This window comes from Neltuma alba, unplaced genomic scaffold, assembly GCF_004799145.2.
Source record: "Neltuma alba isolate B1F8T4 unplaced genomic scaffold, ASM479914v2 tig00011202_pilon, whole genome shotgun sequence".
Taxonomy (NCBI): Eukaryota; Viridiplantae; Streptophyta; class Magnoliopsida; order Fabales; family Fabaceae; genus Neltuma; species Neltuma alba.
In genome coordinates, this window is record NW_021635926.1 from 212,567 (window position 1) to 279,640 (window position 67,074).

Genomic DNA, 67,074 nt, shown 5'->3' on the forward strand with positions numbered 1-67,074 from the left:
ATAACCATGAGAAATAACATATAAGTGTGTTTGGCTTCATGTTAAAAAGCACCAAAATCATGATTTTTGTGGTTTCTAACGTAAAACCAAGCACCTTCGTCGTTGTGCTTTAACTGAAAGCACTATATTTATTTATGTTATATATCCATTACATATAAAGCACAGACAGGAACTGCTTGAGATGAGCATGATGAGGAGGCAAGCAGGCATGTAATTATAGCTTTGCCTCAGCATTTGTAGTAGCAAAAGCAAGCACGCTTATGAGCACCATGGTAAGGATATTTGCAACTTCCCTGATAGGCTCCCTCTTTTAAGCACTTAGCATGACAGGGAAAATCGTGGCTGCAAACCCCATAATATGTTTTGCTTAGTTTCGGACAAACTTTCGCTTCTGCAACATTCTCTGCATAAAACACAAACACACACTCTGTCGTAAGAGACCATGCACATCCATTAACCCATATGGAAACAATCCACGCATCACTGTGTGAAGATGTATGTATAAATAACTCGAATTGGACTAGTAGGATGATGTGCACCAATACACGCGCGCGCGCGCGCGCTTCTCAATACCTACATGTGTCTGTGACTCTCTTGTAAAACAAAATTTCCCATAAAAAGTGATTTGGCGAGTTGGGTGAAAATATATATGCTTTCATACGATCGAAGTGTTCAAAATTAGCATTTACGTAGAGGTGAACAGTATTATTCGGCTGCTAATAACTTAAGTTAACTGATGTGAAGATTCTTAACCTTCTTCAAATGTGAGACAGAAAAAAGGTGGGTGTTTGGTGATGATTGGTATAAACTAACCGTTGGGAGAGAAAAGGACGAGGGCAATGCAGAGGAAGACAGTGAACTTGAAAAGAGAGGCAGCCATGTCTGGTAATAATAAGATTTATCAGTATCAGGTACAGATATACTGAATATAGAGGCTTGCCTTCAAGTTTTAGTTTGAAGGGGACGAAGACGATACATATGTATATATATAGAGAACGATGTTCTATAGGGTGACCTTCGACTTTTTATTCCTTTGGTTTCGACACATTTGACTGTTTATTGTCCTTAATTGCTTTCGTTTACTTTGGCATCTTCTAATAACAAAAATAGCTGAAAGTCGCCCTTATTAATTTTAGTAACTATCTTATATGTAATATGCCATATTATATTTGAGTATTGCCGGCTTTTACTGGGTATAACTTTGCTAGTATTTTTTTTATTTACAAGATTTGGACCATCGATTTTATTTAAGAGAAATTGAACGCTTTTACTTAATCCAACCATTAAAATTATGCTTCTTTGACTGTGTGTTTGTGTCTGGGATTTTGTTTAATACTACAGGCCTGTTTGGGTGCTCCAAAACCGTGGTTTCAGAAGCACTTTTTCGCAAAACGAGGTAACATCCTCCACATATTTGTTTCATAATCCGTAAAAGCACTTCTAAAACCATGGTTTGGTTTCTATCCAAACACTCCTGTACCTCCAATCCTTAATATAAGACCCTGTTTGACTTTTATTTTAGTTCTAAATATCAGACCCCAATCTACTTTATTTCTCATATTTATACTTTTTTTTTTCCAAAGTAGCCCTTCTAACAATGATAGTTTTAATCAATACACTTGATTAGCAAGGATATTTTAAGAAAGACAATACCTATTCAAGACAAATAACTAACTTAACTTACTTCCTTAATCTCCTCAAATTAGTCAACTGGCTTTTATAATTAGGATCGGAGGTAATATATAAGATAATGTTAATAAGAAGTGTCCTTTTTACTGTGCCAAAAGATAACTCAAGTTATGATAGTATTTGAATTAGCTTTTTAGAAACAATTTTATAAAGTCCGAGATAAATATATGAAAATAATTTCGACCTATGTGAAAATATTTTTTTAAGTGTCCCCTAACTAGCCGGTGGAGGTTTATGTATTGCCAGCCTCCAAACAAACATTTTTTCCCTGAAGCTAACTTGCCCTTAATTGTCGCTTTGGGGTTACTCCAAAAATTAACCAAATTAATGTAATATAGTGCACAATCCGGGTCGTATTCACTTTGAGGAGCCGAAAACGAAATTAAATCCTAGTAAATAAATGCAAGTAACCTAAATTATAAAAAGGGATTTTTGATTTTTGAAAAACTGCTAATTAAATGCTACGAATCAAATTGAAATTAAAATAATTTTTTTTTGTTTTTATATAAAAGTAATTAAAATGAATGAAGATTAAAGAAATGAAAATGAGACACACAAATAACACTGATAAAAATCAATCCTTCAATTCAACAACGCAGGCAATCATCACTCTAAAAGATGTGGGAGTTAAGACAATGAATTAAGAATTATAATTAAACTTTTAATCCAACAACCGAGCCACCTCGAGTTGCCACAAAATATTTTTCTAAAATCCCAACTTACTAACTGCAACCAGAATAGTAAAATGAGATTAAGGGTGCTAAAAACCAATGCTTAATTAGAACTCTTAAATCCAAAATAATAGAACTAAAGCTAGCAAGAGACAATATGATCCAAAATTCTAAGCCACCTTAGAAAATCACAATATATTAATTTCAAAATCAATACAAATATCATAACCACAACATTATAATTGAGATCAAAACTATAAACAACCCAATGTCAAATACTAAGCAATAATTCAGTCACAATAATTTCCAAATATAATCAGATTAAGCAATACAATTATTTTTTAATAATTAGAATAACTATCCCAAGACCTAGGAATTGTTAAACAATTATTAGATAGGAAATTAAGGCAACTAAAACTCCCATTTGATGGTCCAAGCTCCTGCCATTATTGTTGAATTAGAGAATTGTGAAGCTAGCCACGCTTTGCCATCAAAAATGCTATATTCAATACTCTATTGCAAGCTTCCATTGAAGAACAACAGCATGAAGAATTCAGCGTGAATCCTCTCTTCTCCGCCGTCCAGCTCTGTTCTGCTTCGTGGGTTCCCTCCAACCGCGCCTCGCGTCTCTGTTTTTTTCTTGCGTCTTCCGCCTCGTTCAGCTCGTTCGGCCTCCATGCTTCTCCGCTCTATCTCGTATCCGCGTCTCTCCTTCAGCGCCGTCCAGTGTGTGTGTGTCTCCGTCGAGCGCCCCCTGCCACCAGGAAGGCTCAACGGAGAGGATGATGAGCGGTCCTTCGTGTTGCTCGGCTCTCTGGACCTCAGCGCCGGTCCCCTGTTTTTTTCCCAGCCGCCTCCCGCTCGTTCGCGTTTTGTTCGGCGTGCTCTGTTTCGTCGTGTCGTTTTTCCCGTCTTCAGCCGCTAGAGAAGATGATTATTAGGTTGGGGCAAAACGCACCTTATTATTTTTTTTCTTTTTTATTTATTTATTTATTTTTATTTTTGAATCTTCCAAGAACCTGCAAGCAAAATTCAAAGATAAGGTAGCATTAATTGTCCTTAAAAATCAATTAATCATAATTAAATCAAAACATGACAATTTTGCCCCTATAAAATAATAATTCAAAATAAAACAGAATAAATCAATTAAGGCAAAAAGGGACCAATTAAGCTGACAAAACTCATATAAAAGATACCAAAATATATAAAAATAATTGAGTTTGTCATTCCCCTTCACTTTGAGCAAAAATTTTGATGTATTGAAATGTCCTTTTGACTTTGGGCCTTTTTTTAATAACGACAAAATGATATGTCAAAAAGACGAGTTCAAATATTACAAACAAATAACGTATACTAGCTAGCCACATTAAAAGAAAGAAAACTACTTCTAGGATTATATCAATATAAGAAGAAGAGAAATTATAAATAAGAGAAATAATTTCTTTTCAAATAATGGATGATATGGGAATACCGACCTGGAAAATGTAAGAAGTACTCCAATTCAATGTGACGTCATCCAATTTTTTCTCTCTTTATAATAGTACTTGAATATTATAACATATTTAATACTCATAATACCACGAATATTATTACTTTCAATAAGGGGATGGTTATGCTTAGCCGGAAAAAAAATTACACATTGGAAATATATTTGGTATATAAAATTTTTGTATTAATTATTAAAACTATACATCACTTTATTTTAAATTTTTGATGATCCAAACATTTTATGTATTTTTTTATAAATCGATATTTTCAGAGAATTTACATATTGGTTTTTTTTTTTTTACCAGAAAAGCATACTTCAATGACCAATAAGAGACTGAAACAAATAGTTCAACAGAAAAATGTAAAAAGGAAAGAAGACCGCAACAAAAAGGCAGTCAACAAATAAGCTGGAGAACTGACAAATTAGCCAATGCATTCCCTTTTAGCCTCAGAAGTATGCTACAGATTCCAAAATCAAACCGTTAGGTCCCAACCCCCTTTGAGGCTATAGGAGTGAGAGAAAGGAAAAGGAACTTCGATCAATCACCAAATGAAAGATCTCGGCAAGCAAACCATGCAGTAACCAGGGGCAAAACCGAGAAGAGTTACGCATTGGTTATATATTTCTAATATTATAACATTTTTATATTTAAATTTCTATATCATTATGCATAATTTTATAATACCCAGCCAGTGACTTTTCTTTCATAGTATATACGAAATTGTTTCAATAGACAAGAGAGACTTGGCAAATTTGAATCGGTATAAAGGCTGTAATTGTCAATGACATCTCCATTCTCTTGAACATGTTTTTAAGCATATACTCCTCCGGTCCTTAATATAAGACCCATTTAACTAATTAGATTAGATTAAGGAAGTTGGTAAGTTAGTTAATTACAAGAAAAATGACACATTTTTCCTAAAACACCATAATTATCTTTCTTAATACCCCATCTCCCTCTTCTACTTGATTATGGTTGAGAGAGTATCTATAGGGGTATTTCAGAGAAAATTGATAGATATGAGAAATGGGTCTTATATTTAGGACCAAAACCAACTTAAGAATTGGGTCTTATATTAATGACCGGAAGAGTAAATTAGTAAGGATGTTGTAAAATTGTTTTTGTTTGTTTTGGCATTAAGACTATGTAGATATACTCCCATTGGCCTGGTCTTGTCTGGATCCTTATCCATTTGCCCAACCACTGACTTATTAAATACCCAACAATAATTTTCTTTTTCTTGTTTTAACAGAGACTACCTCATTTCTTTATAACAAGTCAACAACGTAACGATCATTGTAGCTGTCGAATTTGGGATGGCTGTTTCTTAATTTCTTCAAAGCGTTTTTAAAAAAAAAAATCGTTCTTTTACAAATATGCAAATATGTTGGGTCAAAAAAGAATTTGTCATAAACCAATCCTGAGCTGTTTCTTTCCGTGCTAAGCAAACTTGCAAGGTCAGTATACGCTGATATTAAGATTTTATATATAAAATAAAGCGTGTAGAGTAGAATAATATTGATAATGATAATTGTAACTCAGGTTTTGCCAAAGTTTCTCCAATATTTTCTTTGATTTCTCTTAATTGTTTTCTTCCTAAAATCATCGACTTGAATAATATTTTTGGTTTTTAAGCAAAAAAAAAGTAATATTAATTAATATGATCCATATTAACGCCGGTTATTCTTTAAATTCCGTACAAAATAATATTATTAATTCTTTCATATATCCAGGTGAGTGTGTTAATAAACCGGTAACTTTCATGTGCAAATTTTCCACAGTCATTAATTTTATGAAATGAGTTGCATTATTTTTTATAAATTATATAGCGTAATTTTTTATAGTTATTAGATATTAATTTATAATTTGATGTAATAAAAGCATTTGATTAAAATTTCGATTCATTTTTCAAAATTCAAAATCCTAATACCTTTTTCTACTATAAATTCATGACATGATAACCATATATTTAGACCAATCAATATAACATTATTTTTAAAAAAAAAAAAGAGTAGAAAGATTGAAATTACATTGTGGATAATATTTTATTAACAACTGATGGAATATCCTTCATTATAGAACTTGAAACACATACCAAGTCATAAACAAAACGCATACAGGAGAAACACATTAACACCAGAAATTAGCTACATGAACTTTGACGCGTTCGTACGTATGTACGTACATAGTGCTTTAATTTAATGAATTGAAGCACCATCAACTATTAATCATCAACTATATTCTTGAAAATTTGCAATATCTAATTCGTTTGAAAATGAGTCGGGTATAAAATTATGAGATCTAAATATAATTAATGAGACTTAAATAACACGTTGATTGAGATTTGAATAGATTGATTAAATGAAAAACATTATAAATAAATACAATTTCAAATGGAGGCTCAAATGAAAATAATTAATAATTAATTTTGAATTTGAATAATATTTTAATTGGATATAGTGAAGATTAAGAAGGGAAATTACTTCCCACAAAGAAATATAATTATTAAAATGTCTCATAATACAAATTAAAGCACTAAAATTACTTCCCACAATCTAGTTGGTGGCCAAACAGATCGATCAGTCACCAAAGCGAACCACATGTATTTTTGGGTCAGTTATTTCGGTGTTCTATTTTTATTTGGTTTTACTTTTTTTAAATTTTGGTGTTCGATTATTGAAAAAAAAAACCAGTTTTAAACCAAAATATGAGTATACATAATATGATAATAGTATATATGTATACATAATAAGAATCTAAGTAAGCTAAAAGCTAATAGGCCAAGTATATTTCTAAACCCAACCCAATATATCTAAACCCTAAGATAAGACAACATATCATTTTTCATTTTCTCCTACCACAGCCTCCTCCTCCCACCTGATGGGAGGCCCACCGCACAATTTCAGAAACGCCATTTTTTTCTTGCCAATCTATCTCAAAGAGCATCATCGGCCTCAACTTGCTCTAACGCTCTCTGCTTCACATTCTCTTACTGATATTCTTTCCTGTCACGGTGTTGACCTCCCCTCTCTCTACCCCCACATCAACGCTTTTGTTCTCTTCTCCTATGTGATGTCTATGCTTATTGCTTCATCTAAGCTTTTTCTTCTTTTCCTCACTGTTCAACATCAAACACAAGCACACACACTTGCTAAGTCGCTGTTAATCTTTTATCTCTGTCTCGTTTGCCAAGTCACCGTTTATGTTCAACATCAAACAAATACGTTTGAGACTTCATGGTAGGTCTAAACAGGAGAAAAACCAATATGCCTATTAAACTAACCGAAGCCGAACTGATGTCGGTTCTATTCTGTTACTGAGAGAAGATCGGTTCAGTTCCGTGTTTAAAAATATTTCAACTCGGTCATCGATTATTTCGGTTTCTAGATCAGACTGAACCGAATAACCGATTGCACAAGGAGTGTTGAGAGAGTACTTGTAGATACTAGCAAAGCATGTATACTTTTAAACATCAATACATATTCGAAACCGTTGAGATATATTCCATATAAAAGAAAGCAGATTTGAATAATACTAATAATTATGGTCAAAAGATTAATATTGATAATTGTAATTCATGTTTTGCCTCTTTTTTTTTTTTGGGGCCTTTTATTTGGTTCTTGGGGTTGAATTTGCCACCCCAATATTCAATCCCAGAATTCTGGTTTCCTTTTGGCAAATAAAAAAAATTCTTGTTGCCTGCTTTAGTTGAGCTATATTTTGGGGGTGTTTGGTTTCTCCCAAAGTGCTTTTTACGCAAACCTAAGATAAAACACCTCTCACATATCTGTTTTGTATACTGTAAAATTATTTTTAAAATCATAATTTGGTTTCTACCCAAACTTCCCTTTAGATTTGTGCCTTTTTTGCATATTTGTCTTTTAGTTATTTTCTGTGACTGTTTCTTCTTCTTTGGATAATTCTATACCATATTACTTAGATCCATCGTGAGGTCTCAGAAAGAGACGGACACTTGATTCATATATGAATATGAGTTGTATTGTTTGGTATTGTCTGTATTCTAGTGGGATGACGTGTTTGGTAGATAACTAAATACAAGACATATGAAATACAATGACCCTGCTCGCAATAGCAAACAGACGCGTACTTTCTTTTTTTTTAAACAACTGAACCCTTCATTATATATAACTGTAAACATATGCCATTCGTATATATCCATACAAAAGACACAAAGCAAATCATGAGAAAGAACATAAAAGTAATCGACAACACACCACACAAAGACATAAGCAGCCTAACAGCCGCCAAACATAACCATGAGAAATAACATATAAGTGTGTTTGGCTTCATGTTAAAAAGCACCAAAATCATGATTTTTGTGGTTTCTAACGTAAAACCAAGCACCTTCGTCGTTGTGCTTTAACTGAAAGCACTATATTTATTTATGTTATATATCCATTACATATAAAGCACAGACAGGAACTGCTTGAGATGAGCATGATGAGGAGGCAAGCAGGCATGTAATTATAGCTTTGCCTCAGCATTTGTAGTAGCAAAAGCAAGCACGCTTATGAGCACCATGGTAAGGATATTTGCAACTTCCCTGATAGGCTCCCTCTTTTAAGCACTTAGCATGACAGGGAAAATCGTGGCTGCAAACCCCATAATATGTTTTGCTTAGTTTCGGACAAACTTTCGCTTCTGCAACATTCTCTGCATAAAACACAAACACACACTCTGTCGTAAGAGACCATGCACATCCATTAACCCATATGGAAACAATCCACGCATCACTGCGTGAAGATGTATGTATAAATAACTCGAATTGGACTAGTAGGATGATGTGCACCAATACACGCGCGCGCGCGCTTCTCAATACCTACGTGTGTCTGTGACTCTCTTGTAAAACAAAATTTCCCATAAAAAGTTATTTGGCGAGTTGGGTGAAAATATATATGCTTTCATACGATCGAAGTGTTCAAAATTAGCATTTACGTAGAGGTGAACAGTATTATTCGGCTGCTAATAACTTAAGCTAACTGATGTGAAGATTCTTAACCTTCTTCAAATGTGAGACAGAAAAAAGGTGGGTCTTTGGTGATGATTGGTATAAACTAACCGTTGGGAGAGAAAAGGACGAGGGCAATGCAGAGGAAGACAGTGAACTTGAAAAGAGAGGAAGCCATGTTTGGTAATAATAAGATTTATCAGTATCAGGTATAGATATACTCAATATAGAGGATTGCCTTCAAGCTTGAGTTGAAGGGGATGAAGACGATACATATGTATATATATAGAGAACGATGTTCTATAGGGTGACCTTCGACTTTTTATTCCTTTGGTTTCGACACATTTGACTGTTTCTTGTCCTTAATTGCTTTCGTTTACTTTGGCATCTTTTAATAACAAAAATAGCTGAAAGTCACCCTTATTAATTTTATTAACTCTCTTATATGTAATATACCATATTATATTTGAGTATTGCCGGCTTTTCCTGGGTATAACTTTGCTAGTATTTTTTTTATTTACAAGATTTGGACCATCGATTTTATTTAAGAGAAATTGAGCGCTTTTACTTAATCCAACCATTAAAATTATGCTTCTTTGACTGTGTGTTTGTGTCTGGGATTTTGTTTAATACTACCTCCAATCCTTAATATAAGACCCTGTTTGACTTTTATTTTAGTCCTAAATATCATATCCCAATCTACTTTATCTCTCATATTACTTTTTTTTTCAAAGTAGCCCTTCTAACAATGATAGTTTTAATCAATACACTTGATTAGCAAGGATATTTTAAAAAAGCCAATACCTATTCAGGACAAATAACTAACTTAACTTACTTCCTTAATCTCCTCAAATTAGTCAACTGGCTCTTATAATTAGGACCGGAGGTAGTATATAAGATAATGTTAATTAGAAGTGTCCTTTTGACTGTGCCAAAAGATAACTCAAGTTAAGATAGTATTTGAATTAGCTTTTTAGAAACAATTTTATAAAGTCCGAGATAAATATATGAAAATAATTTCGACCTATGTGAAAATATTTTTTTAAGTGTCCCCTAACTAGCCGGCGGAGGTTTATGTATTGCCAGCCTCCAAACAAACATTTTTGCCCCTTTCACTTTGAGCAAAAATTTCGATGTATTGGGTCCTTTTGACTTTGGGCCTTTTTTAATAACGACAAAATGATATGTCAAAAAGACGAGTTCAAATATTACAAACAAATAACGTATACCAGCTAGCCACATTAAAAGAAAGAAAACTACTTTTAGGATTATATCAATATAAGAAGAAGAGAAATTATAAATAAGAGAAATAATTTCTTTTCAAATAATGGATGAGATATGGGAATACCGACCTGGAAAATGTAAGAAGTACTCCAATTCAATGTGACGTCATCCAATTTTTTCTCTCTTTATAATAGTACTTGAATATTATAACATATTTAATACTCATAATACCTCGAATATTATTACTCTCAATAAGGGGATGGTTATGCTTAGCCGAAAAAAAATTACACATTGGAAATATATTTGGTATATAAAATTTTTGTATTAATTATTAAAACTATGCATCACTTTATTTTAAACTTTTGATGATCCAAACATTTTATGTATTTTTTTATAAATCGATATTTTCAGAGAATTTACATATTGGTTCTTTTTTTTTTTTTTTACCAGCAAAGCATACTTCAATTACCAATAAGAGACTGAAACAAATAGTTCAACAGAAAAATGCAAAAAGGAAAGAAGACCGCAACAAAAAGACAGTCAACAAATAAGCTGGAGAACTGACAAATTAGCCAATGCATTCTCTTTTAGCCTCAGAAGTATGCTACAGATTCCAAAATCAAACCGTTAGGTCCCAACTCCCTTTGAGGGTATAGGAGTGAGAGAAAGGAAAAGGAACTTCGATCAATCACCAAATGAAAGATCTCGGCAAGCAAACCATGCAGTAACCAGGGGCAAAACCGAGAAGAGTTACGCATTGGTTATATATTTCTAATATTATAACATTTTATATTTAAATTTCTATATCATTATACATAATTTTATAATACCCAGCCAGTGACTTTTCTTTCATAGTATATACGAAATTGTTTCAATAGACAAGAGAGACTTGGCAAATTTGAATCGGTATAAAGGCCGTAATTGTCAATGACATCTCCATTCTCTTGAACATGTTTTTAAGCATATACTCCTCCGGTCTTTAATATAAGACCCATTTAATTAATTAGATTAGATTAAGGAAATTGGTAAGTTAGTTAATTATAAGAAAAATGACACATTTTTCCTAAAACACTATAATCATCTTTCTTAATACCCCCTCTCCCTCTTCTACTTGATTATGGTTGAGAGAGTATCTATAAGGGTATTTTAGATAAAATTGATAGATATGAGAAATTGGTATTATATTTAGGACCAAAACCAACTTAAGAATCGGGTCCTATGTTAATGACCGGAGGAGTAAATTATTAAGGATGTTGTAAAATTGTTTTTGTTTGTTTTGGCATTAAGACTGTAGATATACTCCCATTGGCCTGGTCTTATCTGGATCCTTATCCATTTGCCCAACCACTGACTTATTAAATACCCAACAATAATTTTCTTTTTCTTGTTTTAACAGAGACTACCTCATTTCTTTATAACAAGTCAACAACGTAACGATCATTGTAGCTGTCGAATTTGGGATGGCTGTTTCTTAATTTCTTCAAAGCGTTTTTAAAAAAAAAAATTCGTTCTTTTACAAATATGCAAATATGTTGGGTCAAAAAAGAATTTGTCATAAACCAATCCTGAGCTGTTTCTTTCCGTGCTAAGCAAACTTGCAAGGTCAGTATACGCTGATATTAAGATTTTATATATAAAATAAAGCGTGTAGAGTAGACTAATATTGATAATGATAATTGTAACTCAGGTTTTGCCAAAATTTCTTCAATATTTTCTTTGATTTCTCTTGTTTTCTTCCTAAAATCATCGAGTTGAATAATATTTTTGGTTTTTAAGCAAAAAAAAAAAAGTAATATTAATTAATATGATCCGTATTAACGCCGGTTATTCTTTAAATTCCGTACAAAATAATATTATTAATTCTTTCATATATCCGGGTGAGTGTGTTAATAAACCGGTAACTTTCATGTGCAAATTTTCCACAGTCATTAATTTTCACCAGTTAGATGTGACATTATGAAATGAGTTGCATTATTTTTTTATAAATTATATAGTGTAATTTTTTTTATAGTTATTAGATATTAATTTATAATTTATGTAATAAAAGCATTTGATTAAAATTTCGACTTATTTTTCAAAATTCAAAATCTTAATACCTTTTTCTACTATAAATTCATGACATGATAACCATATATTTAGACCAGTCAATATAACATTATTTTTTTGAAAAAACAAAGAGTATAAAGATTGAAATTACGTTGCGGATGATATTTTATTAACAACTGATGGAATATCCTTCATTATAGAAACTTGAAACACATACCAAGTCATAAACAAGACGCGTACGGGAGAAACACCTTAAAACCAGAAATTAGTACATGAACTTTGACGCGTTCGTACGTACATAGTGCTTTAATTTACTGAATTGAAGCACCATCAACTATTAATCAACAAGTATATTCTTGGAAATTTGCAATACCTGATTCGTTTGAAAATGAGTCGGGTATAAAATTATGAGATCTGAATATATTTAATTAATGAGATTTAAATAACACGTTGATTGAGATTTGAATAGATTGATTAAATGAAAAACATTATAAATAAATACAATTTCAAATGGAGGCTCAAATGAAAAAAATTAATAATTAATTTTGAATTTGAATAATATTTTAATTGGATATAGTGAAGATTAAGGAGGGAAATTACTTCCCACAAAGAAATATAATTACTAAAATGTCTCATAATACAAATTAAAGCACTAAAATTACTTCCCACAATCTAGTTGGTGGCCAAACAGATCGATCAGTCACCAAACTGAACCACATGTATTTTTGGGTCAGTTATTTCGGTGTTCTATTTTTATTTGGTTTTATTTTTCTTAAATTTTGGTGTTTGTTTATTGAAAAAAATTCAGTTTTAAACCAAAATATGAGTATACATAATAGTATGTATGTATACATCATAAGAATCTAAGCAAGCTAAAAGCTAATAGGCCAAGTATATTTCTAAACCCAACCCAATATATCTAAACCCTAAGATAAGACAACATATCATTTTTCATTTTCTCCTACCACAGCCTCCTCCTCCCACCTGATGGGAGGCCCACCGCACAATTTCAGAAACGCCATTTTTTCTTGCCAATCTATCTCAAAGAGCATCATCGGCCTCAACTTGCTCTAACGCTCTCTGCTTCACATTCTCTTACTGATATTCTTTCCTGTCACGGTGTTGACCTCCCCTCTCTCTACCCCCACATCAACGCTTTTGTTCTCTTCTCCTATGTGATGTCTATGCTTATTGCTTCATCTAAGCTTTTTCTTCTTTTCCTCACTGTTCAACATCAAACACAAGCGCACACACTTGCTAAGTCGCCGTTCATCTTTTATCTCTGTCTCCTTTGCCAAGTCACGGTTTATGTTCAACATCAAACAAATACGTTTGAGACTTCATGGGAGGTCTAAACAGGAGTAAAACCAATATGCCTATTAAACTAACCGAAGCCGAACTGACGTTGGTTCTATTCTGTTATTGAGAGAAGATCGGTTCAGTTTGGTGTTTAAAAATATTTCAACTCGGTCATCGATTATTTCGGTTTCTAGATCAGACTGAACCGAATAACCGATTGCACAAGGAGTGTTGACAGAGTACTTGTAGATACTAGCAAAGCATGTATACTTTTAAACTTCAATACATATTCGAAACCGTTGAGATATATTCCATGTAAAAGAAAGTAGAATTGAATAATACTAATAATTATGGTCAAAAGATTAATATTGATACTTCTAATTCATGTTTTGCCTCTTTTTTTTTGGGGGCCTTTTATTTGGTTCTTGGGGTTGAATTTGCCACCCCAATATTCAAGCCCAGAATTCTGGTTTCCTTTTGGCAAATAAAAAAATTCTTGTTGCCTGCTTTAGTTGAGCTATATTTTGGGGGTGTTTGGTTTCTCCCAAAGTGCTTTTTACATAAGCCAGAGATAAAACTCCTCTCACATGTCTATTTTGTGTACTGTAAAATTATTTTTAAAATCATAATTTGGTTTCTACCCAAACTTCCCTTTAGATTTGTGCCTTTTTTGCATATTTGTCTTTTAGTTATTTTCTGTGACTGTTTCTTCTTCTTTGGATAATTCTATACCATATTACTTAGATCCATCGTGAGGTCTCAGAAAGAGACAGACACTTGATTCATATATGAATATGAGTTGTATTGTTTGGTATTGTCTGTATTCTAGTGGGATGACGTGTTTGGTAGATAACTAAATACAAGACATATGAAATACATGTAGTTGTATTGTTTGCTAATTTGAGACGGAAATTTCTGTCAAGAATTAGCGACGGGAAATTTCCGTCGGTAATTAGCGACAGAATTTTCCGTCGCTAATCCGTCGCTAATCAATTAGCGACAAAGGAATTAGCGACGGAACAAATTCCGTCGCTAATCGTTTCCATCGCTAATTCCGTCGCTAAAAGCATGTTTTTTTGTAGTGACAATGACCCTGCTCGCAATAGCAAACAGCCGCGTAGTGTTTTTGTTTTTGTTTTTAAAAAAAAAAAACTGAACCCTTCATTATATATAACTGTAAACACATGCCATTCGTATATATCCATACAAAAGACACAAAGCAAATCATGAGAAAGAACATAAAAGTAATCGACAACACACCACACAAAGACATAAGCAGCCTAACAGCCGCCAAACATAACCATGAGAAATAACATATAAGTGTGTTTGGCTTCATGTTAAAAAGCACCAAAATCATGATTTTTGTGGTTTCTAACGTAAAACCAAGCACCTTCGTCGTTGTGCTTTAACTGAAAGCACTATATTTATTTATGTTATATATCCATTACATATAAAGCACAGACAGGAACTGCTTGAGATGAGCATGATAAGGAAGCAAGCAGGCATGTCATTATAGCTTTGCCTCAGCACTTGTAGTAGCAAAAGCAAGCACGCTTATGAGCACCATGATAAGGATATTTGCAACTTCCCTGATAGGCTCCCTCTTTTAAGCATTTAGCATGACAGTGAAAATCGTGGCTACAAACCCCATAATATGTTTTGCTTAGTTTCGGACAAACTTTCGCTTCTGCAACATTCTCTGCATAAAACACAAACACACACTCTGTCGTAAGAGACCATGCACATCCATTAACCCATATGGAAACAATCCACGCATCACTGAGTGAAGATGTATGTATAAATAACTCGAATTGGACTAGTAGGATGATGTGCACCAATACGCGCGCGCGCGCGCTTCTCAATACCTACGTGTGTCTGTGACTCTCTTGTAAAACAAAATTTCCCATAAAAAGTGATTTGGCGAGTTGGGTGAAAATATATATGCGTTCATACGATCGAAGTGTTCAAAATTAGCATTTACGTAGAGGTGAACAGTATTATTCGGCTGCTAATAACTTAAGCTAACTGATGTGAAGATTCTTAACCTTCTTCAAATGTGAGACAGAAAAAAGGTGGGTGTTTGGTGATGATTGGTATAAACTAACCGTTGGGAGAGAAAAGCACGAGGGCAATGCAGAGGAAGACAGTGAACTTGAAAAGAGAGGCAGCCATGTCTGGTAATAATAAGATTTATCAGTATCAGGTACAGATATACTGAATATAGAGGCTTGCCTTCAAGTTTGAGTTGAAGGGGACGAGGGCGCTACAAATGTATATATATAGAGAACGATGTTCTATAGGGTGACCTTCGACTTTTTATTCCTTTGGTTTCGACACATTTGACTGTTTCTTGTCCTTAATTGCTTTCGTTTACTTTGGCATCTTCTAATAACAAAAATAGCTGAAAGTCGCCCTTATTAATTTTAGTAACTATCTTATATGTAATATACCATATTATATTTGAGTATTGCCGGCTTTTGCTCGGTGTAACTTTGCTAGTATTTTTTTTTATTTACAAGATTTGGACCATCGATTTTATTTAAGAGAAATTGAGCGCTTTTACTTAATCTAACCATTAAAACTATGCTTCTTTGACTGTGTGTTTGTGTCTGTGATTTTGTTTAATATACAAGATAATGTTAATTAGAAGTGTCCTTTTGACTGTGCCAAAGGATAACTCAAGTTAAGATAGTATTTGAATTAGCCTTTTAGAAACAATTTTATAAAGTCCGAGATGAGTACATGAAAAGAATTTCGAATTATGTGAAAATATTTTTTAAATGTCCCCTAACTGTTTATGTATTACCACCCTCCAAAAAACAGTTTTTCCCCTTTCACTTTGGGCAAAAATTGTGGATGTATTGAAATGTACTTTTGACTCCGGGCCTTCTTTTTTTTTTTTTTGAATCACGACAAAATGATATATCAAAAAGACGAGTTCAAGTATTACAAACAAATAACCTATATTAAAAGAAAGAAAACTATTTTTAGGGATTACATCAATATGAGAAGAAGAGAAATTATAAATAAGAGAAAGAATTTCTTACCAAATGACGGATGAGATATGGGAATACCAACGTGCAAAATATAAGAAGTACTCCAATTCAATGTGACGACATCCAATTTTTTTTCTTTATAATAGTACTTGAATATTATAACACATTTTAATACCTGTAGTATTTTGAACATGATTGTTTTTAATAAAAGGATACTTATACTTAGCCGAAAAAAATTACACATTGAAAATATGTTTGATATATAAAATTTTGTATTAATTATTAAACAATATATATCATTTTATTTTAAATTATTGAAAATCCAGACATTTTATGTTTGTTTTTATAAATTGATATTTTCAGTAAGTTTAGGATTGGTTTTTTTTTTTACCCGAAAAACATACTTCAATTACTAATAAGAGACTGAAACAAATAGTTCAACAGAAAATTGCAAAAAGGAAAAAAGACAGCAACAAAAAGGCAGTCAACAAACAAGCAAACCATGCACTAGCCAGGGGCAAAACCGAGAAGATTTACGCACTGGTTATATATCTCTAGTATTATAACGTTTTTATATTTAAATTTCTATATCATTATACATAATTTTATAATACCCAGTGACTTTTCTTTCATACTATACACGAAATTGTTTCAATAAACAAGAGAGACTTGGCAAATTTGAATCGGTATAAAGGCTGTAATTGTCAGTGACATCTCCATTCTAATACATTCTCTTGAACATGTTTTAAGCATATAAATTATTAAGGATGTTGTAAAAAAGAAATTTGTTTGTTTTGGCATTAAGACTGCGTAGGTATACTCCCATTGGCCTGGTCTCATCTGGATCCTTATCCATTTGCCCAACCATTGACTTATTAAATACCCAACAATAATTTTCTTTTTCTTGTTTTAACAGAGACTATCTAATTTCTTTATAACAAGTCAACAGCGTAACGATCATTGTAGCTTTCGAATTTGGGATGGTTGCTTCTTAATTTCTTCAAAACGTTTTTTTCTTTAATTTTCGTTCTTTTACAAATATGCAAATATGTTGCGTCAAAAAAAGAATTTGTCATAAACCAATCCTGAGTTGTTTCTTTCCATGCTAAGCATAGTTTCAAGGTCAGTATATGCTGATATTAAGATTTTATATATAAAATAAAGCGTGTAGAGTAGAATAATATTGACAATGATAATTGTAACTCAGGTTTTGCCAAAATTTCTTCAATATTTTCTTCCTAAAATCATCGACTTGAATAATATTTTTGGTTTTTAAGCCAAAAAAAAATTAATTAATATGGTCCACATTAACGCCGGTTATTCTTTAAATTCCGTACAAAATAATATTATTAATACTTTCATATGTCCGTGTGAGTGTGTTAATAAACCGGTAACTTTTATGTGCAAATTTTCCACAGTCATTAATTTTCACCAGTTAGATGTGACATTATGCAATGAGTTGCATCATTTTTATAACTCATATATAGTGTAATTTTTTTTTTATAGATTTTAGATATTAATTTATAACTTGATGTAATAAAAGCATTTGAGAGGTATTATACTTTCGATTCATTTTTCAACATTCAAAATCTTAATATATTCACGACATGATAACCATATATTTAGACCAATCAATATAACATTACTTTAAAAAAAAAAAAAGAGTATAAAAACCGAAATTACATCGTGGATGATATTTTTTTATTTGAGTAAAGGTTTTTCCTTTTGAACCTTAGAACACAAAAGGTTTTTGCCTCTCCCAACAAGAGTGTACTTCCCAAAATTTGAATTTGTATCATTTTCCTTCCAAGGATAAGGTTGCTTTATGGAAGTAAGATCGCTTATCACCTCAACTAACAGCTTGTTGGTATCATGGATGATATTTTATTAACCAATGGAATATCCTTCATTATAGAACTTGAAACAAATGCCAAGTCATACTACGAGACAATAAACAAAACGCACACAGGAGAAATACATTCACACCAGACATTAGTACATGAACTTTGACGCGTTCGTACCCACGTACATAGTGCTTTACTGAATCGAAGCACCATTTATTCATACTAAAATGTCTCATAATACTAACCAGCAAATGACAAGTTTTAGCATAGAAAATGACAATAAGTTCCAAACTGCCCACTTGCTATTAGAGCTTTTTAAGTAATCATATTTCAGAACTGATAGTGATTGCTTGAGATGATGGAGGAGGATATACATAAGGAAGCCACGGGCGAAATATAGCTTTTTTCTTAATAACTGTTGTCGTAGCAAAAGCAAGCACGTCCCAAACCACGAACACGACAACTTCCTGAAACAGCACCTTCGCTCAAGCATTTAGCACCACACGTAAAATCGCTATTACAAAACCCATGACCAAATGTTCTGCTCAGTCTCCCACAAAGTCTTGCTTCTGCAATAATATTCTCTGCATATATAACAGTCCATCCATATATCCATTAGCACCATGCACATATATTTAATTTGTTATCATATCACGTATATAAAGATGTTCATATTATAGCTTGCAAATATAGATTTATATATATAGTAGTAATATGTAGAGGTTTGCAATATTATTTGCCTAATAATGATCAAAACGTGCACGTACAATGATGATCCTTTAAACATTGTTAACTTTCTTTAACTGTCAAAAAAATATTAAAAATATCAAATTAAAAGAGGACATGCTAAAATTTTGAAAAGAAGAAATGGCAAAAGCTCAAGTAGATGATTGGTGATGGGTAAAACTAACCAGTGGGACAAGAAACCAAGAAGGAAATGCAGAGGAAGGCAATGAAGGAAGACAACTTGAGAAGAGAAGCAGCCATTTGTCTCGTATAATTAAGATTAGTGTCAGACAAAGGAGGCTTGTTTCGAGGTTCTGAGTTAACTTTGAAGGCAATGAAGGACTATGCTTCTATATATACAACAATATTCATGGAAATCTCCGCCCTTTTCATAATATGTGGTCCGTTTCTTTTTATTGTTTGAGGTTGCAAGTGTCACGCTCTCGCTCTATTGACTGTGTCCATATTGTCTTTGAAGATATTTTCGAGAGATGGTTTTGTATTGCTCGGCAGCTCCTTTGAAGGTGTCCATACATATTGTCCATATCTTCATATTGTAATTGATGATAGTGAGGCTCTCTGAATACTTTAGTGCTTCTTTTGTCTTTCTTTCTACTTATTATACACATGTTGCAATCTTACATTACTTAAACGGCTGTGCGAATACTATGTTTTGTGGTGCTTTATTTATTTATTCTTAAAGTTGGCACTGTATATATAATTTGATTCTTATATGGTCTAGTTTGATTCCCTTCAATCCCCTGCTGTGATCAAATGATAATTGAGTTCTGGCTTTCTAGTGGAGAAAAGATCAAAGGATTTGTCGTACAATCAAAGCTTAACAGTTCACGAAGGTGCTATTTTGAGAGAAGTTTCTCGTTAAGAAGCTAAAAAAAAAGAAAGAGAGAAAGAAATCGTTACTGTCTACCACACAATAGCAAAGCAGACGCGTAGTGTTTTTTTTTTTTTAACAACTGAATCCTTCACTATACTATTATAACACTAAACATATACCACGCATATCCATGCAAAAGAAACAAAGCAAACCATGGGAAAGAGCATAAAAGTAATCGAAACACACCGCACAAACACATAAGCATCCTGACGGCCAAACATAAGCTTGGATACATGGTTGTGTTCGGTTTCTTTTTAAAAACCATCAAGATCATGATTTTTGTGATTTTTAACGTAAAACCAAACATGTTTGTAGTGCTTTAACTGAAAGCACTATTTATTTATGTTATATATTCATAAATAGCACAAACAGGAACTGCTTGAGAAGATCGTGATGATGAGGAAGCAAGGCACGTACGTAATGGCTTGCCTCAACACTTGTAGTAGCAAAAGCAAGCACTTTTATGATAATGAAATTGGCAACTTCCCTGAACGGCTCCCTCTCTTAAGCATTTAACATCACAGGCACAATCGTAGCTGCAAACCCCATAATATGTCTTGCTAAGTTTTGCACAGAGTTTTGCTTCAGCCACTTTCTCTGCAACATAGCACAGACCATGCACTTCCATTAACCTATAACGGACACAATCTTTGAAGATACATAAATGAGTACATTGAACCAGTAGGATATACAGCAATATATATAAGTCTTTATGGAATATTCTCAATATTTACCTGTGTCTGTGTGTGACTTTCTAGTAAAACAAAATCTACCATACAAAATGATAAGATAAGTTATGTGAAAATATAATATTAACTCTGGTCCTTAATATAGTAGCTAGTTTGTGGTAGAGAAGTATTCAAAATTAGCATTTATGAAGAGGTGAATAGTAGTATTTGGCTAATACTAATTTAAGCTATGTATAACTGATGTAGAGATCGCTAACCTTCTTTAACTGTAAAGATTTTGTGGTGATGAAGACACCAAAGAAAAAAAGGTGGGTGTTTGGGGATGATGGGTATAAACTAACCGCTGGGAGAGAAAAGGACGAGGGCAATGCAGAGGAAGACTGTGTACTTGAAAAGAGAGGCAGCCATGTTTGGTAATAATAAGATTTATCAGTATCAGGTATATATATACTGAATAAAGAGGCTTGCTTTCAAGTTTGAGTTGAAGAGGATGAAGACGATACATATGTGTATATCTATAGAGAACGATGTTCACGGTTACCTTTGACTGTTTCTTGTCCTTGATTTCGTTTACTTTGGCACATCTTATATTAACAAAATAGTTGAAAGTTACAGTTTTTTAATTTTGGTAATTATCTTGCATTTCATACTAGCTACCATATTTATTTGAGTATTATTGTTGGCTTTAAGTGGGAGTAGCTATAGTAATATAATTGTTATTTACAAATCAGTTTTATTTAAGAAAAATTGAGTCATTTTCACTTAATCCACATATTTAAATTACACTTCTTTGACTGTGTGTTTGTGTGTGATTTTGTTTAGTAGTTAGATAAGATGATGTTAATTAATTAGAAGTGTCCTTTTGACTGTGCCAAAGGAGGTCAGGTGTGGCAGACGGAGTTCATGTATCGCCCCCCTCCAAACAAATGTATTGATTTTCATTTTGGGCAAACGTTTTGATGCAGCGAAATGTCCTTTGGTCTTTGGACCTCCCAAATTTTTTTATGAATCTCAATCCAATTCAATGTGACGACATCCAATTTTTTTTCTTAATACTTGAATATTAACACATTGAAAATGCATTATATATAATTTCGTATTGATTATTAAAGTATAGATATCACTTTATTTTAAATTATTGAAAATTCAAATATTTTATGCATTTTTAATGAATTCTGTGTTTTGGTTATATATTTTTAGTTTTGTAGGTTTTTTATTTTTACAGTTTTATATCGTTTCACATAATTTTATATCCTCTGACTTTTCTTTCACAGTATAAAAGTGTTTTGAAAAAATCATTAATAGTAAAAAGCAAATATAAAAATAACTGTAGAAACCAAATAAAAGGGGGGAAATTGAGGATAAGTTCCTCGTTAAAAAATTAATTAACGAATAGTCCCTAAAATTTTTGTACAGCATAACTTTTTTTAAATTTGTGTGCAATCCATTTCTTTTTTTGTGTGACATCTTCATATGTATTATATATTTTTTTATATGTAAATTAGTTCCTTATACATGTGCTACATGTGCAAGTAATGTTTTGTACAAATCTTTTTTTTTTTTAATCTATTCTTGTGCAATCCATCCCATCATTTGCCAATTAATTTTTGAAGATTTTGTAAACCTGTTTTTGTTTGATTCGAAGCAAACTTTTCCGTCGGCCTGGTCTTATCATTATCCATTTGCTCAACTATTAAATCAAATACCCAACAACTAATTTAATTTTTTTTGTTTTATTTCAGAGATTTCTTTCCAACAAGTCAGCAATGATCACTGTTGCTTTCGAGTTTGGGAGAACTGTTTTTTAATTTCTTTAGAGAGGTATTGTATTTTCGTTCTTTTATGTTCCTCTCTTATATAAGTTATTAATTGATCGCTGGCTAATAAAGTCATGTGAATATGGGAAAATGTAGAAATTCAAAAGCTTAATAAATTCATGATACAATAACCAAATATATTGAGAACATTCAATATAATATTATTTTAAAAAAAAGTGGAAAGATTGAAATTACATGGTGGATTAACTACTGAATCCTTCGATTATGGAACACGAAACACATACCACATGCATGCAGAAGACCATAAACGGAAGAAAAAAACAGGAGAAAAATAACTTAAATTAAAAAAGCAAAGACACACCAGCAAAGACATGAACTTTGACAAGTACGAAGAAGTAGTGCTTTAATGAAGCGAAGCACTATTATTTATTCGTACGAATAAAGCATGAAAATTAATTAGGAACTGGTTGAGATACCATCTCTTAATTATCAACATTTGCGGTAGCAAAAGCAAGCACGTCCAATACCATGAGCATGACAACTTCCTGAAACAGCACCTTCTCTTAAGCATTTAGCATCACAGGGACAATTACGACCACAAAACCCAGAAAATGTTCTGCTCAGTCTTCCACACAGCTTTGCTTCCGCAACATTCTCTGCATATATATAACAGCCCATCCACATCCATCAGGCACAATGCACGTATTTATATTTGTTACAATATCAGGTATATATATAAAGATTTTCAGATTATCAGTCTTGCAAGTGTGATGACTATGCAGAGGTTTACTCATAATCGAGGTACTGTTGGGTACAGAATGTAACTATCTCTCTTAACGGAAATTCGAACATTAATTTATCATATTGTGAGAGACTAATTCCTTCAACTAAAATTAATCCCTATTAGTTATAACGACCATGTTGAGATATACAATGAGAAGACCCCATCTATTTGTTAATCAATTTTCATTTGGTATTTATAATTTTTTGTTACAAATAATTGTGCAGGGAGACGTAGAAACAAATTAAAGAAATATTTTTTAAATCATTCTTGTATACTGTTTGTAAAGTATAGGCCTCTAGGGCATATATAGTATTTACCGATATCATTTTGCAGGGGAGGGAAAACCTAAAAGGAAGCGGAGTTGATTAATTATTTCCCAATCTGCTGTATGTGCAACATTGGTTCAATCAACACGCCAAAGCTTTTAATGATTATAAGGATGAAACGCTCTCTAATGATGATAAGCATGGATCCCAAATATGTACATTAGTATCGTTTACTTTTGGCTTGTTTTAATAACAAAATTCGTTGAAAGTCTTATAATGATATAAAAAAAACCTTTGAATGAGTTTTAAAATTTTTAATACTCACTGACTGGGCAGGCAAGTTAGGTCTGATGATTTCTTTTTTTTTTTAGGGCAAAATTCAATATTGAAAGCTTTCTTTAGTGTAATACTGGGGAAATTAAACCAATAAGAAATAGGTCTGGAAAAAAGGGTTATCTCTCATAATGTGGCCAATCAATGTTTTTAAATCTTCATTAAGAGAAGTGCCTACATTTAATGCCTTATAATATTTCGAATATAATTTTCTGTAGTGGGAAGATATGTGTGTCTAGAAAAAAATCATGGGGAGATTAGGACAAATCCCACAATATATTTATTCTAATTAATGTCAAACATGGAAAGCTTCATGTTCATAATATAATAAGAATAATAGGGGAGATCACGATCACTACAAATCCCAGAAAATGTTCTGCTAAGCATCCTCTGCATAATATATAATCTTGAAAGTGTCATTGCTTTTGTTTGCTTTGGCATATTCATAGAGCTTTCATTAATAACTGTATCAAAAAAAATTCGCTGAAATTAGTGTCACTCCGTTAAATGTGTTCCTTTCAACAACAAAAAGTCTCTGAGCAAAGGGTTAATAGTTAATTTATTCTGAAAATTTTGATCCCTAAATTTGTTGAATAAAAATATATGTCGTTATAATTACAAATTTATCTTATTTGATCTAATAAAAACATCTTGGAGAATCATAATTTATTCATTCTATGTATAATTAAGGCAAACTTCAAAACTAAAAAATCCTAATATACTCTTTCGGTCTTTAATATAGAACCTAATTATTGAGTTAATGTTAGTCATATTTATCAGTTTTTCCTAAATTACCCTTATAGATACTCCATCAACCATAATCAAGTAGAAGAGGGAGGGAGAATATTAAGGAAGACAATTATGGTGTTTTAGGAAAAACATGTCATATTTCTTATAATTAACTAACTTACCTAACTTTCTTAATCCAATCAAATTAGTTAAATATGTCTTATACTCCTCCGGTCCTTATTATAAGACCCAATTTGACTTTTTATTTGGTCCTAATTATAAGACCCAATCCATTTTATCTCTTATATTTATGCATTTTTTTCAAAGATAATCCTTCTAATAATGATAGTTTTAGCCAATATACTTAATTAGCAAGGATATTTTAGGAATAACAACACTTATTTATTATAAATAATCAACTTAATTTACTTCCTTAATCTCTTCAAATAAGTCAATTGGGTCTTATAATTAGGACCGGAGGAGTATTAAGGATTGGAGGAGTGGAATGAAGTTCATGATACATGTGTAGACATCTAATCCATCAATATCAATATTATTTGGAAAAAAAAAAAAAACGGAGGTTGAGATCAGATTAGCTGCATAGCGGCCTCCTGCTCTTCAGCTGAGTTAAGATAATAAGATTTTATTGTTGCATGGAAACATGGTTCTTATTCAGTGCTCATCTCTATAATACAAATCTAGATTATTCAAAATCTGATATAGATTGTTCATATTTAAAATTTTTAACATGTAATTTTTTCAGTGATAAATTTATTTATTTTAAAAGTGTTACTTATAAGATTATCTTTATTTTAAATTCTGCATTTAATTAAAAAAATTGATAAAAATATATTAAAAAAATTAAATTCAATCAATACCATCCAAAATCGATCTAAATGGTCTAAATTGTGTTGAACGCTCTATGCTCATCATTGAGATGAGCATGGAATGTGGTCCCAATATCAAGATGTGAGAGATAAATACGACAAGTTCTTATTATATACTACCTCCGGTTCTAAATATAAGAGCAAGTTGACTAATTTAAGTAGATTAAGAAAAAAAATTAAGTCAGTTATTTATTATAAATAAGTATTGTATTTCCCAAAATATCCTTGCTAATTAAGTGTATTGGCTAGAATTACCATTACTAGAAGGACTATCTTGAGAAAAATAAATAAATATGAGAGACAAAATGAATTGTGGTTTTATATTTATGACCAAAATAAAAATCAAAGAAAGTTCTTATATTAAGGACCAGAGGTAGTATATACATACGCACATATGAACTTGCAGGATAAAGAAGAAATAAACAAAGAGGAAATTACAGAGCGGGGTGCATGATGCTTTAAACAGAAGCACTACTTATTAAAAATCAGAAACTGGAGGCATGAGATGAGAAGTTGAAGTGGGCAAAAACAGGCACGTGGTAAGGTTTGAGGCACATTGAAAATTAACAGTTGAAGAAGCAAAAGCAAGCTAATCCGTCATGGTAACGGTGACAACTTCCCTGAGTAGCACCTTCTCTTAAACATTAAGCATTACATTCAGCACCGTCCAAACAAATCCCAGTGCATGATGTTACGGCGATCACACAGTGCTGCCTCAACATTACCTGCATATATTTAACTTGTATTTACTTTCGTCGATCCTAAATATGAGTTTTTTTTTTGTGTTAAATGCAACACATGAATTTCCTTTGTTTCCCTCATTTATTATCTTTTCCCCGAATTACGCCTTTTAATAATTGAACACATTATGTAATTAATATTGTCTGTAATCAATACGGTGGTTTTCAGTATAGATAATTAAAAAGAGTAAACGTATTTCAGTAAAATCATATTTACAAATCACTTCCAACATATTTTAATAACTCTGTCTTATATCACCAAAAAAAAGCTGTCTTGAAATTGCTAAGCAGGTACTAAAAATATGAAAAGAGGAAATGGTAAAAACTTGTGGGTATGGTGATGGGTAAACTGACCGTTGGGAGAAAAAAACAAGAGGGCAATGGAGAGGGCTACAAATAGCTTCAAAAAGGAGGCAGCCATGTTTGGTTTTACTGATTAGTATTAGTCTGATGAACTGGGGGCTTGTTTGCAAGTTTGAGTTGAAGCAACATATATATGTATATATATACATATAGGATGGTGTTCCTGGTGAATGCCGCCATTTCATTAATTTCTTGGTATTGAAACATATGAATGATTTGTTTCTTGTCCTTCATTGGTTTCTCTTTTTCTTAGCATCTTGGATGTGTCGCTTAAGTGTCCTATATAGCCTGATCTTTCTCCTTGCTTTCTTGTCCATGCCTATGTATATATACAAGCACACATCTACACAAATGGCTTTTATAAACCGCTTAAAAAGTTGCGTATCTACAGTCGACAAAATTACACCTTTCAAGGAAACAGTTTGCTGCCGCCCAGCATTATAGCTAACAAGACTAAAATTTGGGTTCATGCGGCAATACATCGCAAAGTTGAGCACCTGAAGCTATTTTTCCCATGTTACACCTTTCAAGGAATCAGTTTATTGCCGCCTGGCATTTTCGTGGGCAGTGTGTGTGTGTGTGTGTGTTCAGGAATTAAGGTTGTCTTGGGTGACGGTGGACACTCTTTTTTTTTTTTTTTGGTGTAAATGGTGGACACTGTTTTTTATGTTAATTTGCATGTCTTCGACATTTGGCCTCATCAGCAGCTTTTCCAGCCCTTATGATGACCTTGAAAACTTTCTCTGGTGTTAAATTCTTAGATTATGTCAGGTAAAAATGAAGCTTTTTTTACTTCTTTTCTGAGATGTCATAAATGAAGCTTTATTATACTGCTTTTGATCTTCCTCTTGTAGAATGAATGCCTCCCATTAGGTTCATCATCATTCTTTTGCAGGAAATTTGGGACAGAGAACAATTGCAGATGGGGATTTCTTTCAGAGCCGGAAAGCAAACGCAACTATCTGCCTCTGCCATCATTGTAGCAACCATTGTGTAGAAAAGACAGTTCAGACGGAAGAAAAAGCTTGATAGGTGCTTAATTCGCAATGAATAAATTCGGGTTAGCATCTAAATTGGTAGACCAAATTAACTAGAGATATATTTCTTCTTCTTCGCCCACACCCCCCCCCCCGGGCAATAATAAGGCACTAACCAACGTATTGAATCTTGCAAAATAAACACTGCAAATAATAAGGCAAAACTGCAAATAAACACAACTTTGATGAAAGCAGAAAACGGTTCTTAATACACGTTTCTCTGAGGGTTGTGACATTGGTGAGAACTTTAGGAAAGTAACCTGATAATTTGTCCGTTCCCCATAAGAGAGCTGCGCATATTTATTGACAAAAGCTGATAAGCCGAAGATTTCATTCAAGTCAATATGGAACCCCAACTTGATCAAATGTAAAAACAAAACAACGGTTTCTAAGCATGCAAGAGTAGTCAAATGTTAAACAAGTGGAACATTTTTAATCTCTTTGTCAAGGTTAAGTTGCATAATCAACTCAACGTTCAGCTCCAAATATTCGGGAAATTAATTTCACAACTTTCAAAATTTACCATATGGCACAAATGGTGGATAGTCGTTATAGCAGAAATAAGTGAAGAACCGATTTTTTCAAACAAAAGAAAACAAATCTAACCGAATTAATCAGAAGATAACTTCGAAAAAGAAAATCTGAGCAAATCATTCCCATCGGAGAAGCTGAGAAGGAATTTTGAGATCCATATCCTCCATGCCTGCATCAGTCGAACGAACACAAGGAGAACGAATTTTCAATCCCGAAATGCATAATAGAACCCATAGAGGAGACGATGATTGAAATCCTAAACAAAATCTCACCGCTTACTAACTATTGTGAGAGGCCACCGACGGGGAGAAGACGCGAGGAGGCCCGAAATAAAAAGGGAGAATTATAATGAAGTATTAAGGAAAAAAATAATTGCAAAATTCTTAAAATTTGTTATTTCCTACTATAAAATTTATTATTACAAACTGCTTAGATTATTATTGAGACTTTTTAATAATTACTTTTTTCTTATAACCTCATTATAATTCTCCCAAACAAAAGCTTGCGGACGTTGATGGAAGCTCCTAATTTTCTTTTTTTCTTGAGAAAATTACAATTAGGTCCCCAAAAAAAGCTAAAGTATATTTTTGATTCTTTAACTTTACATAAGGTTTTATTTAGGTTCCTTAACTTTAAAAAGTAAACTTTTAGTCTTCTAACCTTAAAACTGTAAACAAAAATGATGATATTGAGCTTTTAAATGCCAATAAAATATTACTAAATATTAACATATTAAATTTAATATTTAAAACAACCATTCTTGTTATAAAAAATCATCATTGAAGACTAACAATTTTAGAGTTAAAAGACTAAAAGTATACTTGTTAAAGTTAAGGAACCAAACTGAAACCTTACATAAAATTAAAGGACCAAATGTATACTTTAGTCAAAAAATAATTATAAAATAAGTTTCAGAAGTTGTTGTTTCTTATATAGAAAGTTGTCAATACAGGATACTTGGGTTGTTATTAAGATTTTCGAGTAATTATTTTTTTCGAGACCTTATTATAGTTCTCCCTTTTTTCCTTTTTTAAATTCGATGGGGATGGTAGATCTGATGATGCTAAGGACAGGGCTTTGGACCGGATTTTTTATATACAGGGTAAAGGGTTAATAACTAATTTATTTTAAAACTTTTGATAAATTTATTGAATAAAAAGATACGTGGTAATCATTATTACAAATTTATCTCATTTGATCTGACAACAACATTTTGGAGAATTATAGTTTTTTTTGTTCTAAATATATATTTCAGACGAAGTTCAAAATTAAAAATATTAATATGTAATTAAGTTCATGATGTATATATGTATAATTATAAGCATATAATCGATTGACATCAATATTAATATAAAAAATAAAAAGAAAATCGACAAAATACGGCCTTGATTGATACGTGATTTTGGGGGAGCTAGCGTTGGAAATTTGGAAGAGGTACGTCCATTGCTTGTTTTATAATGTTTGGTACGAGGGACTAGGAGTAACTAGGTTGGGATTGGGGAATCTAAGCAAACATAATTTTAAAACTTCATTCCCAATTTCTTAAAGTTCACGTCTGCGTACTAAACGAGGTCAAAGTTGCACATGCAGCTCTTCAGCTAAGTTATATTAAGATTTTATCAGCACATGGAAATGTCAAACAATGAGACATAAATGAGACAAGTTCTTATTATATGAACCTGCAGTTGTTTGAATATATATATATATACATATAGAGAGAGAGAGAGAGAGAGAGAGAGGAAAACACAGGAAATCACAAAGCGGGGTACGTGGTGCTTTAACAGAAGCACTATTTATTAAAATCACAAACTGGGAGGCACGTGATGAGAAGTTAAAGAGATAAAAACAAGTAGGTGATATAATATTCGAGGCACATTGGCCATTTAACAGTTGAAGTAGCAAAAGCAAGCAGATCCGAGACCATCTTGGTGACAACTTCCATCAAAAGCACCTTCTTCTTTGCATTTAGAAGCACAATCAGAACCGTCAAGACAAATGCCACTAAATATTTTGCTACGGCGTTCACACGTTGCTGCCTCAACATTCTCTGCAAATTAAAGCGCGTAGTTTCCAAATGTAAATGATAAAAAAGGAAACAAGTATTTTAGGAAAACGAGTGCATATGTTTATAAATAACTTGTTTGTCTAATTTTTTTCACCAATATGAATTAGTTAGCTAGCTTCTTAGTTTAGAATCAAAAGAAATATATATATGAAGGCCAAATACAAGGAAGTTTTGATGACACGCGTGACACGTAAAATGAATTCCATGCACATCCATTTAAGTGAAACAATTGAGCAGATGCTAAATATCTGGACAGAGAGGAAATGGTAAAAACCAGTCGGTGTTTGGTGATGGGTATAAACTGACCGTTGGGAGAAAAAACCAAGAGGGCAATGGAGAGGGCGACAAATAGCTTCAAAAAGGAGGCAGCCATGTTTGATGTGATACTGATTAGTATTAGTTGGAATGAACTTGGGGCTTGTTTGCAAGTTTGAGTTGAAGCAACAGATATATACATATAGGATGGTGTTCTTGGTGAATCCCGCCATTGCATTGATTTCTTGGTATTGAAACATATGAATGATTTGTTTCTTGTCCTCCATTGGTTTCTCTTTTTCTTTAGCATCTTGAACGTGTCGCTTAAGTGTCCCATATATCTTGACCTTTTCCTTGCTTTCTTGTATATGCCGGCCCTATATACAAACACACATACTCCTTTAGTCTTATTTATAAGGCAGAGAAAGAAAACATTTTTTTGTCCTATTTATAAAGCACTATGAGAAATTTTTTATATGAATCTTTCATTTATTATTGTGTCGATTTTTTTTACATAAGGTATAATGTATATTAAAAAGGGAAAAAATTAGAAAGTTGTTAAATTTTAAATGAGAGTTAATGAAATTTAAAGTTTTTCTTAGTTTGTGTAAAACATGATAAAAGTAACTTATAAATAAAACCAAAGGAGTATATATGTTCACAAATGGCTTCCATAATACACCCTCCTGAAGTTATTGTAGAAGCCCTTCTAAAAGAAATTCTTGGTCTTTTTTATAAGACCATTTGATAGTTCAATAAGTATTAAATACTTTAATCTTTTTTATAAAACCATTTGATAGTTTCAATGAATATTAAAATTTTTTTTCATATATGCCCATATTTAAGGAGGATAGTGAAAGAATAAAAATTAATACCACTCTGGTCAAGGACATAATTAAATACACAAAAATTTTCACTTTTATTTTTATTAAATAGCTAGTATATTTTTCCTCACTCATTCCTTCTCTCTTCATCTTTACATTTGGCTTCCTTAATTAATAGGGATAGAATTAGAAATGACGCATTAAAAAGAGTATAAGTGGCAAATAAGAAGGACCAAAATTTCCTTCTACAAATGACAATTAAAAAGGACTAGGTAGTATAACGTTAGAATTTAGTATAATTAATTTGGATAATATTAAAAATTACTTGAATTTTATGAAAAATTTAATATTTAAAATTAGTTTTATTGGTACATGTGAATTAATTAGTGGGTTCTTATAATAAGAACTCGAGGAAGTATATAATCTAATAAATACGTATAAATATTTTAGAGAGATAATGTAACTAACATATGTTATTTCATTTAGCTTTCTTAATTTTTTTCAAATTAGTTAATTGAGTTGTATATTAAGTAGGGAGAGAGAATACTTTGAAACGGAAAGTGTAGTACATTAATATGTGCTTGTTAGCTTAATACACACGCGTTGTTATACGCCGATCCCATATTACAATGTGCCTCGTAAATCAATCGTAGCCAGAAAAGCTGAAAAGGAAAGCTGAAAACACAGAAGCAATTAATTAAACGGATCATTTCATGAGAGAGATCGAGGAAGACTTTAATGCAGTTAGTAGTATTATTAGTTGCTCTTATTGAAGATGAACCCCACCTACCAACAAATGCTATTCACTAGGAAATCAATCAACTGAAGAAAAACTTGCAGCAGTGAAAGTGATGGTAATTCCACATGCAACGCAGGCTTTAAGGCATCAAGTTGATAAAATCAATGGTGAAGGACCAAAGGAATTAAATGACTATCATATTCCTGCTGCACACATATCCTTTGCTTTCCTGTTGAAACAAGAAAACCTTTTGCTAATTAAGAGAGAACCCATATTTTAGTTGTAAGAGATCATTAGCATCCTACTTGCATTTGCTGAGAAGATGTTTCCAATTCAATATCTGCCATTTAAGGTTTTAACATACAGATTAAGACATAATTAATACATTATTTAACAATTATTATCAACCAATTCAGGTTGACATGATTGATACGGATTCTCTCGTCATTTAAGCAAGTGATTAGAAGTTCAAATCCTATATTTCACCCAATATGGCACTTGGACTGATATGATTTTCTTTTCAACAAATCAACTATTATCTGAAGTAATATTAGAATCCAACTATAATTCAAATTCGAGCAGAGTCGAGCCCCAAATAAAGAGTAACTTTTCAAAAGGCGTTTTCTTCATTCATATGGGATAAAAATATAAAATAGAAACAGTTGTACTCTGTTAGGATTATTTTTCATAAAATTAGGAAAATACATGAAAGGGGAAAAGATGGTTTTGTGGGTCAAAACTTTGACTTTCTATCTTGGAGAAAGAAGTAGGAAAATAGCGTCGCTATAAGGTGACTATATATGGTCAAAGGCTATGAGAGGGTTGTTTTGGGAGAATGGGAAAGTCACTTCCTGGGGCCTATAAATCGTCCTCTTGGGTTCGGCAGGATTGTGGAGAATTTGAGTTGTGGTCTTGGCCCTTGGGGTGGAAAGAGCCAAACTCTTGAAAGTATGGCAAGTCTGTTGGTCCATTTTGTTGTATCTTGTTCTGTTTGTGGATCTTGTTCTGTTCCTTGTTAGTTTGTAATCGTCACTTCCATTGTTCTGTTCCTTGTTAGTTTGTAATCGTCACTTCCATTGTAGCTCACTGTAGCTTATGTATCAATCTCAAGTGTCCCCTTGTTTATTTCTGATTTTTAGTCTCGTTGTAAGTTTGTTTATAAGAGGCCCCTATCATACTCTCAATTACAAGTTTTGGCCCATTAACAACTGATCCCCTCTCTGATGTTGCTTTCGATATCACTGCATTCTGGCAGGAGAGGCATCAGTGTTTACTGGCGAGCTCTGCATCCAAAATAAAAATTAATTGGTCTTCATATCTCCATCCATCTTTGGATTTGATTCAAGTTTATTGCCCGAATATATATGCACTTCGCCACAATGATTCTAAAAGGACTTGTTCGTACACTTTCTGGTTCACCTAATTAGTATCAAAGCCATATGGTCTCTCATCTTTCTATGTCTCTCTTTTTCACTGAACAAAGTTATCAGCTTTCAAAAATGAATCTTCTCATCTAAAGATGGATTTGACTAAAGCAAAGCTCTATAGTTATTTGATTATCAAGTCTTCTGATAAGTGCACGCTGGTCATGACATATATATATGAGTGCTCATTAGAGAAACTTTGGTGATTATTGTTTTCTTCTTTCAAGAATTAATGACTAATTACCACACTGAAGTTAGCTAGAAAGCTAGTCTTAATTACATGAAGATAACTCTTCATTCAGCCACTGCAAGAAATTTTTTTAGCGACCATGACAATAGTTACAGGGTGAGCGGCTAGAAAATAGGAGGGACATATAACATAATCATCTTAATTATAATTTATATAAATAACCAGATGAACATATCAGATTTATGTTCTGTCTGCAAAATATTCTCTGGCGTACGGTACAAGGAATACTGGCCACATAAAGTTTAGTTGAGCAGATACACAAACATCACAAACACACACAGACATGTACATAGACATACTTGCAAGGTCACATGCACGCATAATATATACTATGTTTTTGTCTTCATTTGCTTTCTCACTTTCACATATTTGAGGGCTTCAAATACTTAGGGCTCGTTGTGAGAAGGAGGATGTACATCAGGTGGATAGTCATAGTCCGAGGTATGCTTTGGATTTCCCTCCCTAAGTTTCTTGCGAGGCAGACCCAAATTAACTGGAACAACAGGCTCCTTGTATTTTTCAAACTTTTCGCTTTCTTTTGGCTTCTCAGTATGAGCAACAAACTCAGACTCCATTCCTTTATCTCCATCTCTTTTCAGTCCAAGCTTCATTGCAGAGGAATCGTCAAAGCCATTTTCTCCTTCATTCTGCACATAGAAAATGCAAGCTTAACACATATAAGCCAATTTCTAAATGAAAGCCAGCTCAAGGTAAAGCAATAATAATTGAGACAGGTAAGTGTGCGTGTGCGTAACTGTAACGTGGTTGTAGTTGAAATACCTTGGGAAAGAAATGGGTTTTCTTCTCCATCTTATGATCAAGAGTGCCTAAATGATGAGCTTTGCATGCATGCAAGAAAATGCATAGAAGGAGAAGAAGGAAGCATTTGACTGACATATCTGAACCCTTGAGGTATAGAGTAGGTTATGGGTTAAGGATTTGAAGGGATGTAGCAGAATATTTATAGAAATGGAGAATTTAATGAGGCACTGAATGCTGTAATCTTGGCACAGAATGTGGAATATAGGGATGTGAAAGATATATAGTGGGTTACTTTGGCATCTGTTCTTATTTCCAACAAGTATAGAAAATAGGATGATATGCTTAATGAGAAGGTTGTTTTGAAGAAATTAACGTTCTGATATTTCCGTTTATCTTTGGACCAACTTGATATTTCTGTTTCAAAATCAGAAAAATGAAAACAACTTTGGCATGCTTTCTTTCTTTTTTTAACCAGGGAACTTTGGCATGCTTTCAAACAATATTTTAATCGGATATCTTATTGATGACACTGCCATCCTTTTCTTCCATATGAATTGTATCTTTTATAGAAAATGGAAAGATGACATTTTTTCAATATGAAAGTCACAATTATAAAATTGGTGTTTTGTGGTTGTCATTTCCATGCTTCTTGTAACATGTTAAATCACACTAGAAAGTCCAAACGTTTTTTTTTAATGAAAAATGGCATTTAGGGAAAAATTGCAAGTGAAACACAACGAACAAGTAATGGAAATTTAATGTATAAGTAAATGGTTCTTTCTATCAACTGGGGAGGAGATAACGTACGTAATTTCCCTGGCTATTATATATTTCTTGCATAATCAATGTAAATGTCCCCTAAATTCGTAGCAGGGCCAGCTTTTATTTGACTAGGAACTTCATAAATGAAGCACACATGCACACACCCACAAACATATAATCATATATACACTTTTTGTAAAGAGGAAAAAAAATCTTCTTTTTCACTTTCTTGTGGATTTGATTGTTTTCTTCGCAATCAAAGTGGCATTTTTAACATTAATACAGATTAATAACCACTTAAATGCAAGGAGAGAGGGAATTTAGGCATTCAGTCCATTCAACTTTGGTATCCTCAACCGGTAAATTGTCAGAACAAAAATAAAGAAAATAATTAATAATTAATAAATGGTTGAATCTTTCGGGACTATTCTATTTTCCTAACATCCGCATCAAAATAAAAGTATTTAGAAGTTTATTAACCAGAGATCTTTAAGAATTTAAGTCACAGGATGATTTTTGTGTGAACACTACCTTGTGTTAGGCATTAGTTTTCCTATCGAGCTAGCTAATATCCAATAATAGAATTGCCATAGGAGCAATTTTGTGGTTTAATTATAAAGATATTCTTAAGTGGCCTGCAAATGGTTGAAGTGGCACATTTAGCTGTGGGGTTTCAGGGCATGCATACAATTCAGAAAAGAATTATGTACAAGTGGCAAATTACAGAAAGAGAATTCTCTTTTTAGGGAATCTCTCAACAGTATGCTATATATATTAGTATTGGGTGAATGACATTTGGCACAATAAGTATTGTTACAATTTAGTGTAATATACATCACAACCTGCACCAAGAAAATCAGGCTGTTGCGAGCCATACAGCTTCTATTACAAAGAATGAAAGATTACTCTGCGCAGGCAACAAAGACTGCAGAGAGCTACTATGTACTCAGCTTTCTTTCGGCACCAGAAGGCGGTCTTGGCCTTCGATGAGCTTTGCAGAACGAATAACATCACCAGTTTTTATCTGAGGAAGAATCTCTCTCCCAACAGTTGTGTATCTGCACCAAAAGTTGATATATGTGAGAAATTGTCCCTTATGAAAGTGATCATGTAGCAAGACATACTGATTATAACTAAGAGCATACCCAAAAACTGAAAATTGTCCTTCATCGAAGGATATGCCTCCCAAGCCGGCCTATAAAATAGTAAAAGAGGATGCATAAAATGAAGATGAGAAATAAATTAAGCAAGCCTGGGAAAATGTAATTATAAGCAAGCACAACTAGGTTCATAGAGCCTTTCTTGAGCATAACAGGTGCTACTAAATCCTAGGCATGAATACTAACAAAAATCTTAGATGCAGTTATTAGGTGTTCTCTGCAAAATTATAACATGTGAAAGAATTCGCTTGAGTGTCCATAATGTAATGTTTAAGCTTACATTTCGTTTATCATAAAGATAGAAGAAAAACTGATAAGGTGATGAGTACTCCTCAGAGTCTTCACTATGCGCCATGGCGAGTGACCCATAAACAGATAGAGGAAGAACCGGCAGCTCTCCATCCTTCCATGAAAGGAAAACAGACATGAGAAACATCTTAGAAAAAAGAACTAAGTAGCAGCCAATTTGGTCGCAAGCTTTATGGTAAAAGGAGGCAAACTTACTTGCACATCTAATGTTGTTTTGTAGAGAGGCTCAAATTGTCCAGAGGGCATTAATTCTAAGGGAACACTAAAACCAGAGTTCTTATCAAGTCCTTTGTCTGAGAGAATAGCTTGGTTGGCACAGTTGAGCTTTGAACCATCATATGCTCCATCCATTACCTGATGAAAAATATAACAGTTAGTATAGCTCCAGATGTTTACAACGTCATAAGATAAAGTCAGGGGTGAGGAAGAACTATATAATTTCAATTGACTGGTTCAAATAATACAGTTCCAAGGAAAAAGGAAATCAGAAATATTCTAACAAACAAAAAAGTTTAGTAAATGAGAATGGTATTGACATTTGTTATCCGATGAAAGACATATGTAATCTTGTAAATTTGAGGTTATTGGGATTCTCATTGCTTCATTGGTAAACTACCCACACTTTCGTGCTCTATCATATATGATATTAAACTTTTCATCTTTAAAACCAAGTATTTCTATGATCCATATATTTTTCATTAATGGCACTGATGGTCAGTCACCGCCTCTATTTAGATTTAAAAGCGTTTTAATCATTCCCCTTCAACTATTTTTTCCTGCTTACATATCTGAAAACGTTCTACCTATGATCTATCAACTTAAAATTGAGCATTAGATTCAAGATCTTGACAATCTCTTAAAAAGTCGTCTTTCCAGCAAAAAACTTTCTGATTGTATTATTTTCAATAATAGTACTAAAAGTTAAATTGCAGAGGAGAGGGGAGAGAGAGAGCGCTAACAGTTCAGGTGTTAATTGACTATTATTGATTTAGGTTATGCATCACACATTAGAAATCTAAGGGCAAGCAATTAGAGGTGGGGAATAGAAAAGATATCGTAAAACATGAATGCTAATAGCAACCAATGGCCAACATCTCATTAAGATACAGTGATGTTCAACTACCTTACCAGTTTTGCGAAATTCCCAGCAGTCAGTGGTGCTGAATATCCATCTATCACAACCTGAAAACGCATATTAATCAACCATTTTTATAATAAGATATATTAACTATCCATTGGTAAAACATGGTTAAAAAATGTAATTTACTGTTTACTTCAAGCCCAAACAGAACCACATGTAATATTCTTTCAAAGAGGCTTTCCTTATAGCTAAATTCATTCATTTTGGAGGACGCTTAGCAAGTCAACAATCCAACGATGCTTGCAGAGGACAAAAGTAGGAAGAAAAATGTACCTGGATAGTAGCAGTTTTTCTCTCTTCACCACCAACCGGAGAAAAAACTGAACCATCTCCTTTCTCAATTGTAAACTCAACAGTTCCTCTCCCGGTAAGCCTGCAAGAGATTATGGTGATATTGTTTTGTTTTGGTCCTTTTATTGTTTTTTTAAATCCCAAACCAAAATGTGTAAACTGCCATGCACTGCTATCCAAAATCACATTTATAGCTTTTCTTTAATCTTCTTCCCCGGTTTCAATTAAAAAAGCCACAATGATTATTGAAAATTAATAAAAATGTCACTTACCGTGGATATTGCAAGTATTGCTCAGGCAAGAGAAAAGACAACCCTGGAGCCTGTAAAGGTTTCACAAACAGAAATATGGTTTCTTTTTAAGCCAACGTCAGTTTCATAATCTATATAACATAAAAAGTAAAGACAGCTGTTATTTTTTCCAGGAGACCGTCATATTAATTATGGCTTGCAGTTACCTGTAATAATTCTAGCTCTGCTACAGTATCCAGCGCAGATGCAAGGCCTACAGACACCTTATCAGCATCCTGTGTTTTAATAGATTGAAGGAGAGCTTGTAACCCTCCCTACAAAACATGATAAACTTTGAACTCAGTCTGAAAGCTTATATACTCTACAGTGAATCATGTAAACCAATTTTTAGATGATGTTAATCATATAGCATTGTAGAAGATTTCATTGTACTAATTAGGGGACATAATGATATGAGAATGAGAAAAGATAGTAAAATACTGCACTAATAAAAGAACGTGACGTTTCTTCTTGATTGCTTTTCCTTAGTCCAGCTCCTTGTTTGGGATGTATGATATCTCAATACTGACCTCTTTCAGTAACAAAAAAAGAAACACTAGAAAAAAAGTGTTCCTTTCCAATTCTAGGATTCTCATCTCATGTATGCTTATAGTCAATTCAACTCAAATCATGATAAACATACCTGATAACAATGACGTTGTATTTGAGATATGCAGGCAAATACTAATTTTTTTTCTCGTTTAGAACAAGAAGGAAGGCTTTTAAAATTTCTATAAATTTATCAATATATGGAAGACATGATGATTGAGAAATTAAAGGCAGTGTCACTTTGTAGAGTACCTTTCCGTCAATCAGAGAGGCATGTACCAAAGAACCCTTTTCCCTCAACTCTTCTGGTATACTTCCTAATATTGAGTCCTTTTCGTCTACTGCGATCTGAGTAAGGAAGAACCGAATGAAAATTAAATGAACTCATTCATAACACAAAAGGGCCTAAGTATAAGTAGTTTTGCTTTTCATAAGGTTTCTTAGAGAACCACACATCGAAGAAAAAGCCCATAATAAGAAAGCAACAAATACCTGCAAGGCTTTCTTCACATTCCCCTCCATTGTCCCATAAGGTTTTCTCTGTGGAATTCTTAACAAGTATGATATATCTTCAAGAGAGGCCTAAAGGAAGAGGCAAGACAGTCTGCACACTTATCACTTAAACGCTAAGAGAGCCCAAAAATATATTTAATCAGTGACAGCAACCTGGATAGTCTTCATGTTTGTGTTTGCAGGGATAGCCCGCCTAAGAGCAAGTTCTCCTGTTCTGGGAATCTTAGTGTCTGGTGAATATAGGATTGCATTTGCGGGAGATATAGTCCAAGAATCTGAGGCAACCATAGGAAGTGATAATGAAGTCTGAACAGAGACAATGATAGCAATGAGATTTTTGAGCTGGCTCATTCTCTGACTTATACTTGACAGGTGCAGCAGGAATGGAAAGCCATGCGAATCTGTAAAGCCCTGCACAATCAAAACTCCACTTCAACATGTAGAGAAACTCGCAACAAATCATCGAGTGGGTTGTTCATCTGAGTTTACAACATAAAGTGGGGAAGCTGGAACATAAGAACCACATGACACAGCACGTGGAAGATTAATTGACAAAGCTGCCTCCTTTCTTTTCCTTTTTCTTTTCTTTTTTTTTTTTTGTTGGTTCATTACGGCTACAGCAATTACTAATACAAAGCATTCTCTCAATAAGAATTAAATATAATGATGCAAAAAAAAAATCATTTCAACTAAAAAGCACAAAACTGTCATTCACCAGTGCCAGGATAAAAACAGTAATACTGTTATCTTCCGCTTGTAGCTCTTCGGCAAAAGGTGAATATAAAAATATGATTGATCATGTTTGTTCGTGGTTTGACTTTTATCTACTCAGGTCAGGGTTGAGACTCTCTATCAAGTACCAGATCCCCATATTAAGTTTGCGGAACAGATTATTCACAAAGAACAGCCTCCAGGCTGGGCCATCAGAGGACAAAGGCTGAAATAGGTAAGGAGAATGCATGTATTCTGGAAACAGAAATTGCAAGGTTCAAGTTAGAATCGCCACAGAGATGACCGACATCACCCAACTTTTAACGGGTCATATGGACCAATGCTTCAACTCACTTCATATCCATACCTTCCCCTAACCTTCATTGTACGTCCAACACTCACATCATCACCACATTGTGTCACCAAAAGTCATTCGCATTTCATGATGACATTGTAATATTCAACCAGAAACCCGTAAGAAAATTATCAATATGCGTGCACCTACAGAATCCGAACCAATGGAACCTGATTCCAAAACACTATGGTCACCAGGAAAAAAAAAAAAGGAAGTGTATTTAAGTTGAATAAAAGCTAACCTTTCCAAGATCTTTCTTTGACAAGCAAACAATTCTGGGGCGACCTGATCTTTCTCGGTCTTCACCCTTTATTGGATTGAAGCTAGATAATAAATGGGTGGGAAAGAAAGTTTGATTTGGAGCAAAAGATGTGGTAGAGACATTGATGAAGAGCTTGTGGGAGATGCTGGAGGAAGATAAAGGAAACGCCATTAAAAGGAAGATGGTAATTGCAGTTAGATTTTGGCGCGCCTCATCCAGTAAGGCCTATCTGGAAGTCGTCGCTCAGTATTAGTTGTGGCTTTTTGCCTTGTTGGTAGCCAGTGAGATATAATGACGATAATACCCGTATTTGAAAGGTTAAATGCTCACGGTTTCGGGCAAATTTGGGACCAGTAAGAACACTCTTTGCCATGACAAGGGCTTTCCTTCCCACATGTTAATGCAATTACAGAATTTTTTTTTTTTTACCAGCACAATTACAGAAATTTATTACAAATAGAAGCCGCTAAAATATATGTTATTGAAACTTGAAAGATACATGGAATTGTCCAGAGCCCAAAGGCAACTCATCTTTAACGATGCAATTTGTCTTCAATAATTCACCTTTGGTTACATACAACTCTTCGTTAATTACATGTGAAGTAAAAAATATTTATAAATAACTAAAAATATATTTCACATAGCTTAAAAAAAATTACATCTTTTTAGGCATGAGATTAACCTAATTTGTATTAATATAAAAACTTGTTTAATTTTTATTGTACTTTGTCTCTCATATTTATTTATTTATTTAAAATATTCCTTGTAATAATAGTAGTTCTAACCAATATATTTGATTAATAACTAACTTAATTAGTTTTCTTAATTAGTTTTTAGGATATTTTAAGAAAAACAACATTTATTTATTAATAACTAACTTAACTAGTTTTTTTAATTTGTTCAAATTAGTCAACTAATTCTCATATTAAAGACCAGAAATAGTATAATAAAAGTTATTACTCCTCTAGTCTTTAACATATGGCCTAATAGTTGAGTTAATATTGGTCCTAAATATAGGACCTATTTCTTATCTTTATTAATTTTTTATAAATTATTTTTATTTATATTCTATTAATCATAACCAAATACGAAAAAAAATAATATTAAGAAAGATAATTATGATGTTTTAGAAAAAATATTTCATGTTTTTATACTTAATTAACTTAACTAATTTTTTTAATTTCATCAAATTAATTAAATAAGTTTTATATTAAGTACCAGATAAGTATAAATTTTATATGTTATGTCAACTGATTTTTTTCATTTACATCTTGTACGAGGATGGTCATTGGTGGAGTGAATTTGTTCTTATTTGTTCCTTCTAGGATGGTAACGGTTGCCCTGTATTAAATATCGTATTTATAAAAAAGAAATTGAAATAAATCGGTTCGTTGGCCAAAAAAAAATGACAAGTGTTAAATCACTCAAAAAAAACAAAAAATAATAAATGTATGAACGGTTCGATGAGAAGCGCCATCATGGTGCCACTGTACACTGTGAAGCACTGCATCCTTGGGTTGTGAGACTCCCAACCTTCGAGCTCCATACTCGATCTTCAACTCGGTGAGCACAGGAGAAGAAAGCACACTTGTTTACACTCACTGAACTGCTCCTATCCCAGGACGCAGTTCCATTTATATGGATCTTTGATTCGGACGCAGTTGCTCTGGATCTGCCATGGCGAACTTCCTAGCTCAGTTCCAGACAATCAAGAATACCTCCGATCGCCTTGTCATTGCAGGTAAAACAAAAACTATACCATTGATTGATTGTTTTCAATTCTTTGAAAAATGAGGTTCATTGCTTCATTTGTCAAGAATTGATGAGTAAAGATCTAATCTTCTCGCATCAACGTTCATTTCTAAGAACATAGTTAGATTGAAACGCTAAATTTTTGAAACGAATCATTGGGTGGTTAATGTGAAAGTTATTGTCGTTAAGTAATTTGAACCGACTGGTCTTACCAACTTCTGGTTTCCCATATTAATCTCCGGAAGCATGTTCAAAAGCAATGAAACCTGTTCCGTTCAAGGTGGAACCAATATTTAGAGCAAGTCACTTTGTGCGTTCCGGATCCTGGTGTAAGGATTTGAGTTGCATTCTACGGTAATGAACTATTCTTGGTGTGTACCTTTGATGCGTCATACGTGTAAATGGTAATAACGCTAAGCTCCATTGGTTAACTCGAAATCTGAATTTCTGCACAACGTTTAATTGCAACTGGTTGTATGGACTCTGATATTCGATGTTAGTGGCAATCTATGATATATGTATTAGTTGATGAAACAATGATCATGGAATGGAGAAAAGCATTCAGTTTTTGAGGGATCATAAGAATGGCTCTTAAGCAGTGGCTATAGTTCATTATATTTAGGGTAGAGTCTTCATTCTTCTGATTGGTTGTCATCATTGCCAAAAAGTGAAGCTGAGATCTATGTATTTGGCCACCATTCTTCCTATCAATCTAGCAAAGGAAAAAAGTGGTTCTATCAATGATGTAGATGTGTTTGCTAATCTGAATAATACTCAATTACGATGGTTTTCAGTGGAAGATGTGAGTGACTTGTGGCCCACTGTCAAGACTGCATTTGAGGAGCGATTGCCATTTAAAAGGGCTAGTCTAAATAACAAGACAGGCAATCCTGTTGTTGTTGAGACCTTGCCAGCTGAGTTCATATTAACAACAGACTCAAGACTTCGAAGCCGATTCCCTCAGGAGCAGTTATTATTTTGGTTCCGAGAGCCATATGCAAATCTTGTACTTGTTACGTGTGAGGTATTAAATGTGTTTATAAACTCTAGAATTAATTTCTAATATTTCAATAATATCTCATGTTTGATGGGAGCATATGATTTAATTTTTATTCAAATACTTCGTATCAACTCATTTCTATATAACTTAGTTATAGTGTTATTAGTACTTCTTTTGCTAGATATATTGATTTTGCTTTTAAGCCATTCAAAAGACAAACTTGATTGAATCATAGGTCTCCAAGTAGTGTAACGGCTAACAAGACTGCGATATGGAGTTATCTTCCGAGCTTATATAATGTTTATAATGCTGTTATAAAGTGTCATAGACACTTCATAGTGGCATTGCATATTCCATTGCTAAAATGATGCCACAACCACTTTTTAAGAATCCAAAGACTATAATTTGGACAACATAATACCATTCTCAACTTTAGAGCATGTGAAAAATAGCATATCTGTATTATTAGATTTAAAAGATTTAAAAGATGTTTCCTTTCTTTGGTTGTTTATTTTAGAAATTTTTGCATATAGCCCTCCCTTTTTAGTTTTTAATTTGGTTGGCATTCCTACACCATGACTATTTTAGTTAACTTTCGCTTTCTTTCCCCAGGATCTTGATGAGTTCAAAACCATTCTTAAGCCACGCCTGAAATTGATTGTTCAAAATGATGATAAGGAATGGTTTATCGTATTTGTGTCTAAAGCACATCCAAGTAATGATCAAGCAAGCAAAATGGCAAAGAAAGTATATGCTAGAGTTGAAGCTGATTTTAATTCCAAAAAGAGGGAAAGGTAAGCTGGCCAAATTGAATTTGCACCAATAAAATTCTCCCAACTGCTGTTTATTCTAAATAGTATTTTAACTTACAGTTTGAATTGACTGCATTTGGTGAACATTAAAGAATACCAACCGATTGGCTCCATACAGTGATTTCTGGTCTTTTTGTGATGTGGCAATGCAGAAGTAAAAACTGAGTGGAAATTTTATTTTGTTTTTGGTGGTCACAGTTAACTAGTTTTCTAGCTCCAGGTTTGAGTTGTCTGCATTAGGTCAACATAAAAGAATTTTAACAACTGCTTGACTGTGTGCTGTAATTTCTGTTTTTTATGTGATGTAGCAATGTAAAAGTGAAAACTGTAAGTGGGGGATTATTTTTTTGCACATTACCGCTGCTGCATCATTATACTCTTTTGTGAGTTTCTCTTTTTGGCAGAAAGGCATGTGAACAGCTGGTTAATACATTATACTGAACTGAGTAACTTTTATATGTTAGTAATACATGGTTATACAAATGGTTCACTTTGGTTGGAAAGAGTTGAATGGGCACTTTTCTTTGACTTGATTCAAAGGTGCAGCTGGTTAAGTTCAGTAACATTATTTACAAAAGTCCATGTCCTCCCGTTTGATGTCATTTGCATTGATCCAGATGCTGCAAATATGATATGCATTGTCCTGAAGCAAATTTTTGGGAAGATCTGGAATCAAAGATTACAGAATGCATCAGAAATACACTAGATAGGCGTGTACAGTTTTATGATGATGAGATACGGAAGCTCAGTGAACAGCGTCTTATGCCAGTGTGGAACTTCTGTAATTTTTTCATTTTAAAGGTTGATCATTTTCTTATGAAGTTGGGCTTGAGTATAATAGATGTTTCTTTGTCTTTATTTAAGCGTGATCTGACTGATGAGGTCCCACTGTTACTACCATTTGTTGTTTTAGTTGTTCTCTTGCGTTCCAAGAGTATTTGAAAGAAGCATTAAAATTCTAAAATTTTAGTAAGTCTAGATTTCAATGGGCATATCAGAAATACTTAGGGTTTTTGAAGCCCTGTTTTCCTTGGTACTTACTTATAACTTTTATTTTCCATCATTCTAAGAGTGTATGGTTTTAGCTAACATTTGCTTTCTGTTTCCAGGAAAGCTTAGCTTTTATGTTTGAAATGGCTCACCTTCATGAAGATGCCTTGCGGGAATATGATGAGCTAGAACTTTGCTATCTAGAGACAGGTTCCCAATGCCTAGTTTTTATTTTCTCTTTCCCCCTGTTGCTTCTGTTGTCTTTGTTGCAGAGATTGTGCTAAACTGAGAGAAGATCCTGTGAATAACGAAAATGGATAAACGTTTTTTGGACATTGTTGCAGTCAACACTGGGAAGCAAAGGGACTTTGGAGGAGTAGACCAAGGTGATGATCAGGCAGCATTGATTAATCCAGGAAACAAAGCATTGACACAGATTGTTCAAGATGATTCATTTAGGGAATTTGAATTTAGACAATATCTGTTCGCCTGTCAGTCACAGGTTTGCCCTACCTGATAATCACTCATTTTACCCAGCACGAGTAGACTAGAAGCTCAGTTTGTGAAGCAGAATTAAGTTGACCTGTTAATTGTTATAAAGCACTGACATGGCTATTGCATGCATGTTAGACATCTAAGCTGCCACAACATTTTGCTGACATGTCTACAGACATATCAGAACAATTTTCGTCTGAAGTATTTTGACTCAGATGTGTGCTGAACTTGGCTTGAACTGTGCTAGACATGGCTCAGAGTCAGGTGATCCCAAAAGTGAAAATTGGAGGAGAAAACGGAACAAGAAGAAAAGTAGAATAAGACTAGAAGCCTCATTTTGAAAACAGACTTCAAGTTTTTTCTTAATATTTCTTAGTCATAAATAAGTAATTTGAATATTGTAGATTAATGTCTTTCTAATTTAGTCAATGATTTTAAAAAATAATACCGTGATACTTTTGAATATTGGATAATGCCATCTGTATTTTCCTTTAGAAGTATATCATTTGGTCTAAAAATATTAAGATTTGACCTCCCAAAGAAGATGAAATGTTTATAAAAGAAGCTAGAAATGGGGTTAACCGAGTTTGGAAACACAAGAATTGATGTAATGTGTTCACCAAAAAGACTTGATTTCCTGCGTGATAAAACTAGGAGCCTTCTACAAATTTGTGAAACATCAAATGTTCATGACGCATTTTCCATGTCAGGTTGAATTTTTTCTGCTTCTTTTTTTCCAATTGAAATAAGATACGTATTATTCATGAGAATATGTGTTGATCATATTGTGTTTCCAGAATGTTATTGATTGCTCTCATTATTTATCTTCCCTCTTCTCACGCGATCAAGTGTCTGCATACTGGACTTGCTTTTGTGAAATTTTATTCTGAAGTGTTTCAGGGATACTTTAAGAAAGGACAACCTGTAATCCTCGTCCTTATCCTTTTGGAAAATGTCCCTTTTGTGTGCATGTGCCTGAGCAATTTAGCCTCTTTTTTTAACACTGATTTATAGCTATATTTTTCATAAGAGATTGATTTTTGGCTGAGGTTTTTTCCTTCCTTCTGTTGACATTTTCGGTGTTTATGTTCCCATTACCATAGCCATGCTTTATCTGGTTTGATCTGACACAACAGACTATATTATAATTGAACTTTATGCATTTTACTGCCATTTGCAGCTCTTATTTAAGCTGAACCGCCCTGTTGAGGTTGCATCACGTGGATATTTATTCATAATAAGTTTCTCAAAATCCCTGGCATTGCATGAGGTATTTGTTCTTTAGTCATTCATATATTTTCCTATTACTTCTATATTTTTGTTGTAAATTTTTTCATTGTTTTCTCATTCATTTTTATATTTTTGACTTCTATATAATGTTTCTTTTCAGACTGTCCTACCCTTTTGCATGCGGGAAATTTGGGTGATAACGGCTTGCTTGTCTTTAATTGATGCTACCATATCTCACTATAAGGATGGACTTGTAGCACCTGATGTTGAAAAGGAGTTCTATCGTCTTCTTGGAGATCTCTATTCACTAGCCAGAGTTAAGGTAGAATATTTTATCTCATAAACTTGGTAGAGACTAGAATCATATTCAGTTCGGTGGGCTGTAAAATGAGGCTACAAGTCCACTGGCAGAAATCCACCAATAAGCTAATATTGAAGTGAAAAAGGGGCCTCGTCTTTGCCCTGTCTCATTTTATTTGATAGATAAATTTATTGATGTTATGATATATTATTTGTTAACTAAAGATACTTTCTGAATTGTGCGTGTTGGCAGTTCATGAGGCTTGCCTATTTAGTTGGTTATGGAAGTGATATAGAAAGAAGTCCTGTCAATAGGTATTATTTTAGACTTGACCTGGCCATTTACAATTTTATCACAGTGGAAATTATTTAGTTAGTTACATCACTTCGTTGATAATTGTTCCTTTAATTCTATATTTTTTCCTTCTAATAATATATATTTATTTTATCCGTTAGTAATAATTCTTTTCCTCTTGAGCAGTGCATCCCTCAGCTTGCTACCTTGGCCTAAGCCAGCAGTTTGGCCTTTGCTTCCTACTGATGCATCATCTGAGGTGCTTGAGAAAGAAAAGGTACCTTGTAGTTTTCTATATTGCGACACCACAAAAGATTGCGTTTAACAACTCTCAAACAGACTTTCCTGCATGATTTACTCATAAAATAACGAGGTTTTCAAATTCATGCACCATGAGATTACACAAACTTGTTGAGGACTTCTTAATTTGACAGGTGATCCCGTGCAATCTTATTTGCTTTAGTAAAGAACTTATTAAACTTTCTAACCTGCTCATTATAAGGATGATGAGATGACATACAAGAAATAGTTTCTTTTCCCCCCTTTTCTGAATACTTTACTAACATTATAAAGCTTACTGTCACACCCTTGATTGAGGGAAAGCTTTATGTTACCCTATATAAATTTTATACTTTATTAGGAAGGGAAAAAAATATGACTTGCAAAATGTGAGGCACATGTTTTATGCTTTAAAAGCTTAAAAACTATTATTTGAATTTTTCACACGAGTATTATTCATCATATATCTGATTTAAATAATGTTGCCTTATTTTCTGCAGTTGATTCTTCAAACAACTCCTAGAGCTAAGCATTTTGGGATCCAGAGGAAACCCTTGCCTCTTGAGCCTACTGTGCTTCTGCGAGAGGCTAACAGGCGTAGGGCTTCTCTTTCAGCTGGAAATATGTTTGAAATGTTTGATGGTCGCCCGGGTACAACTGATGGGTAATCAAATGCTCTATGCTCGCCATACATTTGTTTCAAGTATACTGTTCGGAGAAAAATTGCTGTTACAATATGGTTTTTATCAATCTGATTTATGTTCTGGCAGATCAGGTTTGGATGCATCCACAAGGATGTCATCACCACAAAAAGTACGAGCAGGCTCCATGTCACGCACTAATTCTTCACCTGCAAACTTTGATGGCTCAGTTGACCGGCCTATGAGACTTGCTGAGATTTATATTGCTTCTGAGCATGCTCTGAAGCAAACTATATCCAATTCCGAATTATTGAAATCACTATCATCTCTGGAAGAGTTTGAGGTATTATCATGGGCTGGAAAGATGGTCTTGAGCATATTGAAATCCTTTCAAGGGTCTTGTGTTTAAAGATTCAATAATTTATACCCACTCCTCATTGTTTAATTTTTTTTCTTCAGAAGGGGTGGTGGAGGCAAGTGATGCATTGGTGAATATTTATAATTTTTCTCTAGTACCATATAATTGTGTCTTAACTAACTTGTCTTGTACTGGCAGCAAAAATATTTGGAGCTAACTAAAGGTGCAGCTAATAATTATCATCGCTCCTGTTGGAATAGACATGGAGTGGTCCTTGATGGCGAGATAGCAGCTGTCTCCTTCAAGCATGGCCATTTTGATCAAGCTGCAAAGTCATATGAAAAGGTGTGCGCTCTTTATTCTGGCGAAGGATGGCAGGATTTGTTGGCTGAGGTCCTTCCTAATCTAGCTGAGTGTCAAAAGATCCTCAATGATCAAGCTGGCTACTTATTATCTTGTGTGAGGTTACTGTCTCTTGATGGAAGGTTATTTTCAACCAAGGAACGTGAAGCCTTTCAGTCAGAAGTTGTTAGACTTGCCCATAGTGAAATGAAGGACCCTGTGCACCTTGATGTGTCTTCATTAATTACATTTTCTGGAAACCCAGGACCTCCATTAGAATTATGTGATGGGGATCCTGGTACCCTTTCTGTGACTGTATGGAGTGGTTTTCCGGATGATATAACTCTTGATTCAATCAGTCTCACGTTAATGGCAACATTTAATGCTGATGAAGGCATAAAGGTATTTTTTTTGTTAGACTCATTTCTATTTACTTCTAGTGCAGCCTGGGCATTTTATTTATTTCCAAGTGTGGATTGTTGAATGACGAAGTTATTTAAATTATTTTAGGCATTAAAGAGTTCTTCAGCTATTGTTCTGCACCCTGGTCGAAATACTCTTACCCTGGATTTACCACCACAAAAACCTGGATCATACGTCTTGGGAGTTCTTACTGGGCAGATTGGGCAGTTGAGGCTCAGATCTCATAGTTTTTCAAAAGTTGGTCCTGCAGACAGTGATGATTTTATGAGTTATGAAAAGCCAGCTAAACACATTTTGAAGGTAGCTTTTCTTCTGGTGATGCTTTGCCTAAAATTCATGATCTCTCTCTGTTTATTCCATTAAAGATTTCCTTTCATTATATGACTCCTGAATTTAAATTAATATTTTTGTTATTGATGTATGCAATGTTACATTTTCAAAACTAGTGCTGGTTATCTAACAATTCCCTGTATCTGTTAATAGGTTTCCAAACCAAGAGCTCTGGTTGATCTTGATGCAGCCTTTTCATCTGCTTTGTTGATTAATGAAAATCAATGGGTTGGGATATCAGTACGACCTATAAATTACTCCCTCAAAGCTGCTGTCTTGCATATCGATACTGGCCCAGGTTTGGAGATTCAAGGCTCACATGTGATTGAGATGGAAAGTTGTGCTGGTCTATCACAGAATGAAGATAACCATGTTCAAGGCGATGGTGCTCAGAAAGGATCTTTAAATCCTGAGAAAAAATTTGACCGTTTGAGTCTAGTAGATGGGAAAATAGAGTTTCCAGATTGGGCAAGTGATATTCCTTCTATTCTTTGGGTTCCAATTCGTGCTATCAGTGACAAGCTCAGCCGAGGATCATCTTCAGGTAATGATATAAACATATTTAAAAAAAAAAAAAAAAAGGGATGATGATGTAAATTTTATGAATTCATATCTGTTGTTTAGATTAATGATACCGATGTAGTAAACTGTGTTTGCTGATGAGACTAATTTTATTGCAGTTGCAACTAGGAGACAGAGCATTGTGGACGGAATGAGAACAATAGCTCTGAAACTTGAGTTTGGAATATCCCACAATCAGATATTTGAAAGGTTATAACATGTCCCAAGATGTTTGTGTTTTATTGCACATAATAGATTATTCTGCTGTCATATAACGCAAGCCGTATATCTGGCTTTCCATTCCTTTTCTTTTTCTGCCAGTGCTTACCAAATTATTTATCGCCTTAATATCCAGGACTTTAGCAGTTCACTTCACAGATCCTTTCTATGTGACAACACGTGTTACAGATAAATGTCATGATGGTACCCTGCTTCTGCAGGTTCGGATCTCTCATTTGATAGAAATGCTTATTTATTTGCATTTAGTTGGCAAATGGAAACAATGTACCCAACCATCTAAGTTGACCTGCAATTTTTACTTGTATTAAAAATATATATATATGTATAATCTATTAGAAGAAATCTGCTACGATTTTGATTTGCTGTAAAGTTCACATTATCTGGTATGACTTCTAGGTTACACTGCACTCAGAAGTAAAGGCTACGTTGACCATATATGATGCTTGGCTTGATCTTCAAGATGGATTTGTTCATACCGATGGCGGCACTCCTAGTTTAAGCTTCTTTCCATTAGTTATATCTCCTTCTTCCAAAGCAGGAATTTTATTCAGCATATGCCTTGACAAGGCAAATGCAGAAGGTAATTTTCTTTTGCCGGTTATCAGTGGGATGATGTTGGTGTTAATTTTGATTGTATTGCTGTCATGATAATGAATTTGACAGCTGTCCTTTATCCAACCAGGGAGGAAGATATGGTGGGGGGAGTGAGAAGATATGGTGACTAGATGTCCTTAATGCTGAATAAGTGCCACCTAAGCATAACAAATTGCCATGTGTCACACCAAGTCATACTTAACCGAAGTCAGTTAATGGGATTAGCCTCTAGAATATATTTGGATCATTTTTCAAACTAAAGAATACATTGGAAACAAAAAAATACTTTACCAGTATGAAGCATTAAATATCCTTTTGGAACCTGAAGAGGTTTTGTTCTACAATAATTAAGTGCAGAATCGGGTGTTGGTACAGAAAATAAACTGGATGATTACATAATTAACTGAAAAAGTAATTCTATACTTTTCACCAGATTTGACGAGTCATTGATTGATTGACTTATGTTAGTTCAGCTAATATGTAAGCTCTTGTAGTTACCAATCAGGATGTGCTAAAAAGGCTCAGTCCTTGTGTTAAAAACCTGCCCAATTATAGTTGCCTATTCTCTATAATTCATTAGATGATTTGTTTATTCAAATATGACTTAATCCCTATTTGCAGAAGCAGCTCAGGAGAAACCAGAAAGCATCTTAAACATCAAATATGGAATTTCTGGCGATAGAACCATTGGTGCTCACCAACCGGTCTTGAATGAATCTTCTGGAGCCCACAGTTCTCAGGACTTGATCTTCAGGAGTGCAATTACTTTGCAGAGACCTGTGCTTGACCCCTGCCTAGCTGTTGGTTTTCTTCCTCTCCCTTCAAATGGCCTCAGGGTTGGGCAACTAATTACGATGAAATGGAGGGTTGAAAGATTAAAAGATTTGGATGAAATTGAAGCTTCCAAACACAATGTAAGTCTCAAGGAAGCGAACAATATTTACTGCTACTTTACATTTTCTTTGGTGTCTTAGATCTTTGAGGAGTAGAACTTATCTGCTGTTCTGCCTTTTGAACTTTAAACTTGATCTTACTTATGTGCACTTTTCACAAGTGAAGACGGCTTGTTTTTCATATCGCCATTTAGGTCTTAACTGCAGAATCCTGCTCAACCAAGCCTACTTTTTTATTTGTTTCAAGTTATACTTGAGGGATTCTGGGAACCGTCAAGGAACGGAAGAAAATTTGCGAGGAGAGTGTGTGCAATATTTGAATTTCCTATTATTTGTCGAATGGAAGAAATAGAACTAGGAACTGATAAGCATACTAAACTATGTGAAAAGAATTTGAAATTGATTAAATATTGATATGGCAGCTACCCTAACCACTTCAATCTTAGATCTGATTCTGTTGCCCATGCATTTGCTCATTTATTAATTCCTCCCTTAAAAGTTCAGTCCTCCAATCTAATAGAAAGTTTAATATATGTTCTTTATTCTGGGTTATACTTAAAATTAACTTATGTTTCTCAGCCACTTTGAGGCAGGGAGAACGTTAGGCTATAATTTTCTGCTTTCTACTGACACTAGCTTTTTCAATTCGTCGGATACAGGGTGAGGTGCTATATGAGGTGAATGCCAATTCTGAGAGTTGGATGATAGCTGGGAGGAAAAGAGGGCATGTTTCTCTCTCCTCAAAACAAGGTAATGAAACATATAAAAGTTATTTTTCAGAAGCCAGTAATAGTCGCAGGAACGACTTGCTCAGTGCTATGCCTTGTTAACAATTCATTATTACATCATGACAGGTTCAAGGATCATTATATCAGTATTATGTATGCCACTGGTGGCTGGTTATGTCCGTCCTCCTCAGCTTGGGCTGCCAGACGTTGACCAAACAAATATAAGCTGCAAACCGGCGGGGCCACATCTGGTGTGTGTATTGCCGCCGGCACTTAGCTCCTCCTTCTGTATTCCAGTTAATTCTTCGGCTTAGCAATAGTTTTGTTCGAGGTTGGTTGAGTTCTTTTTTTTTTTTTTTTAAGGGAAGTGTTTGCTTTGTTACCCTTTTACACTGATAAAGTGAAAAAGCCTCCATGGTTGGATTTGGTTTGCTTAGGGCTTGTAGGCAGTGTTAGGGTCGACCCTGTCCGTGTACAGTTTTAGTGCTCTTGTATCATAGATATGCACACAGTAACATTCTTTTGTCTGGTGTAAAAGGATTGTAGCAATCATGAATATTGAGGGAAAAAAATTATAAATTTTGTGTGACTCTTGACAAGAGCTACCAATTGGTGAAACATATTGAGTTACCAGCAGTTAGATTCAATTCCATTTTATTAGAAAGGTAGTTTTTTTTTTTATTAGAAGTAATCTTATTCGAAATACTGATTTGTTTGCCATGTTATAAAAAAACTAGTTTTTCCTGTGGAATCCAACACTGTTGGCTAGCACCTAGCAGGGTGCTTTTTGTCAGATTAAATCAGAGATGCATTTAAAATTAATTAGAGTACTCATGATTACTTTCCCACGACTAGTTGGATATTTTTTTCCTGACAAGCAATGGCCATAAATTTTAAAACTAGCATTAAAATTCACAAAATTTATAAATTAAATTTAAGTTTACTAGAAATCATATTATTTTTGTTTATATTTGCAAATCTAACTTCTACTTTCTTTTTTTTTCCCCCATAATTACGATCATACATCCTGAGAAAGTACATAAATGCTAAGATAAGATGATTAGATGAGCTAAAAAGATCAGGAACGAAATGAAGCAGTCCAAAACGGGTCTAGCTATCTTTTTTTTTTTTTTCGCGAAACACCTAGGTTAATACTATAGGAATTAATAAGTGAACAGGTGATTGTATTCCCACCGTGAATAATTTTAGGGGCGCACTGTGAATTTAATTAAAAAAAATTACAGTAAAAATATATATATCACGGCAAAAGAAAATGTGTATGGAAAAATGTTTGTGTTTGAATGTGTGGAAAACTTAACATAATAAATATGAAAATTTTGATGTTTTGTACAAAAAATAGAACTGTCACGGACCATGGTCCAAAAAGCAAAACTGTTTCGCTGGCCCAAAAAAAAAAAACCAAAACTGTTTGTTAATGCGTCCCAAACCCAAATGTTACTTTTGCCCCGAAAAACAAGCCACATGCTTCTGTCACAAAATTCAAAAAAGGTCCCACCGAGATTTGAACTCGGGTTACTGGATTCAGAGTCCAATGTCCTGACCACTAGACCATGGGACCATCATGCGATTGGTTGGCATATAAGGTATATATTAGTAGATTTTATGCTCAAAAAAATTTACTCAAAAACCAATAATTGTATTAGTCGGTCAAAATTTATATATCTAGAAAAAAAATTAAAATAATTCTATACTTACCCACTTAATGATAGTCAGGTAATGCTTCTGTGGCTTAGTAAGCACATGATTTTGTTTAATTATTAGCTGCCTTTTCCAGAGAAACGATGTCATATAGTTTAATTATCACCCTAACCCTAAGTCTCAGGGCTTTAGATTAAATTTCTTATATACCCTCCCGTCTCATTTTATAAGAAACAACTAGTATTCTTACTTTATCCCTATTTATAAAAAATATTTGCAGACGTTTCAAATTTTCTTGGCTAGTTTTTATTTTGCCCCATTATTTATGCATTTCCTTATTTTCTCTCTTATACTCTCTCTTTCCCACAAATAATGATATTTTTAAATGAAAACTTACAATATTTTGATATTTATTTTCTGAAATCAATTTTAATTAATTTTTTAATCCATGTAATTTGGTCAAATATTTCTGATAAACAGATACGAAGGGACTCGGGGAGTATATTGGATGATTACTGTGGAGATTATGTGTGTGTGTTTAATGGCAGCGGATTCAATCCAAAGAATGCAATGATCAATATTAAATCATCCCATTCTAATATGGAATGATTTTGATTGGACCATCATGCATTATTCTAATAACCGTTTCTAAATTCATCATTAACAATTATGAAATACACAGTTTCATGCATGAAAATTCCCCTTCATTGCTTTCCTTTTACTTTTATGATCCCCACATCTCCTGATTTAACAATTTAACGGTCATCCTATTTGGTCTGAATCGCAAGAGGAAACGAAAAAATTCACACTAATTTTTAGTTCAAAAAGAAAAAGTCATTGCATCTCAATCCCATTGATTCTCCACAATACTTGCTCAAACCCTTAAATTTATGAACTAGTTAGGAAATTTGTTTTAATCTTAAATATAATATATCTGTGTTTTTTTTTTGTTATGTAATCTTCAGTCTCTCAAATTTGCTCTCATTTTGGTTTTAATCCCTTAAGTTTCAAATGGTCTAAGTTTTTATTGGGTTATAAATATCAATGTTTTATTTGAGGGACCAAACCAAAATGAGTATAGACTTGAAGAACCAAAGTTTGTACCAATCCAATTTTTTTCATATGTATTGTTTTTCTAGACTATTTCTATAATTAAATTCTTGTATGATACAGTATTCAAATATAAACAATTAAAAAGAAAGGAGTTTTAAGAAAATCAGTACATTTCATTTTAAAAAAATTTCAGCAGACATTTTTTACAAATAATCAGTAACTTGCATTGTTTAATCTATATAAATTAGTTAACTAACCCTGTATATTTAGAAGCTAAGAAAATACTGCCAGGGTTTCACCTACAAGACATGACTCTATTTTATATTTTAAATGGTTTTGAATGACCGTTACAGTGATCTTCAAAAGGAATGGGACTTATGACATGTATTACACACACAAAAAGGGTTATGCTCCTCTAATCCTAAATATAAAATCCTTATATATATATTAGTATAAAAGTCTTATATTTAGGATGGAAGAGTATTTTGAATGGTATTGAATGACTGCTACAACTTATAATGAAATTTGTCACAAACATAAGAAAAGTTATAATTTGGTGAATTAATAATTAGAGAAAATAAAATCAAGCCAATCAAATTCACAATTCTAAATTCCATCCTCTTGGGCAATTATCAAGAGACCTCCCAACCAAAATCAAACTACATTTTCCATGTACATAGAAGTATTTTCAAGCAAAGCCCAGAAAACGCATGCTATTTGAGAAGGATATCGTACACTTTGAGTTATAACCCAAATTAAAACATGCATTTATGAATATGTTTAAACAATCACATCAAAATTGGTACGACAAGACATCATCTTGTCCATATCTTCCAGACCAAAACGTAACTAAGTCATATGATTTAAACATACATTACGGTGAACTTCATTAATCTTTTATCACATCACATGGCCACAACATCAACAAAATTTCTCTGCCAGCCACTTAACACTAACCAACCTTTTAAGCATGGAAGATAGAGACCAGCACCAACCTCATATCGAAACGCAGTTGAAGTTTCACCCTCAAAATTCAGAGACAGCGACCCCTCAACACAATGCACTACTATGCTGTCTTATCACCTCACGTCCTCCACAAAGTTGGCACTGTCCTCCAAACAAGTATCACCTTTCTTTTCCTTTTTAATTGTAGTCCAACCTCACATGCACGTTAGTGAAAACTTCATATTTATTTTATTAGATAGTGACGCAATTTGCTTGGTTTCAAATTTTCACCGATGACCATCTAGAGAACAAAGTCTGAAACCATACAAATTAGATAAACCATAGATACCTCCAAATAGTATCGTGTCTGTTTGATTTACTTTTGTTTCATATGATTTTAGATATATAAAAAGAGCTTTCTCTCATACTTTTGTGTGAGAAGATCCAGAACTTCGTACTTCGAAAACAACTACTACACTGGACGCAGGTTACTCTTCATAAAACGAGTTGGCGGTATTTGCAAGTAGCTAAGTTCATATTTGGATATGCGCTTAAATTAGTGTCTGCAAAACTGGGGGAAAAAAAACAAACAAACAAAAATGGATGCATATAACATTTAAATATTGGTCGATACCATAATATAACCATGAAGAGAGAGACGACGGAGAAAACAGCAAACAAATTTCATTTATAGGTTAATCTTCCTGCTTCTACATATTTCTCGGTTCTATACAAAAATCAGGCATCAGTGACTACTGCTGTGAGGGTGATGATCATCATATCCTTAAAATTATAACATAATAATAACGGCTTTTTCCCGTCTTTAAATATTTCATTTGACTATCGTAACCTCATCACCCATTTTCTTTTCCCAATAAAACTCCTGGTTCGACTTCGCCTCCCCAGACGCACCAAAAACTTTTTTTTTGACCGAAGCCCCACAAAAAAAAAACTTACCATTATTATAATTATTATAATATTTTTTTTTCTATGCCTATGTCTCTTTTATGTGTAGGTATTGCCGCGTCATCAGAGTCTCCAGTCGAGGCGGACCTCCGGTGGCCCCACGACGTGCTGACTAGGCTTCCGGAAGGACACGATGTGGCTGCTCACCATGAACGCCGTCACACGCTCCGACACCCTAATGTCCTCCATCTTCAGCTCCTGCAACCTCCTAACGTACTCCGGCACGTGCAGTAGGTCCCACACCACCCCCACACCTCCCGGCTTCATCACCCTCACCACCTCCCCTACCGCCCTCATCCTCTCCGCCGCGGCCTCCGCACTCCGGTGACCATACTCCTTACCGACCGTGTGCACAAAAACCCCCGACACCACCACGTCGAAGTAGTCATCGGGAAACGGTAGCCTCCTCGCGTCTCCTTCTCTGCACGTCACGTACTCTCCCACTCCCTCCATCTTCGCGCTCCGTAAGGTTGACAGCGTGGTCCGTTTCGACCGGTCCAGCCCCACGACCCGACCCGAACTCCCTTCTTTCTTGAGCTGCGTCGCGACGGCGTTGAGGAGGATGCCGCGGCCACAGCAGCCCAGGTCAAGGGCGAGCTTCACAGACGACCAGTCGCTGACGGCGGAAATAATACGTTGGGCCATATCGTAGTGGAGAGGAACAGAGGAGTAGAAAAAGTTTGCAGCGGCGAAGAAGAGGCATAGGGCGGACAGTGCGGTGACGGAGCCGGTGAAGCCAGCGACGAATCTGGCGGAGCCGCAGGGCACGGAGGCTATTGAGAGTAATCGCTCAAAGAAGGCGCATATGGGGTTGAAGTAGAGGAGATAGAGTACGGACAGGATGGAGAAGAGGATTGCTTGACATAAGAGGAAGATTAGGGTCTGCCATTGGTCCATTCCGTAGATCGCGTAGATCTGCGTCCAGTCTCTACTCGTTGATTTTCCCATCGATTTTTCCCTTCCAAAGCGTAATCTAAAGATTCTTTGACCTTTAAACTCTGCTTAACCGGTTTTGCAGGCGAAATTTCCGGTTGCTCTGCACTTATTCAGCAAGGGGACTGAATGGAACCTCTGCAATTTACAGGAGCTGTGTGAGTAAACGATGCATCAAGTTTCCTTATAAACTAGGAGATCTTCTCGGATGACAGACACGAAATTGCCGGTTTAGTACTGTGGTACAATGAATGTGATAAAAACGAAGTATGGAAATTCTTAATTTAAAGAAGCAAGTTTTCTTCATCAGAAAGGTTTCGCCGGCGCCAAACAAGAAATTCCGGCCTCCATTTACCGACAAAATGGACGCAAGTACGAAAACCACAAAGGCTCATACAACTGCAATGTGCCAAGAGGAAGACCCCATCAGACCATTTCACTTCAGTACTCCCCTTCTATTATTCTCACAAGCCAAAACAAATGATTTTCCTTTTGTTTTTATTTTCTTTGAGAACAGCGAAACCAATAGTAAGGAGTACACTGAGAAAGAGTATTCAATTGTGCCACTTACAGTTACGAGGCGTGGATTTGTACAGAGGACATATCAGATGATTCAGATCCGTAAGCTGCAGAAAAACAGAGGACAATATCACTGGTCAGCGTTAGTATCACCCAAAAGCAGTCACCAACACACCGAGAAGGTGAAAGAACAATACTAGACCAGGCTCTCCCCATCAAATTATTATTCACTACACGCGTGTCAGGAAGGGTACCAATAAGAGGAAGAAAAAGAAGAAGAAAAAGACGAAGACGACGATGAGATACCATATTCAGACACAACGCGCTTTGATTCGTCCTTTAGCATCAGAAATGTTAAAGAAAGGCCGAAGGAGCTCAAAAATTCGGGAAACGCAATCCTGATTTTGCCGCCATTGATCACTCTGAGACAAACAAGCACGAATTCCGAGGGAAGCAGAGAGAGAAGAGAAGGAGGAGGAACAGAGTGAAAGATAAGGAGAGGGAATGGTTTTGGTTTGGTGCGTGCGTCCTCATATATGTAAAGTATGTCAGGGCGGAGTAAGGTGAAGACCTCGAGGGTTTACTGGTTCACCGGCTTACCAGGTCACTGGTATTTTTTATGGCAAATTAATCTTGCTAATAAATAAATGATTTTCTTAAAAAAAAATTTCTTGGGGGCCCTGTGGCAAATTAATCTTGCTAATAAATAAATGATTTTTTTAAAAAAATTTCTTGGGGGGTAAAATAAATAAATGAATCTTACTAGTAATTGTCAAAGGTTTTGATGGTTGTTCTTCGTAACGCAGCAATGGCAATGGACCATCCTCTTCTGGTAAATGTTTAAAATCTCCCATATAAAGCAATTTTCTAATTTCTAGACATTGAACTTTTTCTTTGATGGGTTGCAAACTCGAAGTACAAATAGCTAAACGGACTTTTTGCAGATGAACATGGAAATAATGTGAAGGAGAAATAACATTGTGAGCATTAATTTTGGTCAAAAAATAAAAATATTTTTACGTCAATTTATTTTCTTTTTCCCTTATCCATATTAAAGATAATTAGCTTATTATGAGAAACTAATTTCTTTTACTAGGCTGGATGTCACTGATCCAATGCCTTTGGTGTGAATTCATTTTCAGTTGTATAGTTTTCATGTATATACATATTTTGTTAAATGAAAAATAAATATCTTTGATCTTATTATTAAGGAATTAAATACTTCTTATACTTAGATCATGTAAATTAACAATAAATATGTAACATTTGTATGACTCTGGTTCTGTTCATTTGTTTTCTTCAAATTCAAAGAGTGAATTTGTGAGTTGAGAAAGTAAAATTATTTAAAATACACACACAGAGAGAACATTCCAACATTTTGAATATTCCATTTTAGCATATAATTTTTTTATATTTCTATGCTTGAATAAATATTTATGCTATATAAGCTTTTAGTTATTGTTTGATAATTGATATGCTAACAATAACATCATTGTGATAAACAAGTTATTCTTAAATAAAGGCAATATCTTCTAATTTACGTGGTACCTTCTCTAAGCATAAATTTCAGAGATCCCCCATATGCGTAGATTTGATCCTACTCTCAAGAATTTGTCTCTACTTTATAGCCCCAAAAAAAATCACAGCTTATAAATAAATTAAGTTGAGGAAAAAAATCAATACAGAGGAAATCATCAATACTATCAATATAAAATACTCTTCCAGTCTTTAATATAAGACCTAATTATTGAGTTGATTTTGGTCCTAAATATAAAACCTATTTCTCATATTTATCTATTTTTTCTAAATTACCCCTTATGGATACTCCTTCAATCATAATCAAGTAAAAGAGGGAAGAAAATATTAAGGAAGATGATTACGGTATTTTATGAAAAATATGTCATATTTTTTATAATTAACTAACTTACCTAACTTTTTTAACCTAATCAAATTTATTAAATAGTTCTTATATTAAAGATTGGAATAGTATAATATATAAAGCTACATTTTCCCAAACTTTGTAAAACATGCAAGAAAACATGTCTAGATAAAATTATGAATATGTAATTTTGTATCATCAAATATCAATAATCCGTCGTTGGCCCAAAAAAAGTCAATAATCCATATAATAATCCATATAGCATAATTAATGTTGTGATAAACTAAAGTATAATTGCAGATTAATCAAGATTAAGAGCAAATTAGCAAAGCTTTGAATGCTTGATGTGATAATGGGATAATATATAGAGCATTCTGTAATTTTCTATTTTCAGTAGACAATGGGAAAAGCAAGGAAACTTTCATGTGATAAAGAAGGTTATTTACTTGGGATTCAAACTAAGTAATCAATACATAACCTACTTTATTCATCCTTTTCCTTTCTTGTCTAATGATCTCAATATCACAAAAGATATACACTACCACAGTACCACCTTATTTCATTAAAAGCAAACCCCCACCTTATTATTATTCCCTGCCTTTTAATTTCTCACGAATTACTGGCTTTTCATGTCAATTTTAATATGATTTTTCATCTGATAATGTGGAAAGGAAAATTGTGAATGCTTCCTATAAATTGGGAAGGATATGAGGAAGAAAGGAAAAAAGTGTGTACACTTCATAATCTTTTTTTGTCATAACTCATTTATTGTATTACCTCCTATCCTCAATAACATGTCAAGTTTATACAAACTAAATCTTATATTTAAAATTAAAAGTAGTATCATTTGTTGAGAAAACGGCTCAAATTCACAACCTTACATTTAAGAAAATCTTAATAATTAGTTGGAAAACACCAAAGTCAATTAAGAGTGTTTGGGTAGAAACTAAATCATAATATTAAAATAAAATAATTATATAAAAGAAATTTTATCTCCATTTGCATGAAAACGTTTTTTTAAAAGTGTTTTTGATTCAAACAAACACCTTCTAAAAAAATATTTTCACACAAGTCAAAACAAATTTATCCTACATACTTACCTCAAATGTCATAAAATCATTTTTAAAAAGCTAATCCAAACGTTTCCAAAACATATATTAAGTAGCAACTAAGTAAGTTTCAAAAGAGCTTTATTTTTTGCTTAATTAAGAAGTAGGAATATGCGAGTGCAAAGTGAAATGCATTTGCAAATGAACACTATACTTGCTTTGATATCTACGTTAGGAACTCACATTAGATGGTATGTGATTAGATTGTATGTGATGATGAGACAAATTTGCGTAGTTCTAGCGGAGTCTCCAATCTCGTAAACTTAAACATAAAATCGAACATCTTCTTATATCACCTTTAATTCTAATTATAAAATTTTGTTTGTAATGTATAAAAAAAGTGTTATAAATAGAACGGGAGATAATATTATTTTTTCGAATGGGGCTCCACATAATGAGGGACCTATTAATTTTATATCATTTACAGTGTATGTTGTATGCAGTGCTCTATTGAAGTTCAAAAATCTGCCACGTTTTGGGGTTTTAAATGGCACAGTATTTTCTCTTCTTCTAGCCTAAAGCTTTTAATGGTGATTTATTATAACTTTTAATTGTATATTGATATATAATTAAATGATCCTTCCCGTCCTTTTTAGGGGGTTCTTGAAGGATTTTTTATAAAACACTATATAAAATATTTATTACATCTTTTTCATATCATTCTTATTTAATACTGTTTTTTCTTTTATCAAAGTTCTATATCACGAGAGTTTAGACGAGAACAATATTAGAAAATTTCGACAAAATAAATGAGGTTTAATATTTTTTATTTTTTGTAAAAAATTTTCCAAAATTTAAAATATACGCTCTCTATTTTTTGGTTGTTCCGTATAATTTTAATTTCTTCCTCCAAGGTAAAACAGTTTCTACTTCTTGCCAATGTTTGACCGAACCATATCAATCGGTCAGATTTGGCCAATCTATTTACACGCAAATTTTCCAACTAACATACTCCAAAATTCATTAGCAAGGAGAACAAATTAAAGAAATAAAGCAGCTTGTTCTTGCCTGCCATTTTTAAGCATTTTAAAAAAAATTTAATGTAGTGACCTTGTCACGCCATTGAAATGCTCAAGTTTAAACCTTCTCAAGTTAAATTTTTTTTTTCCCGTCAAAAAAAGAAACCATATTCCTCGGTGTGATTTTTCTGGGTCAAAGGCGTGGTCAAGAATTCAAACAATCCTCACTATTGGATCATGTACCTTTCCGGACAAATTAACATCTGTTTCCCCTACTATACAGAGTAGGAAAAAAAAAAGGCATAATATTTTTATACCAAAATGGCAAAATTTTCTGGGAAAATATTTTTTAAAATACAGAACAAACAGTCCTATAGGGAGAAAAGATTAATACATATTTTTGGATAAGGAATAATGCCAACAATAAATTATTGTACACATACATTCACTTTCATGTGATTCTCATTCTGACATAATTGAAGGCTTTCTGGAATATTTATAGCTCAACAACATTGTTTGGCTGGTAACAAATCCTCTTTGAGAATTCGTTTTTTTCAATCGTTGTTCCTTATTACTATCTTGTACCATCTCTAATCTCAATTATAAGACTTTATTTATAATTTATAAATAAAATCTTTTAATTATAAGTGAAAGTATAAATAAAATCTTATAATTAGGACCAGTCCATACGTAGCTAAGATAAAGAAAGAGTTCAGTTTTAGAGTTTCTAATTAAGTTGATGACACAATATTCATAATTCATAAATATCAACAGGGTAAGCTATTTATATTTTCAAAATGCATGAAATAAGAAATTCCAAGTACATAATGTTTTTTGAATGTTGATATTTTATTTTGTTTTATTTCTACCTTTTAAATACACTCCTAAACCATAGAGTACGGGGGGAACAGAAGTGGTGGAAGCGGAGTAAAAGAGCGATGTTTAGTAGTGAGTAAATGGGAATGGGAGGCCGCAAATCACGGTGAGGAGGGAATGAAAAGCCGTACAAGAAGGAACTTTGGGATGATGCACACATAGTAACAGTATGAAAACATTTATTGATTTGTTGACTTCTACACTCTCTGTCTCTCTCTCTCTCACTCGCCCATATTCTATTCTTGCTTCTTCCTCAACCCGTCCCCTCCTAACTCCCTCTTTTTCTCTGGTCCCTTCATTTCCATTCCGAATTGCCCCTCCTTCCTTCTACGTCCCACATAAAACCCCCACCTCACACGAATTGTCTTTCATCTCCTCAGTCCATCACTGTCAATCACCTTATAAACTCCTACCTCCGTTGATTTTTAAAAAACCTGAAATTTAAATTACATTGATTTTTTTAATAAAAATGCATTTTTACTATTTTTTACCTTAATTAATTTTGCGTATTGCATTAATTTAAAAAGTTGGCAAGTTCGCGTACTATATTCTCTTTTATATTTTCTCTTTCTTACTTGTCCTTGATAAACAAGGGCACGCTTGGAAAAAATATTAATTTCTTGCATGCTCCCTCTAATCCTGTTTATAAGTTTTAATTTTGGAAAAGAGTGTGGTCCATTTTTATAAATTTTAATTTTGATTGTGAGTTTGTTTTAACATTAAATAAATTTTTTTTGATTTTATCGTTTTTATTTATTCTCTTTCCTTTGTCATGCTCCCTCTTATCACAATCTCCCCCACATTTTCTTTTATTTAATTTTTTTCTTATTCATTAAGGTCATATTTGAAAATAAAAATATACTTTTAACCTATTTATTGTTTTAACTAATTTTAACTAGTCATTTGTTATCCACAAATTAGTTATTTTAAGCTTATAATAAAAATCAGAGGGAGTATTTATTACTCTTAACTAATTTTAAAACGTGTAATTTAATTATTAGGCTCCTATAAAAAAAACCAAAGGATGTATTAAACTTTTATCGTTCATATAAAAGTTAAATAACTAATTTAAAAAAAATTTAAAAAATCAGTTAAGTTGATTAATTATATGGTAACAAATGTGTTGATCTTTCTGTGTATTGAAAATATCCTTGATAAGTGATAAGGACTCTTTACAATTAATAAAGATGTTTTAGCGGAAAACATTATAAATTAGAGAGATAAAATGAATTGACATTTTATATTCAAGATCAAATTTAATTTTTAACTAGATCTTATATAAGCACACAAGGTAATACTAAAGTAACTGCTAACAGGTGGCATTATTCACGACTTTACTTTGCTTATTTTAAAAAAATTATATTACATCCGTGAGGCCCATTAATATTATTCTCAAATATTCCCTCCATTTAAAATTATAAAACATTTTTAGTTAATTTACACCCTTAATAAATTAGTTAATAATGTCACTAAAAACTACGTATCTTTCTCATATTTACCTTCATTCAATATAGTGTCTTATGCGGGGAAAAATGTGAGAATAATTTGTTCTTAATATTTAATTCTTACTTTTTAAGCCTAACTGTGAATTCAAATCCGGTTAATAAAAGGCATAATTAATATGTGAATTGTGATTAAAAAACTGAAAAAAAAATATTACTATCCTCATTCCTTAATATAAGATTTAGTTAATTAATTTGAAAAAATTAAAAAAAATTAGTTAATTTAATTATTTATAATAAATAGATCTCATTTTTAAAATATTTTTATTAATCATATGTGTTTGAATTACTTATCAATAATAACCCTTTAACATATACAACTATTATAGGAATTACTTGAGGATAAAATAGATCAATATTAAAAATAAAGTGAATTAAAATTTTATATTTATAATCAAATTAAATATTAAACTAATTTTTATATTAAATATAAGATGCAGTATTATTTGCAAATTAAAACCAAAAAAATGTCTTCTATTAAATATTAAACATAATGCTTCACAAAAGATGTCCTATGCCCCTATAATTATTGATTGCCCTTATTTACATATTTGCCACTGCCGTCGCGGGGAGTCGGCACTACGGAAACTAGTCAAATCACGAAACTGCCCTTCACTTTTTTGAAAAAACAAAACACCGTCCCTTTGGATATGCGTCGGACCTCGCTTTACATGTCAACGCGCTTCTTACTTTTAAAAGCGTCAAATTACGACTTTGTCCCTTAGGGGTATGCTCAGGTCTGCCCATTGGTATCAGCCTTTTCCTGTCATCTTTCTACGCGGCTTGAGCTGGAGAATCTCTCCTTTTAAAAATATATACTCCTCCGGTCCTTAATATAAGACCCATTTAACTAATTTGATTAGATTAATGAAGTTAGGTAATTTAGTTAATTATAAGAAAAGTGACACATTTTTCCTAAAATACCATAATCATCTTTTTTAACACCCCATCTCCCTCTTCTATTTGATTATGGTTGAGGGAGTATCTATAGGGGTAATTTAGAAAAAATTGATAAATATGATAAATAGGTCTTATATTTAGGACCAAAACCAACTCAAGAATTAGGTCCTATATTAAGGATCGGAGGAGTATATTTAAATTATAACCCTACGAAATCGAATGGGGGAAAAAATCAAATATATTAAGATACAATTGCCTTAAGTTAGAATGGTTTGAGTTTGACTATGGGCAAGGCATCCCTCTTAATATAATATGAAATTCCTAATGATAAGTGGTGACTTTCCTAATTTTTTTTGTTATATTAAGGATAAAAATTCACCTAATCTTTTCTATTTATTGATTCTTTATACCCGCTTTCATGATTTGAAGTGCGTGTGTATCAAAGCAAAATAATTATTCATATCAATCTCACCTAACCTCCCATTTCTTTCAAACCAGGGGAATAATTATAAATATCAATTGACTTTTTAAGAGGAGATTATTATAATATACTCCATTATATCATGCAAATTTTCACTTACTTGTCATTCTATTTATTGATAGACGCGATATTTATTTATTTTTTAAATAATGAATATGGGGAAATTTAACTATATTTTGATTCAAAACTTATAACGAATACATAAGAAATGAAAAGTAAATTTTTGTTTTGAGGAGACATGTAGTTTAGGGACAACCAAGGGGCTACCCATATAGTGTAATATTTGAATTTTGAGGAACTACAAAGAGGCCATGACATGGACGGAGGCTCTAAGTCAAATATGTGACTAAAAAGCTGGTAACATGTTGAAAAACACTTT

The 67,074-nt window shown here is 33.4% G+C and overlaps 3 protein-coding genes, 2 long non-coding RNA genes and 1 other non-coding gene across 9 annotated transcripts; 1 reads left to right on the plus strand and 5 right to left on the minus strand.

Annotated features, from left to right (window-relative positions):
* Positions 1-366: 366 nt before the first annotated feature.
* Positions 367-943, minus strand: LOC114762250 (uncharacterized). The gene is made up of 2 exons (XR_003742236.1): positions 814-943; positions 367-403 (listed from the first exon to the last, which is right to left on the minus strand). It is a non-coding gene; the product is annotated as an uncharacterized LOC114762250 (long non-coding RNA).
* A 7,544-nt stretch (positions 944-8,487) lies between these two features.
* Positions 8,488-9,038, minus strand: LOC114762261 (uncharacterized). Its single transcript, XR_003742237.1, has 2 exons — positions 8,931-9,038; positions 8,488-8,524 (listed from the first exon to the last, which is right to left on the minus strand). It is a non-coding gene; the product is annotated as an uncharacterized LOC114762261 (long non-coding RNA).
* Positions 9,039-35,796: 26,758 nt separating this feature from the next.
* On the minus strand, positions 35,797-40,881 carry LOC114762251 (peptidyl-prolyl cis-trans isomerase CYP37, chloroplastic-like). Its single transcript, XM_028951712.1, has 12 exons — positions 40,631-40,881; positions 39,477-39,734; positions 39,303-39,392; positions 39,063-39,158; positions 38,429-38,536; positions 38,244-38,293; positions 37,954-38,053; positions 37,668-37,721; positions 36,735-36,893; positions 36,511-36,633; positions 36,216-36,265; positions 35,797-36,128 (listed from the first exon to the last, which is right to left on the minus strand). Exons 1-12 carry the CDS (start codon positions 40,820-40,822, stop codon positions 36,017-36,019), a joined length of 1,392 nt encoding a protein of 463 aa, XP_028807545.1. The 5' UTR covers positions 40,823-40,881; the 3' UTR covers positions 35,797-36,016.
* A 1,268-nt stretch (positions 40,882-42,149) lies between these two features.
* LOC114762258 (trafficking protein particle complex II-specific subunit 130 homolog) lies at positions 42,150-53,550 on the plus strand. Of its 3 annotated transcripts, none has more exons than XM_028951722.1 (21): positions 42,150-42,392; positions 43,198-43,427; positions 44,016-44,197; positions 44,833-45,016; positions 45,325-45,415; positions 45,550-45,707; positions 46,881-46,970; positions 47,091-47,252; positions 47,484-47,545; positions 47,712-47,802; positions 48,305-48,468; positions 48,575-48,788; positions 49,002-49,547; positions 49,656-49,868; positions 50,052-50,442; positions 50,579-50,669; positions 50,815-50,899; positions 51,096-51,279; positions 51,921-52,207; positions 52,846-52,936; positions 53,041-53,550. In XM_028951722.1, exons 1-21 carry the CDS (start codon positions 42,329-42,331, stop codon positions 53,226-53,228), a joined length of 3,768 nt encoding a protein of 1,255 aa, XP_028807555.1. In that variant the 5' UTR covers positions 42,150-42,328; the 3' UTR covers positions 53,229-53,550. The 3 variants fall into 3 exon arrangements, with proteins under 3 accessions (XP_028807555.1, XP_028807556.1, XP_028807554.1); XM_028951721.1 differs by having other exon boundaries at positions 42,151-42,392; positions 51,915-52,207; XM_028951723.1 differs by lacking the exons at positions 51,921-52,207; positions 52,846-52,936; positions 53,041-53,550 and adding an exon at positions 51,382-51,538.
* An 871-nt stretch (positions 53,551-54,421) lies between these two features.
* TRNAQ-CUG (transfer RNA glutamine (anticodon CUG)) lies at positions 54,422-54,493 on the minus strand. The gene has a single exon. It is a non-coding gene; the product is annotated as a tRNA-Gln (tRNA).
* A 2,739-nt stretch (positions 54,494-57,232) lies between these two features.
* Positions 57,233-59,427, minus strand: LOC114762232 (uncharacterized). Of its 2 annotated transcripts, XM_028951696.1 has the most exons (3): positions 59,296-59,427; positions 59,042-59,096; positions 57,233-58,608 (listed from the first exon to the last, which is right to left on the minus strand). In XM_028951696.1, exon 3 carries the CDS (start codon positions 58,483-58,485, stop codon positions 57,601-57,603), a length of 885 nt encoding a protein of 294 aa, XP_028807529.1. In that variant the 5' UTR covers positions 58,486-58,608; positions 59,042-59,096; positions 59,296-59,427; the 3' UTR covers positions 57,233-57,600. The 2 variants fall into 2 exon arrangements, with proteins under 2 accessions (XP_028807529.1, XP_028807530.1); XM_028951697.1 differs by lacking the exon at positions 59,296-59,427 and having other exon boundaries at positions 59,042-59,177.
* Between the last annotated feature and the right edge of the window lie 7,647 nt (positions 59,428-67,074).

Coding starts and splice junctions, on each gene's coding strand:
- LOC114762251 (XM_028951712.1), bottom strand. CDS start 40,822: ATGGCGTTTCCTTTATCTTCCTCCAGCATCTCCCACAAGCTCTTCATC. Junction 39,735..40,630: donor CAAAGAAAGATCTTGGAAAG/GTTAGCTTTTAT, acceptor TTGATTGTGCAG/GGCTTTACAGATTCGCATGG. Junction 37,722..37,953: donor GAAAAACTGCTACTATCCAG/GTACATTTTTCT, acceptor ATGCGTTTTCAG/GTTGTGATAGATGGATATTC.
- LOC114762258 (XM_028951721.1), top strand. CDS start 42,329: ATGGCGAACTTCCTAGCTCAGTTCCAGACAATCAAGAATACCTCCGAT. Junction 48,789..49,001: donor CATCTCTGGAAGAGTTTGAG/GTATTATCATGG, acceptor TTGTACTGGCAG/CAAAAATATTTGGAGCTAAC. Junction 49,548..49,655: donor ATGCTGATGAAGGCATAAAG/GTATTTTTTTTG, acceptor AAATTATTTTAG/GCATTAAAGAGTTCTTCAGC.
- LOC114762232 (XM_028951696.1), bottom strand. CDS start 58,485: ATGGGAAAATCAACGAGTAGAGACTGGACGCAGATCTACGCGATCTAC.